This window comes from Pygocentrus nattereri, chromosome 18, assembly GCF_015220715.1.
Source record: "Pygocentrus nattereri isolate fPygNat1 chromosome 18, fPygNat1.pri, whole genome shotgun sequence".
Lineage (NCBI taxonomy): Eukaryota > Metazoa > Chordata > Actinopteri > Characiformes > Serrasalmidae > Pygocentrus > Pygocentrus nattereri.
In genome coordinates this window covers 20,240,809-20,312,897 of record NC_051228.1, presented here as the reverse complement: position 1 = coordinate 20,312,897, position 72,089 = coordinate 20,240,809, and the positions used below count along the sequence as shown (strand labels likewise).

Sequence of the window (72,089 nt, the reverse complement as noted above, 5' to 3'; positions counted from 1 at the left end):
AAACAGGCAGGATTTCTCTCTCAGAGCAGTGCGCTCATCAGTGAGAATGGTGAATTTTGGCCTTGTGGACTATGTTTGCTGTCGATGATCTCTTTTCTTTTTCGAATAAATTGTGTGTCATCTAAAGGTGTGACTGGAGGGCAGGTCAACGGTGAGATCATTTGATTTTTGTAAGTCAAGATGTTCTGGATGGTCTGTGAGGGGCCTGTTATGTTTATTATATATGTATATAGTATTATTAGCTCTATGTAGGTTCAGGTTTTGTTGGGGTTAATTCTCTTTGTGCCTTAAGTAAACTGAATCTAATTCTTTTTCTGATCTGAAGACTGTTCATTTTTTTCACAATGATATTATTTGTTTGACTCATTAGAATAAGAGTGCCTCTGTGATTCTGTGATTTCTGGCATATTCTATTCTATGTGTTGTTGGTGCTCTGGCCTTAACTTGTGTTGTGGCTTTTATTTTGGGCTGTGCTTCTGTGTTTCTGGACTGTGCTGCTGCTCTGGCTTTGAGCTGTGCTGCTGCTCTGGCTTTGAGCTGTGCTGCTGCTCTGGCTTTGGATCGCACTGCTACTCTGGCTTTGGGCTGTGCTGCTGTGGTTCTGGCCTGTGCTACTACTCTTGCTGTGGGCTGTGCTGCTCTGGCTTTGTGCTGCTGTGCTTTTGTGGCTCAGGGCTGTACTGGTGCCGTGAGTTTGGGCTGTGCTGCTGTGAGAAAAAGGAAAAAAGAGAGGACACAAGTGAGGGCTGTTGTCGTTACTGAGCCCCGACAATATAAAAGTATTAGAAAATAACTAATTTATAGGCTTGATTTTAGTTCATACACTTCAATGCTACCTCCACACCAAGCCAAACATCAGGCCAAATACTGCAAACTACCCAGTTCCACAGCCTGCACTTGTTTAAACTGTCCAGTATTGTCAGGCAGCCTCTGGACACAAAAAGATCATCACTTAATTTATTATCATTTTACAATATGAATTAACCAGATAACTTCAACAACACATCATGTACATTGAAGATAATCCGTCATCTTTTTCTGTCCTCTCGGTCTTCCATTTTTCTCCATCTTTGAGAGGGAAAGTAGCACACATTAATGTTACTAATGTACTTTTTAACGGAGAAATGCAAATACCCATTCCATTTTAAGGGCATTTTATGCTCCTCATGCTAGCAGCAGGACTTAACGGCACAAAGGTTTTTGGCCCTCAGCAAGGACTAAGAGGAAGTGTTTCCTGCAAGGCAGCGCAGCTACCGCCCTGCTCCACACTGACTCCACAGCCAACCACAATCGACCTGAGCAGCTCTACGCAAAATTTCTTCTTCCCTCCATCGTGCAGAATGTGAACATCACAGACACAGGCACTTGAACTGAAAATAGTGTTTTTATGCCACTGATATGGTTTATAAATCATATCATTAAGCACGGATTTGCTCTGTTAGTCATAAGCTGCACCAATGTTATACCTCAATTAGCATAACTAAGTCGCTTGGCTATCCAGCTAGACCATGCTAAACAATGCCCACCTCTTTTCTATAAGAAAAGCCTCAACACTGAATTCAAATGGTCAAATAATTACATCAAATCTCAAGTGATGTTGAGAAATAAGCAAATAATGGTGAATAAATGGAGGCAAAGCTGTGCCTGGGAGTTAATTACTACTGGTCAATTATTCTATGAACCTCTGAGGCTGGTAGTATTTGATAGCTGCGTATAATACTCATGTAGTACTAAATACTGACAGATAAGAACTAAGGTAATGTATTTAGCAGGCTCTTAACTATTAAAGACATACTACATACTACAAGACATAAAAGCAGTGTTGAATGCTGTCTCATATATTGTTGAGCCATTGTCTAGATAAAGATGTTTCGCTGTTATTAAATTTAATGAATACAAAATACAAAAAGTTCATTTAAATAATCTTTGCTATTGTTTAGTACTGTTTTCTTTTCCTTAAACAGAACAATGGCTCCCAGAAAAAGAAAGGGTCAAAAGATTGGTAGGTATTGTCACCAAAAAGGTTCATTACACACATGAATTGTCTGTGACATTTGAAATTAGAACACATTATATATATATATATATATATATATATATATATATATATATATATAGTTTCCAGTCTTCAGAACCACACTAGCATACATGAAGTTGACCTGCCCAAAGCAACAAGTACACAAAGTGCAAAGTGCTTATCCAACCCCTTCACGTACAGAAGTTTACCTTTTACACAAATCCATGGCCCTTTTCTGAGAGTAGAACAAATACACTCACAGATACAAATGTTCTACTGATTGTACAAAAACATGCCATACTCCTAACATTGCAGTGGACATTTCCACGCATACATAAACAGGGCCCCCCTTTGCTGACACAAATGTACACCTTGCTTCTGACACTAGTATGGACACACCAACAGACACAAATGCACTCCCTACCAACACAAACTTCAACTCTGCCCCAAAGGACCCTAGCTGTTTTTTTAAAGAGGTGGAAAGTATCCTTCCATTCAGTTTTGGGCATAGGGAAAAAGGTGTGTACTTTCAAATCAAATTATTTGGGGGTTTATTTATGCCTTTTGATGAATAAATAAAAAGCAAGTAAATTGATAAGAGATTATATTGATGGTGAAGGAGTATATAAAATGAAAAGTTTTAATGCTGTATGTTGTTTAATCTAACATCCTACTCAGTAAACATACCTAGTGTCAGCTGGACAGGTCAGGCGAAGACTTGGACCTCCAGAAAACATGTCTTTGAACTCAATGGTGACCTATTTGTGGGTGGACAAAAACGAAAAGATGCGTCTTAAAGACGAGCTTAAAAGCATTGGAGTTCCATCAGGGCCAACAACATCAGTGACATCAATGTGCAGTAAATAGTCTGAGGGTACTGTGATCACAGAATACGAAGCCCTAGACTCTAGGTACTTCAACTCTGTTCCTGGAATGCTCGTGTCCAGCACAGTTTGGTGACTTCCCTGCTCAAACACACCTGATTCAACTCACCTGTTAATTGTCAGGTTTAGTAGAGGTGTTTGAACAGGGAAATTACCAAAGTAGACACAGGCTCTAGGGACTGAATTAAAGAACTCTGCTGTAGACAAAGGCAGATGTTTTAGACACATCAACATGCTTAAAGACAGATTTTAAAATTAACTGGGTGGTCTTTATTTTTGCTGTTTGATGTGGCCCTCCAACAATGTCCATTTTATTTTTTGAAGGTGAGGCAAGAGACCTCAGCCAAAGTGTTTGCAGCAAGTGTGACTTGCTGCAAACACCATTAGGTTCTTGGAAGTATCAGTGGTTGACCATAGCAATCCAGCAGTTGGAGTTGAAAATCTTCATGAATTCAAGTAAGAGGCTGTCTTCTAACTCATAAAATAAGTTATGGGCTAAGCCTATTTTATCTTTATCCATTTCAGTTTTTCAATCAGGGACATGCTGCAGAGGGCTGCAGACTCCATAAAAGCAAGCAGTCAGGATTTCAACTTAACCTATTGAACTAACCCTAACCTCACATGATTAATGTACTAACAGACAGTTTGGTTGGTATGACAAAATGTATTTGAATTCAGAGAGTTGAACAACAGTTAAAGCAGAATGTAATCTACAGAAACAATTTTTGTTCTATCATATATGTAAAACTTGTCAGTTGAAAAAAAACTATGTTGTGTTTAGTATAGTATAAATAAATGTACTGGTCCTGAAATCACATAGAATATACCGAGCTCATAAACTGCTGAACTACAACTATTTTTCCTTTCATTAATTAATAAACTGCTAAACTAGAACATTCCATTTACCCGAGCATTGTTCTGTTTTTCCTTTCATTAGTTGATAAACTGGTGGTGTGGTGGGCAGCACTGTTGCCTCACAGCGAGGGGGGCCTGAGTTTGATTCCCTGGCTGGGTGACCGGGGTCCTCTCAGTGTGCATGTTCTCCCTGTGTCTGCGTGGGTTTCCTCTGGGTTCTCCGGTTTCCTCCCACAGTCCAAAGTCATGCAGTCAGGCCAATTGGACATGCTAAATTGCCCCTGGGTGTGAGTGACTGTCTGTGTCTGTCTGTCTGCCCTGCAATGGACTAGTTAGTTGATGATAGTTAATAAACTGCTAAATTAGAACATCCCATTTACCTGAGCACTGTTCTTGGTTTGTACATATATATATATATATATATATATACCGCGACCATGACAGAGAAGCGACTTAAAGATGGATGGATGGATGGATGGATATATATATATATATATATATATATATATATATATATATATATATATATACACACACACACACACACCGGTATATAAAAGAGATTTTAAAAAAAATTCAGTTTCTACTCCAAATGTGTTCTAATTTTAAATGAAAAAAAGGAAAAGAAAACATCCATCCATCCATTTTCTAAGCTGCTTCTTCCTCAGGGTCGCGGCGGAGGGGGGGATCTGCTGGAGCCTATCCCAGCGGTCTTCGCGCAGAAGGCAGGATACACCCTGGACAGGTCGCCAGTCCGTCGCAGGGCATGAGGGAAACCGCAGGGAAATGAAAACATAGTAAAGATTATTTAAATGAACTTTTTGTATTTTGTATGCATTAAATTTATTGTTTTACAAATGGTGCTGCACTAAATCCAGTTATATAGGACTAATTATGCTCTCTTTTTATTCAAACATGCAGTTGGGAAGTGTTTTCTTAAGCACTGACACTATGCATGATATCCTTAGCAAAACATATTGACATACTGTAAACTAATTCAAAATGAACAATCAACAGTTTCTAAGGCATTAACAGTTGTAATATCTTCCTTATCTAAATAAGAACTTTTACTACTTATCTGCCTTACAGGCATCTACTGTTAGTTAACAGCCTCTGAGACATATAATTGTAATATGTCTCTATCTAGATGAGTGCATTCACTATTTGTCTGTCTGACAGGCATCTAGAATTAGTTAACAGCCTCAGAGGCAAATAACAATTGTAATATAGCGAAACATCTTTATCTAGACAATGGCTCAACAATATATGAGACAGCATTCAACACTGCTTTTATGTCTTGTAGGACCCCTTTAATAGTTACGAGCCTGCTAAATAAATACATTACCTTAGCTCTTATCTGTCAATATTTAGTACTACATGAGTATTATAGGCAACTATCAAATACTACCAGCCTCAGAGGTTTATAGAATAGTTGACCAGGTGTAATTAGCTCCTGGTCACAGCTTTGCCTTCATTTATTCACTATTATTTGCTTTTTTCTCAACATCACTTGAGATTTGATGTAATTATTTAATTATTTATAATTAAACTTATACATAAACCTGGAAGAAGAGTATCTATTAGTTCCCTTATTTATGTACTTATTTATTTTACCTTCTTGAGCATTATTTACTCCTACTTATATCCAAATAGTTTGCATAATCTGGACTGCAATTCATGAAAGATTCGTTTAGCTTCTGTTTAAGTTGGAATTATGCCTTATTGAGAGATTTGCTATAACTGTAGAAACCTCATATGAATATTAGATAGTTTTTATTATTTAAATATTTTTACTTCCAGTTCCAGACTTCTGCCATCATATGGATGTGTAAAACCTGATTTACTTATTTGCTGGATGAAAACCACAATTAATACTGGTCTGTCTGTCTGTCTGTCTGTCTGTTTCACCCCTCACATTGCTGCAAATATTTTATTATATCTTTTCATGGGACAACACTATAGAAATGAAATTTGGATATAACTTAAAGTAGTCAAGCTTGTATATCAGTAAAGATTTACTGTCCTCTGAAAATAACTCAACACACAGCCATTAATGTCTAAATAGCTGGCAACAGTCCAAATTGTGCCCAATTGTGTCATTTTCCCTCCCTGGTGTCATGTGACTCATTAGAGTTACAACGTTACAGATGTGATTTGGGAGTAGGACTGTTAAATTTGGTGTTTTGGGTACAATTTACTCATACTGGCCACTGGATATTCAACATGGCACCTCATAGCAAAGAACTCTCTGAGGATGTGAAAAATAGAATGTTGCTCTCCACAAAGATGGCTTAGGCTATAAGAAGATTGCAAACACCCTGAAACTGAGCTATAGCACAGTGGCCAAGGTCATGCAGTAGGTTTTCCAGGACAGATTCCACTTGGAACAGGCCTTTTCAGGGTCAATTAAAGAAACTGAGTCCACGTGTTCAGCGTCGTATCCAGAGGTTGGCTTCAAAACATAGATGCATGAGTGCTGCCAGCATTGCTGCATAGGTTGAAGAAGTGGGAGGTCAGCCTGTCAGTGCTCATAGCATATGCCGCACAATGCATCAATTCAGTCTGCATGGCCGTTGTCCCAGAAAGAAGCCTCTTCTGAAGCTGACACACAAGAAAGCCTGCAACAGTTTGCTGAAGACAAGCAGTCCAAGAACATGGATTACTGGAACCATGTTCTTTGGTCTGACGAGACCAAGATAAATTTGTTTGGCTCAGATGGTGCCCAGCATGTGTGACGGCGTCCTGGTGACGAGGACCAAGACAACTGTCTCTTGCCTACAGTCAAGCATGGTGGTGGTAGCATTATGGTTTGAGGCTGTCTGAGTACTGCCGGCACTGGAAGCGGCGGTTCATTGAGGGAAACATGAATTCCAACTGTGACATTCTGAAGCAGACCATGATCCCCTCCCTTTGGAAACTGCGTCACATGGCAGTTTTCCAACACAATAACGACCCCAAACACCTCCAAGATGACAAATGCCTTGCTGAGGAAGCTGAAGGTAAAGGTGATATATATGTGTATGTATTTATAGATAGATAGATAGACAGACAGATGCCTATTCAATAAAAGAGCATTTACCGTTAAAGTGCATTATTGTTCACATCTTCATTGACATAACAGCATATATAGCCAAGTAGATGTGTACTCTCTCACAACTTAGTTTGTTAGTTCACCAGTGGACAGAAAAAGTGGTGGGGGTTAAAAGCGGTCAGTGAACTCAAAGTGAGCAAATGCATTTGTGGATCTTCGAGAGAGAGAGAGAGACATAAGAGAGAAAGAAACAGGAGAGAGAGAGAGAGAGAGAGTATAGTATAGAGTTTGCTTTTTTTCCCTCTAAACCTGCAGCTACAGTAACAGATTGCTCCTAATCTTCAGCAGCAGCAGGTCCTTAAAGATTTTGGTAATCCTGAGCTGAAGTGTCCTGCAGAGAAGAGGGGATTTTCTGACCCCTCTTCAGTCTTTTACAAAGACCACAGAAGATCTCTGATATTTTCTCGACCCCAGCAATCTACACCCATCACTGCAAAGTGATACTCAAAGTATTTAATAAATGAAAAAACTGACAGAATTTGTCACATTTATACACGTAAGTATATAAGGGTAGCCAAATGCTAGGCTAGCCTAAAAATTCTGTAAACTACTTGGTGCAGTGTTCATGTATATTATGACACCCACAATCAGTCCAGGACCTTCCTTTACTTTTGGAAAGTAAAGGGTACTGTATCTCACTAAAAAAGTAAAGAGAATGTGTATATTTTATTTACTACAGCAAAAGGTAGAATGCTAACATTACTGCTACTAAGTGCTTACTGGTTAGCATTACTGCTACTAACTGCTGAGTGGTTGTCATTACTACTACTGAGTACTGATTGGTTAGCAATACTGCTACTGAGTGCTGATTAGTTGGCATTACAGCTACTGAGCACTGATTGACATTGCAGCTACCAGGGGAGTAAAGAGCACTGAAAATCCCCACTCAAGTACAAGTACTGTTAATGTAGTGATAATTTACTCAAGTACAAGTATACGTATTAGTAAATAAAATTGGTCAAGTAAGAGTAAATAAGTAGTTCATTAAAAAACTACTTGAGTATCGAATTATTTAGTTACTTTTTTGTATTTCCGCCATCACAACCTGAACATATTTCTGAGCTGACTCGGCTAAATCACTGAAAATAATCTTTATAGAGAAACACTGAAGCAGAACATGATAATATGTGGGAAAAGTTCTGAGAGCTGAGATTGAGCACTGTTCGCTCTGATAGTACACATTCACACAACTTTTTATGAACTGTGTAAGAAACAAGGTTTACATTAACCTGCATGCATTTCATGGTAAGATGATTATATAAGATGTCCTAGTTTATCTGTTTCTAATAAAGTATTTTAGAGTCCCTGAAAGACTGAGCAGATGATGTGACTGTGTAATTAAGTTCATTTTAGAGAAAAAAAAATTAAGTCAAAATTAAGAGCTAATTGCTTAATTAACAGTGTAATTTTAGTGAGTCCTGCTGCCCATCAGCTCCCTGGACTCTAGCTTACGATAATAGGTGTGAACCTCTACAGACAGTAAACACATTCACAGCCTTCAAAATGTATATTTTCACTGATATCTTGTCAGAACATTTATACCATTAAAATCAACAGCAACATAAGCAACTTACCCAGCTTGATTTTTACTGTAATATATTTCACTATTAATCATGCTGAGAGAGAGAGAGAGAGAGAGAGAGAGAGAGAGAGAGAGAGAGAGAGAGAGAGAGAGAGAGAGAGAATGGGAGGAAGAGTGAGAGACAGAGGGAGAGTGGGGATGGATCAGATCAGGCCAGTCAGCTTAAAGACTGACAGCAACGAGAGAATCACTGTTCAGAGTTTATGAAGATCCTTTATAAGATTTGTCAACCTTTCATGACTGTTTATCTCCAAAACAACAGCTGAACTAGTTGTATCTTAAACAGGTAAACTGTAGGTTGTGTGCAACACCTGTTAACAAAACTAGCCGAAAGTCACTTGTAATAAAATATATGCAACAGATTAAGTTTAATAAACAGAAGCATTATAAAAAAAGAAAGCCGTAAACACGGTACCTGTTTAGCTCGGCTAATGCTGCTTCAGGCTGGATTCGTTTTGTGCGTCCGGAAATCAGCAGGTTTCGTCTTTGACCACTGATAATAATGTTGGTTTTTTAGTTTATGTTAAACGAATACAGATGACCATTTGGGCGCAGTCTGTTCCTCGTGTGTGCTGGTTCAGTTCTTTCAGATTTAATCATGTGTCATTTGTATTGGTGTCTGAGCTGATAAGGTCATAATTAATTTTTACTCTGTAACATCATGAAAATTAAAGTAGCAAAGTAAAAGTATTTAATTAAAAATTACCTTAAGTAAGACTAAAAGTACTATGATTTAATTCTACTCATAAAGTTACATGCAGTTACAGGGAAAACTGTACTGTTACAGTAATGAGAGTAAATTAAATTTGTTACTTACACCTCTGGCAGCTACCTTGCGCTGACTGGTTAGTATTACTGCAACTTTGTGCAGATTGGTTAACGTTACTGCTACTGAGTGCTGATTGGTTGGTATTACTGCTACTGAGTGCTAATTGGTTGGCATTACTGCTACTGAGTTCTGATTGGTTCCTCTGTCTTTATATATGCAGCTGAACCCTGGATAAGATTGCAAATTGTCAACATTTGTTCCTTTCTTTAATCAGATCTGAATTACCATTCCTTAAATGCAATTTAAGAGAGCAGAAAAAACATCAATTTGCTTACATTAGCCATCTACTAGAATATTCACTCACCCATCCAAATCATTGAATTTAGGTGTTCCAATCACTTCCATGGCCACAGGTGTATAAAACCAGGAACCTAGGCATGCAGACTGCTTCTACAAACATTTGTGAGAGAATGGGTCGCTCTCAGGATGGTACTGTGATAGTATGCCACCTGTGCAACACGTCCAGTCGTGAAATTTCCTCGCTATTAAACATTCCACAGTCAACTGTCAGTAGTATTATAACAAAGTGGAAGCGATTGAAAATGGCAGCAACTCAGCCATGAAGTACTAGGCCACATAAAATGACAGTGCGGGGTCAGCGGAAGTTGAGGCACATAGTATGCAGAGGTCGCCAACTTTCTCGATCACTACAAACCTCCAAACTTCATGTGGCCTTCAGATTAGCTCAAGAACAGAGCGTAGAGAGCTTCATGGAATGCGTTTTCATGGCTAAGCAGCTGTATCCAAGCTTACATCACCAGGCCTTACATCACCAAGCGTAATGCAGTGCTGCCGCCACTGGACTCTAGAGCAGTGGAGTTGTGTTTCTCTGGAGTGACAAATCACGCTTCTCCATCTGACAAACCGATGAACGAGTCTGGGTTTGGTGGTTGTCAGGAGAACGGTATTTGTCTGACTGCAAGTGTAAAGTTTGGTGGTGTGGGGATGTTTTTCAAGAGTTGGGCTGAGCCCCTTAGTTCCAGTGAAAGGAACTCTTAATGCTTCAGCAGACCAAGAGAGTTAATTTCATGCTCCCAACTTTGTGGGCACAGTTTGGGGATGGCCCCTTCCTGTTCCAATATGACCATAAAGACATGGATGAGTGAGTTTGGTGTGGAAGAACGTGACTGGCCTGCACAAAGTCCTGACCGCAACCATAGAACACCTTTGGGATGAGAGCGGAGACTGCGAGCCAGGCCTTCTCATCCAATATCAGTGTCTGACCTCACAAATGTGCTTCTGGAAGAACAGTCAAAAAAACAAGGTCTAAAGCCTTCCCAGAAGAGCTGAAGTTATAGCCACAAATGGTGGGCCGACATCATATTAAACCCTATGGATTAAGAATGGGATCTCACTCAATTTCATATGCGTGTGAAGGCAGATGAGTGAATACTTTTGGAAATATAGTGTAGTAAGATATAATAAAAGGAGATAACCAGCAAGAAAAAAAATACTCACTGAGCTAGGGTGAAAAAACAACCACCCTCCCTGAACCAAACCTGGAGAAAATGTTAGCAAACCAAAACAGGGCACTCACCACCTACTTTAGAGAATAAGAGTTGCATAATTAATTACAAGAAACATCAAGGCTGATTGAGACAAGCTACACCAAGGTGCTGGGTTCGATCTGGTCAATTGGAGAGCAGTCAACCACCATCTTGCTTTCCCAGGCCCTTAAAGCTGGAGAGCCCCCAGCTGCAGCCAATCAAAAGTCTCCAAGTGCAGGTCATAGTAAAAGAATAGTTAGAACACAAAAAAGAGAAAGACAAGAGGGCAAGGCTGCAAAATCAAGTATATGCATCCTAAGGGTCATAATACAACCTCACTCTCTGATTACGCAGACAAGCTGTTGTAACATGCAAAATGTAGCTTGCCAGTGTCATGTTGAAATAAGTATGTACATTCCTGAAAAAGATGTTGTCTTTGTTTCTCAAAAATGTGTACATCTTTCACCATTAATGGAGTCTTCCCAGATGTATGAGTTACCTACTAACACCCAATCAAACCATGGCACATGCTGGCTTTTGAACTTTACACTGGCAACACTGGCAAGTGGTTGTTTTGTTCTTTGGCCTAGAGAATGCAACGTCCAGGATTTCCATAAACAATGTGAAAGGTTGACTTATTGGACACTGTTGACCCATGACTTTTGTGCACAGTACAGTCTTAATGGAGGAAGTATTTCTGAACTCAAGTAGTAACATCCATCACAGAAGCACACCAATTTTAATGCAGTGCCGTTTGAGAGACTGAAGGCCCCGGTCACAACACTGAAGATGTGTCCAGGTCGCACCGCAAGGTGTATATCAGTACCAATCCAGGAATAGACTGGATGACAACCTTGAAAGGGGACAGCGTGGAGAGACGGCACCCGGGGCAGAGAGGGTTAGCAACCCAAGCTGCAGCTCTTGGAAGGGAGCACCTAACATACGCTACGAAGAATCCTAAGAAAAAATAGCCCCAGAGGCACCCGAAGTGGGGGGGGGGGGGCGATGTGGATATGTCTGACCAAGATGGGCTGCATGAGGAAGCTAGTGCCAGTACTAGATACAGCACCTGATGAGACAGAGGAGGAGCCAGGCCTGGACAGACTCCACAGTGCCCAGAACCCCCTAGCACCGCTAGGTACACCACAAAGCAGACCATCAGAACATCGTCGGATTTTATGGCCCGCTGCCAACAAAGAGTCAGAGTAGCGCCAGTTTGATGTTTGTTGATACAGCCCTTGAAGTAACAGCCAAGGGAGATGTGGACCAGAGGCTCTGGACAATGAGCAATTTCATAATGAGCATCGCATCAAACAGGTTTGGCATTAAGGAACAACATGCCACCAAGACTAATACTGCGGCACCTATTCCAAACCGACGAGAAGCAAAGATTGTCCAACTCAGACAAGAGCTACGGACACTCAGGAGCCAGTACAAGAAAGCAAGTGAGCAAGAGAAGGTATCCCTGGCAGAACTTAGAGGTGTGGTGCAGGAAAGGCTAACCACTCTTCAACGTGCTGAGTGGCACAGGAAGAGGGGCAAGGAAAGGGCCCGCGTGCCTTCGTTGCCAATCCATTCAGGTTCACAAAGAAGTTGCTGGGAGAGAAACACAGTGGTTAACTCACATGTCCCAAGGAGGACATCAACCGCTACCTCAGTAACAGCTACACTGACGGCATGAGAGAGCAAGTCCTTGGCCACTGTGCAGCTCTCATATGTCCAACTGAACCGAGCACCTTATTTAACATCAATAAACCCACAGTCAAAGAGGTCATTAAATCTGCCAGAACAGCTTCAGCACCAGGCCCCAGTGGAGTACCATATAAGATATTCAAGAATTGCCCCAGGCTCTTGGAACGTCTTTGGAAGATCTATAGAGTCATCTGGAGGAAGGGGAAGGTACCTCAGGGTGTGTGGATTCCCAAGGAGGAGAACGCTAGCAACATCGAGCAGTTCAGGACAATCTCTCTCCTAAGTTTTGAGTGTAAGACCTTCTTCAAGATCGTTGCCAATAGCCTCATGGGATTTCTCCTGAAGAACACCTATATTGACATGTCGATGCAGAAGGGAGGTTTTCCAGGTGTCTCAGGGTGTATAGAGCACACAGGTGCGGTGACTCAACTGATCCGAGAGGCATGGGGGACCTGGCAGTGCTGTGGCTTGACCTTGCCAATGCTTATAGATCAATACCACACAAATTGGTGGAGGTTGCCCTAAGCAGACACCACATCCCAGAGAGGATATGTAACCTCATCCTTGACTATTGTAACAACTTTAGTCAGAGGGTGTCCTCTGGGACCTCAACATTGGAGTGGCATCATCTAGAGAATGGAATCATCACTGGCTGCACAATCTCTGTGTCCCTGTTTGCATTGGCCATGAACATGCTCGTGAAGTAGTGGACGTTGAGTGCAGAGGTCCTTTGTCCAGATCTGGCACCCGACAACCTTGGATTAGAGCATTTAGGGACGATCTCACAGTAACTACAACATCAGTGCCCGGATGCAGATGGCATCTCCAAGGTCTCTAATGGCTCTTTACATGGGCATGAATGAGCTTCAAGCCCACAAAGTCCAGGTCCTTAGTCTTGAGGAAAGGAAAAGTGACTGACCGGTTCTACTTCACCCTGGGAGACACTCAGATTCCATCGGTGTCAGAAAAGCTTCACTGGCTACCTGAAGGACACCGCTGCATGCCAAGGTACCAGCGATGACCTTGATATGTGGCTCTTGGCCATGGACAAGTCTGGGCTTCCTGGAAGTTTAAGGCCTGGATCTACAAAACGTGGCATCCTGCCTTCCAGGCCAAGTTTAAGGCCTGGATCTACAAAACATGGCATCCTGCCTTGTCTCCTCTGGCTGCTGCTAGTCTATGAAGTTCCGATCACCATCGTGCAGGGCTTTGAGAGGAGGATTAGCCAGTTCCTACGCAGGTGGCTGGGCCTGCCACGGAGCCTAAGCAACATTGCACTCTTTGGGCATAACACCAAGCTGCAGCTTCCGTTCAGCAGTCTGGCAGAGGAGTTCTAGCCAGAGAAGTCCTGGTCTACAGAGATTACGCCAACACCAAGGTCTTCTCAGCAGGTGTAGAGGTCAGGACAGGACAGAAGTGGCGCGCCCAGGATGCAGTGGAACAGGCATGGTATGGTTGTGACACAGCATCCTGGTGGGCACAGTGGCCACTGGTCAGGCTGGGTAGCAGTGTACCATCACCTTTGTTCAAGCAGGCAAGAAGCCCCAGTCCCCAAAGATGGCCCAGGGGGGCCTGCTTGCAACAGCAAGGGACTGGCAACTATTGGTTGACCTTGGGAGACAGTTGAGACTCTTGGACATGCTTGGGGCAACAAGACATGCTTGGGGCAAACAAGCAGGTAGTGCTACTTGAGCTAACTGTCCCCTGGGAAGATTGGATGGAGGAAGCTTAAGTACGGAAGAAGGCCAAGTATGCTGACCTGGTGGCTGAGTGTCAGAGGAATGGGTGGAAGGCCCATTGGAATGGGTGGAAGGTGAGCATATTGAAGTGGACTGTAGGGGCTTCACAGGCCAGTCTTTACATCGGGCCCTGGGACTCCTAGGGATCTGCGGACTGCATAGGTGAAGAGCCATGAAGAACATCATGGGAGCTGCTGAAAAGGCTTCAAGCTGGCTCTGGTTGAGGAGGGGGAATGCTTGGCGTAGTGCGATACCTGGACACAAGTCGGGGCATGATCACCCCCAGCTGGATCACCCGGGTGAGGGTGTCTGATGTAAGACCCGAAACACCCTGTGACCCTGGTGACATCACTGAAGATGTGTCCAGGTCGCACTGCAAGGTGTATTTCAGTACCGGGCTGCAAATCTGACAATACAGATACATAGACTATTTACGGTTCATACTCTTAATTTGTTCCTAACCATACTTTTTTGGGTGTGCAAGCAAGCAAAAAAGCAAGGAAGACGAAACAATGAAGCATTAAACATTTTGTTTTTATACTGTTTTTGCATAAATGTAGCTTTTTGAGATAGGAGTTTGTAACTGAGTGAAAGTATAAGGATTTAATTTTCTTCCAAACCAATAGTTTAGTGTAATACTCGTGTGTTTTCCACCCTTGGTGTTTGGTGTGGCAGGGAAGGGCGCTGTTTGCTCAGTTTACTGTCTATAGTGTCTGTAGATATAGTTATCTATAGTAAACGGAACCATATATATTGATAAGATGCTGAAATAGAGCACTGCAGGTGCTGCGCTACAAACAAGCAAACAGCACTCATGATTTTTCTACAGGCTCAGATACAGAAGTCATTATGACCCAGCAGGAAATTGGAAATCATTTTCCAATTAGGCCTAGAAATAACTTGCAGTATTATCTATTTAGGGCCATTTTTCAACCACCATTTTTGCTACTGTGCCTGTAAAATTGAGATAGGTAAATTAGGTCTGTTCTAATTGGCAGCCCTGTATTGTGTCTCATTCAGAAAGCAGCCTTGGTTGAAACGTTCCTTATAACTTCAGTGTGAGTGGGTGTGGGCTAAACTGCTTTAGGCTGAAAGGATGGATAGAAGTAAATATGCTGTTTTTTGTGTGATCACAAAAACAATGAATTTGAAACTGGGTGTGAAGGCAAGTCAAGTGTTTTTATCGTAATTTCTTATTGTAAAATTGGAACAATGTGTCATTTTGCACCTTATTTTCAAACTATGGGCTGTATGGAGTGGAGCGGGAACATTGCATTTAAAAGTGTTTATGTACTACTATTATTCAAATGGAATATATCATGGAAAACCTAATTTTTTAAATAAAACAGTCTAATGTAAAATGCAAACACTGTTGAAGTTTCAAAATGTTACAGTCCATATATGTAAACTATACTGCAGATAGAGCCCGTTTCGAAATACATTGTTTAGGTGATGTCACAATAACCAAAGCTTTTGCATATGTTTGCTTATTCAGCATACAGCACAATACAGGGCAGCCTGTCAGAACAAAACTACATATATATATCAGGCTTAAGGGCACAGTAACAAAACCGGCCTGTTCAGGTGTAAGGCATAAAGAGAGGTAGAAGAAAAATAAAACTATGACTGTTTTGATACATAAAACCATGCAAATATCATAACTGGACCTCTAGGAACAAAATGTAAGAACAAAATGTAAGATATGAGCCCTCTAAAAAAAATGTTTTCCATGTTTTAGTGTTTTAAAGAACAACCTGACTTGGGTCAATGGTTCTCCGTTCTGCTGTGTACTAAATTACTGAATGATTTCAGGTCAAGAACCCCTTTAAGGAACATTATCTGACCAAGCACCATCCTACTTACAGAAAGCATTGGCTTGATGAGACTTTCATTGATTAATTCACATAGAGACATGCTTCAGGTGAACCAAAAATCATTGGGCCACACTTTATACTGCAACTGAACTGAAATGTCATATTTTTCCCAAATGGCAAGTGTTTATGTCACTGTGACCTCCATTACTGTGCACTCCATTATGTTTTTGAGCTGTGGGAAATATATTTGGTAAAATGATGTGTGGAGTAGAACTCTGTGGGGTTTGGCAGCCTAGTCATTTACTCACACTGAGAAAATCAGACTGTCAGCCCTGTAGAGTTCAGAGACATGGCGGAATTCGTCAGTGACAAAGAACAATACACTCTGGTTTGTTTTAGCCTCTGAATGATGTGTTCTTAATTTCTACAGCGGTGATTTAAAATACATTTATACATTTGAGAAACAAAGGCTACCGTGAGCCAGCCACTGCACACATTAAACTGTTTGAATATGCTGCGTTGGCTCAGAGCCATCAGCCAGGGGAGTAATGTACATAATCAGAAACCGACATGTGCTCTGCAGCTGCCCTTCACAAAACTCAACCACAGCTAACTGCAGAGGCCTTTGGTCATTACCTGATGACTTTTGTTACTACTACGGTGTTGTATAGGGGTGTAATGATAAATTCATTCTGAATAATAATAATTCATTTCAAAGGCTGTGTTAAGATTCTACAAGTGATACAGATCAATAAAGCCTTTCTAAGGTTTGTACAAAGAAAATATTTTTCCTTTTCCATTCTAGGACAGAGTTGAACAATGATGGTAATGATGTTAAAATTTTAACCCAGCAGGAGTTCAGTTTGGGCAACTAGCCAAAACAAATTTTTTGGGGCTTTGGGTACAGGTTGAGGGGGAAATGCTTTGATAGTTACTTTAACAACTGACTGCGTACTGTGGTGAGTAAAGGCTGATTAACTAGGGTCCAACAGCACTAGGCATAACCACGGGTGCTTTATCCCACTCGTAGGCCCTGGGGTTGCAGGTAGTCATGGGCTCTATGGATCTAGTTACATACAGCATCGAAAAGCTTAAAACTTTTGTTTTTAGTAAAGGTGCACACACTGCTGGCACCAGTCATCGACTCCAGCCTGGCCATCCATTATTGCATGAACAATAGTTCAGAATCAGAGCACTAAAAGCAGGAGCCCACTGAAAGCCATGGTTGGGAATTTGTGCTGAGAAGGCAGTACGTTCTCAAATGAAGATGAAGTTTGATTCACCACATTCTTTTTTTTTTTAATTTTCTGTTCCACAGAAATTGTGCCACAGTTATATTCTGGCAACTGTATCACCACCCCAACAAACCCTGCTCCGGCCCTTAGCACAACTGCTACACCACTTATGGTGGAATGGAAAATTCATGGAAGAAACTGGCGAATAGGAAGCCAGTTTGAACATCACTCGCTTAGTCTGTAAACAGCAAGTTCTGGAAGAGTTGGTTTGCTGGTAAATCCACTAAGTTGATCAAAACTGATTTAAGAACAACCAGCACTGCAGCAACCTTCAATATGAAGCATATGTCCACCCAACATAAACACATTTGTCCAGACAACATAACTAGTTAAGTTAAAACCTGACAGCTAAGATACACAAAGATGGGAAAACAACATTGTAAACTTTAAAACCTAAGCATCATAAGCAAAAACATTCTGTCACGATGGACATGAAAATACTCATGTCCATTCATTTCTCACCTGTGATGCACTAAAGTAACTTAACAGGTTTGCTTTGACATTTTTGCAAAGCCTATTTAAGCCTTTGTAATTAAAGTACCAAATCCTCAGAAAACGTTTTTTTTTTTGGCATTAAATGGGTAGGACATGACATACTTTGTAGGATGAAATCTTTTATAACCGCTACAGTTTCATCTTGTAATACAACTGGAGCTTGAAAGTCAAACATTCTGTCAGCATGCTGAAATGAACTGCAAGCTTGAGAGAAAGATAGAACAGATAGATAGAAAAGAAGTTGATTTTGGCAGAGAGCGTGTAATTTGATTGGCTATAAAACAGTGACAACACTCACAGAAAACAAATAGAATCAAAGCCTGTTGCACACTGTTTGGTAATACATGTCGTTCAACACGGAACTTGTAGATAGGATTGGACACGTCTCACTTAGAGGTACTATGACTCAAATGAAGAAACTCCTTCAAAGCCTGAGGAAGAACCACAAAGAGAATCCAAGACTCAAAATGAAACACTCCCTAAGAACATAAGGGAAATCCAGGAACCAAAACTCAAAAGTAAAAAACACTAAAAGGAACCAGGACTTCCGATGAAGATTAAACAGTAGCACTGTGATAAAACAGAGAAAAGATTCAGAAGAATCAGTGACCAACAGAGTCTAGAGGATCTAGAGGATCTACTGACACCAAGCGCAATAAAATCATTTGTTATTTTTTTATTTTTGTTCAGAGAGATGTATTTACTCCCTTTATCGATGCTGATAACAAGCCTACCCAATTAAGATAATGATATTTGATTTGTTTCTGTGAGTGTGGTCACTGTATCATGGCCAATTAAATTACACTCTCTGCCAAACTTCCTCTAATCACTGCAGGGCAACCGCTGTTATCTGCTATTGCCTCGAATTTAGTTCATTATCAGTGCGTAAGTGTTTGAATTGAAAACACAAATTGCGTTTAAAAAATGTAATTGGCTGTGTGTAAAAGTGGGTGTGGCATGTGCCCACACCTGGGGCCCGACGATGACAGTCACGAGAGCCGGCCACGAGAGGCACCAGAGCAAGGAGCGAGTCCAGAGCTCCACCGCCCAGGTCCCGTCCCCGGTTACACAGCGATGCCGCTTCACTACACCTCACGTTCGACCCGGGTGGCCAAGCTGCCAGCTGGAGGTGGTAACGAGGAGGTGGAGCGGCAAGCTCTCGTTCCCTCTCGGCTCTGGGATTCTGTACTGTAGACGGTGTCAATTTTTAGGTTGTCATCATCAGTTTTCTGCAAACTTTAAGTGTGATGTGTTGCTCTTCTGGGCGGCACGGTGGCGTAGTGGGTAGCGCTGTTGCCTCACAGCAAAGAGGGCCTGGGTTCAATTCCCTGACCGGGGTCCTCTCTGTGTGGAGTTTGCATGTTCTCCCCGTGTCTGTGTGGGGTTCCTCCCACAGTCCAAAGACATGCAGTCAGGTCGATTGGACATGTTAAATTACCCCTAGGTGTGAGTGTCTGTCTGTCTGCCCTGCGATGGCCTGGTGACCTGTCCAGGGTGTATCCTGCCTTCTGCCCGAAGACTGCTGGGATAGGCTCCAGCACCCCCCCGCGACCCTGACGGAGAAGCGTATTAGAAAATGGATGGGTGTTGCTCTTCCTCATCTTTGCACATGATTTTATCTCATTCATGTCATCTGTTTTGGGCCCACGCATTTGGAAACTGTCTACCAAGTTGGACAACCCAGTTTTCCAAAGATTTATTTCTGCTTATGCTACTGGATCAAATGACAACTTGTGGTAGACCTCAGTTGTTTTGGTGAAGTTGAAGGCTTTTCAGATTAAAATCTGCACACCGGTGAAGTGTTGTGTGACAGATTGGCCAGAGCGCAGCAACAGCACACATAACCTCAAGTTAAACTCAAGTTCAGTTCACCTTGACTGACTATGATTCTGGGTTTAATTTTGAGGCTGAAATCGATTCCTATTTGCCAGGTTCTTGTTTGAATTTTCCATTCCACCTTAAATGGTGCAGCAGTTACAATCTAGCACGTGCAACTGCTGCACTATTTAAGGTGGAAAGGAAAATTCAAATAAGAACCTGATGGATAAGAAGCTTAATTCGCTTAGGTTTGTGCAGTAATAGTATAGCAGAGATAACTGGAAGTCATGAACAGGTGGCGGCAGTGTGTGTCCTATGAGCACCTGTAGCCCCAGGGCCCCTAAGCAGATTAAAGTGCCCCTGACTGATAGCGCTGTACTGTGATAGGTATATGAAAATGCAGTCAGAGAACATGCTACAAGCTAATGCTAGCTAAAGCTGCTATTCCACTGAATGGTACAAGCTTAACTGGTAACAGGCACTATTTTTGGTATCACCTCTTTGGTATGATACTAAAAGATGGTGTGGGGGGGGGGGGAATGCAGATTACTGATTGTTTAAAGAAAATGTTAAACACATATGCCAGTGTTAGCTACCAAGTTAGCACCCTCTTGCATCGCCTTTGAGCAGCTACAATCGTCTCATTGTCTGACCTCTGATGTGGTTTTTCTCAAAACCTGTTTTTAGCTGTCTTTTGTCTTGCAAATTGTGTTTAGCTTTTTCGATATTATCTTCTCACGCTAGTTTTTTTTTTTTTTTTTTTATTGCAGTTCTTGCCACAGCTGTCCACCTTCACATGATTCACTTATGAAAACTGCCACAGTGGTAACCTAATGCATTCTCTAGAGCACTGCCTGTTGTGTCAACACCAGATTTACACAGGGCTGAGTTAGATACGCAAATCTCTCAAGGCTGCTGTTAACTTCTTCAAAGTTCTGTTCCTCTCTAAATACTGCAGTAATTACATGCTAGTGCCCCTACAGGCATCTGAATGTCAATGCTACATCATTTAAGGTGAGAAGAAGCTAATGTAGGCTTCATCTAATCTCTACTGTATGAGACGCAGTTACACTCAGCAAACCAAATACTCCAAATCTCTTGGCTCTACCAACTGAGGTGGGGGCCACTGGTTTAACCCCTAAATTACTACAGATATACAGTTGGCTTTAACCGTTACAGTTTTAGGCATACTCATATGTATGAGTTTATACATTAGCTCACAGTAACCAGTCCAATGGTAATCTCCTGATTAGTTTAATCACTGCAGCTTTATGGTTGAGTGTGGCAAGCAATGCAGTATTTTTGACACTATAAAAGCATGTGCGTTCAGTGGAGCAGGATATAAGACCCCCTGACACCGAACCTGATTCCACCCTATCCCACTGCTTCGCGCACACCTAAAGCCACACGAGACAAAGTGAATGCTCTATAGCAGCAGATTATACACTCTTCAGTGTTTTTTTAGTAAAGACAATCTTTGCGTTGTGAAAGAGCTCTTCAGTCTGATGGAAAATGTGCTGTAAATGGTCCTATATAGAAGCTTTTGTAAAGGGTTCAATTTATTTAACACAAGTGCTGTATAAATCTGAAACAACTCTCTTTTTTATCACACAATGAGCTATATAGAAATTAGCATTTGTGTTTAATTGGTGGCAGTTCGAGGTGCGCGTTCCCGAGGAGGCGCTGCGCGTTCATGAGGTTCTCGCCATAGAAAACAAAGCTATCTGCGCGGCTCCCATTAGGCTCCAGCCAAGTGAACAGACCGCGGCTCCGTCTGCATGTAGACCGAAAACAACAGCCCCCAAAAAATGGATTTACAGCTGGTCTAAGGGCCGACGACACGGAGGCCTGTTTTAGAAGGGAGTGAAGACGGCAGGCAGTCGCGGAACTGGCAAAAATATACATATTTTTTCTCCCTTCGGAGTGCTTTGTCTTGGCCAGCTTAGCAAAAGCCATCGTTGTCATTTTCTATTGCAAAGCTATCCAGCTAGTGTCTGCTAGCTGATCAGCCACGGAGGGAAAGCAAACAGCGAAAAACCTTCGCCATGTCGCTATCAGACGGGGTTTATTGAAGAGGGAGAAGGCAGAAGCTGTGGAGGAAATACAATTTTTCGCCGTTTTTCGCTTCAGGGAAACCCATTGACTGTTTGTCCTCGGCGACATGGCGGAGCAGAGCTACTCCTGGTGAGTGCGGCATTAGCACCGTTTAGCTTCGTTGTTGCGATGTTGTTATCGTTTACACTGGAAGAAAATGCCCCTGTTTGCTCTCTGCTTACAGCCCCGAGTGCTGTCACGACAGTAAATAGGACATCCGCGACTGTTTTCACACATCTAAGTTACGCTAAACAACGACCGAGGTCCCCGTTAAAGGATCGAGACGTTGTTTTGGCACTCGGACGCTGGCTAAGCTAGGCTAAGCTAACACCCAGCTCGGCCAAAACATTAAAACGGCTTTTTAGTACAACGAGCTGAACTTTGTATGAAATGTTTAAAAGGGAAATTGTGTAAAGTGTCATTGAGTCGTTGCTGTTGCCACACTCGATGCCGTGTTTGTGGATTCTGGGATAGCTAAGCTTAGCTAGCTAGCTAGCTAGCCTGTAGGTTTGGAGACTCAAATCGGGGCTTCTTGTTTGCATTTTTCCGTTCCACCTTAAATGGTGCAGCAGTTACGTTTTGGCGCATGAGGTACCAGAATGTAACTGCCTCGCCGTTTAAGGTGGAACGGGAAAAAATAGAATAGGAAGCTTCGTTTGTAGGTAACCAATAAAGGAGAATTCCATTACTTTGGGCTTTAACGTTAGCTTAGCAAGCTATCGAGTCCCATTCTTTTTAATGGAGCCTGTCTTACCAAAATTAGCACTTGAGCTAACTTATCGGACACCTTTCGCTTGCAGACCGACCGACCCCGTCTACCACATAGGCTGCTTCTGACAGCATTTATTTCTTATGTTTACCATCTGTTTTGATAGGCAACGTGTTGGTTGTTGCCTTGTTAAACCCGTAGTTGGTATTTGGAGCTGCGTAACCAGCTAGCGCCAGTTGCTTTTAACCCGCTGTTGAGGGCAATAATTGCGGGTTTAGCTCATTATAAACCAGATGGACCAGCGCAGGCTAATCCTCACTTCTTTACGGGCCACTGCAGGACATTCATTTCTCTGTTGTCTGTATTTTTAAGGTTGTAAGGTGCATTTTGAGGAGGTTTCATCACTAGTTTTGGTGTAAGGCAGTCTAGTGCTGAGTCGATAAATCGTGCATATACCGGTTTTTGTGTCACGATGATATTGATCATTAGTTTTTGCGGAAGTAATAGAGGGTAAAAACTTAAGTCGTTTACTGGGTGCTTTTTCACAGTTTCACAAACAGTTTCTCTGTTTGTGGCAGTTATATTGATGATTAGTTTTTGCGGTAGTAATCGATAGCAAAACTTGGCAATATGCCATTTGGTGGGTGCTTTTGATAAAATCGGTCTAAATACATCAAAACTAAAATAAGTTACTCCAAATGTGCTTTCTGTCCTGATGCTTTTCCTTTGGTGTAAGTTTAAGAGGGGAAAACTGAACAAAACAAGCTGTCATGTCTTCGAGTATAGAGCAGCAGCTCTCGAAGGATGGGTTCATTTGCATTTTTTAAACCAAGCTTCAGATATCATTTAAAGGCATGGTAGAGGTGGGTGATATGCTGTATTGTGGAGTATCGCATTGACATTTTTCGCCATATGTCATGATATGATTTTTTTTTTTTTCTGACCTCCAAGTTGGAACATGAATTGCAAAAGTAGTGCCACATTTAAAATACTCTCAAAACTAAATACAGTAATTTTTATTTAGTATTTCACATACTGCACTACACTAAATCCAGTCAAACATGTCTAAATAGACTCCGTGATCAAACAGGCAGTTGGGAAGTGTTTTTAAATATTGACAATACTGATAATGTTTAGAAAAGCATACTATGTCATATTGCCATGTAGTTGCCATGTTATTTATCATACCGATAAATATTGTCATATTGCCCAGCCATGCGACCTAATACGGTCCAGTGCTAATACAGCTTGTTTTTCCACTGACATCTGAATTCCCGTTTAAGACAGCTGGCAGTCCTCTAAAAACTAAATGTTGAAGCCCTCTGGGTCTCTTCAGTAATGATAACCATTTAACCTAAGAATGTGTTTCTTCTTTCCCCTAATAAGGATTTGAACTTCCCAGGGAGCCTGAGAACATGTTAACTTGACCATTTCTGTAGCTTCATTAGCCACACATTTGGCAAATTGTCACTCTGACATAATTTTGCATTGCTAGTGAGTTAGTGGTTTGAGCCAAGATTATTGATTGTTGACTGAAGTGTCAGTGTGCCAGACAGATAAATGATTCATTGATCAGTGTTTATTTGCATTGCAACCAGTATAATTGATGGCTTTATTGAGGATGTCTCTTGAACACTAGATTTTTAGTCTTTCTTTGCTGCTCTGACAAACACGGCATTGAGTTGAGTTGAGTTTCACAGCCCTAGTCTCTTTTCAGTCTGTCTTTTTCAGAGTCTGTCACTATGAGAGAATGGGATTTATGTAGACGTGGCTGATATGGTAAAAATCTGATATTGCAATACTCAAGGAAAGTTGCACCGCACACAACATGTCACAATATTTATTTTTTCAGACATCCAATCAGTTGGAACAGAGATAAAAGAACCAGTGCTATTAAAAAAAAAATACTATATAAAACTGTGAATACAGTGATTTTTATTCAGTATTAGACATGCTGTGTTGCACTTAATCCAGTTAGCAAGGACAAATTTTCTCTCTTTGTAATGAGTCATTTGGTTAGTGTCATCATCAATTGGTTAGTGTTCTAAGTAGGAGTGAATATCCACAATATGGCATCTGTATGTATATGTGTGTATATATTTTTTGTGTGTGTGTGTATGTGTATGTGTGTGTGTATATATATATATATATATATATATATATATATATATATATATATATATATATATATATATATATATATATATATATATATATATATATATATATATATATATAACAACTTTTATGTATGTAGCTATTAGTCTTTAAACTTGGCTTGAGGTTGTTTTATGCATTTGCTAATTAACAATGATGACAATAGATTAATAACATTCAAGAATTCGCAGTTTCAGTGAACTTGCCTGCTAATACAAAAGATGGGGGGAAAAAAGTATTTTTCCTGTCAAAATATATAACCAAGGACGTACAAAGTAGCAGCAATAAAATATAATACACGCACACACATCCTTTAAGCCGGTTATCCTACTGGGTTGCCAAGGGAGCTGGAGCTCATCCCAGCAGTCATTGGCAATAAAATATGACAAAACTAAATCAGTTTTTCTTCAATCAAGTAAATAAAATAATAAATCTAAATTTAAATGTTAAATATAAACATTGCAGTCTGTGCTCTGTGCGTTTGGTTGTCTGTCTACACTTTTTCAAAATTTTACAATTGCAGGTTTTTATTGAAACAGAGGAAAGTCAGAATCTCTCCGTTCTCTTCTGAGAGCAGATATCACCTGCTGCAAAGAAGATGCGCTCTGATGGAGCAGATAGGAAAGTGGCGAATGTTTGAGGCAAACTTGGTTTTGTATGAACAGTTAAATGAACGATTTTGTGTAAACTTTTCATTTTGGCAGAAACCCTTTGTCCAGCTATCCTGTGTGTTCACGGAGAGTGTTCACTTCCTTAAACTGTTAGCAAGTGGAGCCAAACGTTCGTGGAAAGCAGAAAACTGTTTTCAAACGCTCTCCTACCTTCGCCGAATTTGACCACACCGGTGGCCTCGGCATCAAGACAGTGATGCAATGTTTAAAACTAGACGTTATCTGGAAGGTGAACAGGATTGCTACGAATAATAGTTGCTTCTCTGTTCCAATCCCATTAACAATTTGGGAGAATATGCATTTCTAAATGGATATTACAGCTCAGCTCACAACATAAAGTAGGGCAGAATTCACTATTTCTCAAGCTAGCTCGCTACCACAGCTATCGCCGCGTCCCAAACCACACACTTCAGTACTTCGCACACTACACTAATAATTTCTAATGTTATATGCTCTATTTTTGCACACTTTCGTGTGCTCGTATGCAATTTGGAACAGGGCCCATCTTACCGACATGAATCTTCATCCATTGAACTGACAGGTTTCCTCATCAGATGCTCCAACATGAAGAATGCGCTCCTGTCCCAGCTGAGGTCAGCTTTAGAAATAGCACAACTGAGAACTTTTTTTTTTTCTGGGTTTATCTCCAACACTTTAGAGGATTTTGTTCTTGAGGCTGCCATCGCACTGTTAAGTTTCCAGTAAGCAATAATGTCAAAATGTTTCTAGTGAGCATGAAACAGGTGTATATTGACAGCACCAACTAATCGACTGTTAAATTAGTTGCCAACTAATTTGGTCACCAATTTTAGTCTCACACGCACATTTTCTAAGCAGCTTCTCCCTCAAGGTCTCGGGGTGTGCTGGAGCCTATCCCAGCGGTCATCGGGCGAAAGGCAGGATACACCCTGGTCAGGTCGCCAGTCCATCGCAGGGCAGACAGACACAGACAGACGCTCACTCCTAGGTGAAATTTACCATGTCCATTTGGCCTGACTACTTCTCTTTGGACTGTGGGAGGAAATCACACAGACACGGGGAGAACATGCAAACTCCACACAGAGAGGACCCCGGTCACCCGGCCGGGGAATCGAACCCAGGCCCTCCTCATTGTGAGGCGACAGCGCTACCCACCGCGCCACCAATTTTAGCCAACTAAGTCAAATATTATTATATATAAATATAAAATATGCTATTTGAGTCATATGTGAGTTTTAAACACCACTTCAAGGTGTGCTATAATGCCCAATTGTTAGAAACCAGAAATGGTCTGTCTGCTTTTATCTCCCCTCTTATCAATTACGACATGTAGACTCTAGTGTCTTTCCCCATTTACTTAGAGATGCCGTTGCCTTTTTGTTGGTGTTAACCTTCCGGTTTGCCAGGTTCAGTTTGAACATAGACTCACCCTCCCCTGTGTGTGAGCTTTTTATGGGGGTTGAAATGCCATTAACAGGTGTAACGTAAAGCCGACCTCAATGTGTGTCAGGAAAACAAACCCAGTGAGTTTTGGCAACAGTAAATAACATCACTGTTTGTGCTGTGATCTAGGCCACCATTTCTTGATTTAACAGATTAGTCTTAGACTGTCCTAGCTTATTCTGTGGTCTCAAAAGTAGGCGATAGCTTCTTATAAAATTCTCTGACTGAGCTGTAAACAATATAAAAATGAATGGGGTTCACTCTAATACCCAGTGTTTATCACTGACAGTGCTTTCCTTGAAATATGGCAAAATAGGTTGTTTTAAATGTTAGTATGCTTTCATTAAAAAAAAAAATATTGCAAGAGTCTATAGAATTTTGGACATTTTGCCCTATGAAGTATTCCCCAATAATGGTTTGAATAGATGACATGGTATGCTGGTTTCACCATATATATATTTGTATTAAATCTGGCATCTTTACAGAGAAAATGCACTTACCAAAGGCACATAGCTTATATTTTCCAAAGCTGAAAATCTTTTAAGAAAAAAATCTCAATGCATCTAAGGATCCCTGCTGTTAACAGGGACTTTTAGTGATTTGTTCCCCCCCCCCCCCCAAAATTTCTGCTTGTTTCAGTGGTTTAGATATAAACAGTCATCCAGAGTGCTTTGGTGTGAAATGGTTGATTTGTAAACTTAAAGACTCAGATTTCTTTATAGTGGTGGTGATGGGAACCAGGGGTCACAATGTCTACAACACAAATACAGACATTTTGTTTACTGTTCAAAACCACCAGTGAACCTACATGAGTCTTCTGAGTTTTTATATGTGATGTCGATGAAATAGTGGTAAACCTGAAAAAAAAGGCCTGCATGTACCTCCCATTGTGAATGGATTTAATATGCAGGTGAAACCTTCTCAAAACTATTGTAAAACAGTGTTTGACATCACGCAGTGTATTCATAACCGTTTCTTTCTGTTGAGGGAGCTTTTATAGGTGAACGTCTGGTTCCTATCACCGCAACTGTGAACAATTCTGACTCTCTAGGTTCTCTAGAACAGAGCATTTCACACAAAATCACTCTGAATGACTGTTGACATCTTGATGATTTCATTATGCCAACTCTTAAAGATACGCTTGCGTTCTTGTGTTTCTCTTATGATGGTTTAGAAGTTATCAGAATGTCCTCACTGATAATCTAAGTGTTAAAAGAGGCTTTAGATTAAATCTGTATTTTCCACAGTTGGCACCCTTGACTTTAAATGTCCTGATCCTTTTCACGTTCTAGTTTGGCTGCTTATGTAAAAATAAAGCGCCAAGCATTTGCTTTCGTGATTTATCTAGTGGTGGAACGGATGGCTGAAGAGACCTTCATTATTAAGTTGTCTGGTGTTGTTTTTCGGCTGCAGGTCTGCATTCCCTTGGTCTCCAAGAATGGTCTTAACTTTAATGTAGACACAACAGGAAATTAGGCCAAATGCAAGGCTAAGCAGATGCTACTTCGAATGTGTAAATAAGCCATCTCTGCACTTTAGAACTAAGTTGCTGGATTTCATTGCAAGTAACCTATGATGAAACCATGGGATTATACAGCTTGTATGTTTATATTCTTGGTAGAATGACTGTATCCTTTTACTGGTTGACCCTGATATTGCGAGCTGCTTCCTGCCTGCAAAAGCTTTTTCCTATGAGGCCTTTGTCGTTTTCAATAGAAGCCAGTTCCGAATGTTGTACATAGATTGCACTGAAATGTGTGAATGAATGATCTGACACACAACCAGGATAGCTCCAGACTGTAAATCTTTTCAGCATCAGAGGTGTTCCAGGGTCATTGTGCAAATGGTTGAAACCCAAGAACCGTGATCAAATCCTTCATGAAATTACTTTAATTGTCAGCAAAGAATGGAATACTTTGTCAAGGCATAAAGAGTACCCATACCCACAGTGCTTTTCCCAATTTTTCCAAGTGGTCGGCCTAAACAGAGTTCAGAATTGCAGAGAAGTTGTGGAAGAAATCATTTTAAGCAGTCCAATATGTGAAAGCAGCATGATTCATGTGAAATAAGTGTAGAAATTGCTGTCATTGGTTATCTTAAAGGAGAATTTGATTTATTATATATATTTTTAATTTTCTGTGTGTCAAGTGTTGATGTAAACAAAGTAATTTATGGTGATTTGATATAAAATGGCTAAGCTTGGCTCTTTACAGTGGTGGTGATAGGAACTAGGGGTCGCCATGTCTACAACACAAATACAAAGTTTGTGCAGAAAGTTTTGAATAAAATAAAATCCACAAGGAAATTAAGTGTTGAAGTCTTCAGCGAATACAAATAAGGTAAACTTAATTTAAAAATTGCTACTCATAGTAATCATGTGTTACTTAAATGTGTTGCCAGTTTTGCTTCAATTTCTTGCTGATATATTTTTAACTTCTGAAATCTTTCTTTTGCTTCTTATTCTAACCAGGAGCAGGTCTTGGAAAAGGGGGTTCACCTGCACTCCCTATTGGTCAACTGATGTGAAGAGTGAAGTCTTCTGACCATGTAGCCATGCCCACTTTGAGAGCTGTGATCTGCCTTGAACATGGCAGAGCACTTAGTACTTAGTGTAGTACTTCTAGAGTGGATTGCCCTGGCTTGCTGAACATTGAGGAGTGTTTGTCATATTTATCAATGTAGCACATGGTCAGGGTCCTGAGCCTTTATGTACTAGGGCATACAGTGGCTGTTATGTCAGTCTTTTTGGTTCTACCCTCATAATACTCTGTCAGTCACTAAAACTGGCTTTGTGATTTAACACATCAGTTTACAGAACGCTAGAGCTCCAAATCTTTGGCTTCACATTAAGCAGATCTCTGGTTTCTATTAACAGTATGGCTAGTCTAATTATCCCTGGATTACGATGCTAGGATTTTTAGCACTAACATCTGAAAACCCTAAAGTTGATACAGCTCTATATCCTCAATTTAATTTGTTTTTTTTTCTTCATGTTTGAAATAAGTTATATCATTTGACATAGGAATGTAAACATGTGTTATGTTAATAATTTAAATTTGACAAACGTCGCTCATCATGTTAGAAACGACGCTGTGCCGAAGGCAGCACTCGGTACGACTTATGTTCCACTATCTTGCAGCAGTTCATGCTGAGTGGCTATGTGTTCAGGTAACCTCTCACTCCAAATCAGTTTACCTACAGAGTACAGGTGAATGCCTCTCCTAAGGTCAGCCTTCCATGAAAATCTGCTGAATGTCTGAAGCAAGAGAGCCATTCCAGAAGCAGAAAATATATCAGCAAAATAGAAAAAATGAAAGCAAAGACTGCCAAAAAGAGTAATAATTTCATATGAAAATTGTACAGTTGTAAGTTAAGTTTTTGATACTTAATGATTTGCTTGTGGATTTTATTATTTTATTTGAAACGTATCTCCATAGATTTTGCTCTGAAATATTTTTAAGGTCAAAAACTCTGAAAACTATTGAAAAACAATGGCTATGTTATGTAGCAGGTAAGAATGGCCCAAATGCTTTTTTTTTGGCTGTTGACATTGTTTTAAATATGATGTATGTATGACAGGCTGAACAGATCACGCTCCTAAACCAACCTGCATACGGAAAAGAGCAATGCTTAATGATGGTTCACATTGCTCCGCAACAGGTAATCATGACTATGAACGAACGCCAGTCGCTCCTTGAGCTTTCCATTTCAACCTCGCCAGCATCACAGAAGCTTTACTGACTGACACCTGGGCTCATCACCCAGAATGTGTTAGAGCTTGCTGTGAAAAGTGCACATTATTCGGCCATGGTCACTTCTTCTTTCATTCATGTCCTCAGATTCTTTAAACTATGCTTTCAGACTTGTAACTGTTATTTGGCACTGCGGCCTCGCTCTCCTACAGCCATGTTCAGCCTTTTCTTTCAAAATCTCTTTGAACACGGAACAGTTGCGATAAATGTCTTCTCATTTTCTGGTACAGAAACATCTGCCTAAACATTTGAGCTCTCAGCAGTGTGAATTATGATAGATGACTAGTTGTATTGATGTAAGAGTAGCATGAATTCCAATCTGGCTGTTCAGCCTGAGCCGCATTGCTGCAGTTCCGATTCGTATCGGATTCGAATTGAAAATGTCAGATTAATTGTTTTTTGCTGTTCACACTGCCTCACAGATAACACATCTGTGTCACATATCAAGGAAGAGATCGGATTTGGTGCACTTTTACCAGCTGTGTGAACAAAAAAAATGTCTCAAAGCTCAGGTGAATCAGTGTATTCATAGCAATTTCATTCTGTGAGGGAGCTTCTTTTAGAGGCATTAAACTCAACCATACTATGTGAATTTTCCCTAATTCATAAATATCCACAAACAAGAACATATGAAAAACATTAAAAAAAAATATGGATTTACTGCCATATTTTGGGAGAGGGGCACCGCTAATGACTGTAAAATGCAATTGAATGAACAGCATTCAGAAGCACAGCCATAACTTTCAATGTGAACACTGTTGTAGCTTCATTGATCTCAGTAACAAACCTGGAGGACAAATTGTTCAAAGCCTGATGAAGGTGGATCGGCCGGATCGAATGATAAAAATACCTTGACTACATTGTGAAAACAAGAATCCCTTCATGTTATTTCTTTGGTTGACTGACATAATTATCCAAAAAAGTAAAAGTATTCTTGTAATAGTAAATTTACAATAAACGTATTTTTAGGTCCCATTTGGCCAGTGCATGTTTTATGTCTCTCTGCCCTTGATATCGATTTAAAATCTAAAATGTAACAAAAAAAATTAAAATCACATAATAATATAGTTTTTTGGGGCACATAGAATTATCAGCATAGACAGTCAGGCCCTGTTTCCTATTATGTAAAATTCATTCATAATAGTGTTTCAAGCAGAGCAAGTTGTCACCAATCTGGGTTCACTCGTGTCAAAGGTGCTTTAAATTCAGTAACCAGAGAAAATAGCCATAGCAGCTTATGACTATGGACACAACCCAGAAATGACTTTGATGCACTGTTGGTTTTGTCAACAAGCTGTAGTGTAGTCATGTGACCCAGCAGTTATTTTCACTGACACATTTTTCAGCTGAGTCACTTGGAAAGAGCGGTCAGTTTGGCATTGTGCAAAGCAGTGCTGGCCAGTATTAAAATTCAGCATCACCATATTTCACAAACATATCACAGTACCACAAGCTCATGTTTCCTTGGACTTTGGGGTTATTGTGTTCTGTTTTACGTCAAAGAGAACCATACACAGTTCTGTAAACTTTGACCAGACATAATTTCTGGAAAAATACTATGACATGCAATGCAGTAACATTTTTCTGTTGATAAAATTCAACATCACAGTATTTTCCAACTTAATCACAGTTTTGTGGTAGCAAATGGTACAGAATTTTGCATTAGTAAGGTTGATGTACTCATCCTTCCTGAGACCAACTGCTCTGTACTGAGGCAATAGCCATGATTACATGCAGTCTGATAATCAGTTAAGAATCCAACTAATAGCTCATTTGGAATAGAATACATCTGTGTACACACCTCAGTCGGAGTAGATTAGGCCAGTTGAGGCCATTTGGAATACAATTGGTATCTGATTGAACAAGGTTGGTAATCCTGTAAAGAATCTGTTAAATAGAATAATAATAGCCGTGTAAACGCCTGTATATGAATACATTGCCAATCAGAAAGTTTAGGTACGTTCTGTGCGTGTGCGTCATATTGAATGTTATAACCATTCACTATGGCGGGAAGAGAAACTGGTCTGCAGAGGACATGAAATTTATGCTTTGAGCTTAAAAAGGTGGCGGGGGGACAGGCATCCAGCTGATGTGTCCCAGAACACAACGTCTTCCTCTTGTGCTTCTTTGATAAGTACCTGTGAAGTACATTTTCCTGAGTCTGACAGCATTTTAAAGTTGAATATGAATTGAAAGCACAAGCACTGTTCACTGCTGTTCATCTCATTCTGACTGGACGTGATGCTGGTTGTCATAGTAAAGTGTACTCTGTGGTTCTCTGTGCATGTGCATCATTTTGGATCAGAGTGCTTGTATTGTGCATTAAAACTGAGTCTGTCTATCTATCTATCTATCTATCTATCTATCTATCTATCTATCTATCTATCTATCTATCTATCTATCTATCTATCTATCTATCTATCTATCTATCTATCTATCTATCTATCTATCTATCTATCTATCTATCTATCTATCTATCTATCTATCTCAATTCCAGTGAAGTTGGGACGTTGTGTAAAACAGAATACGATGATTTGCAAATCCTTTTCAACCTACATTCAATTGAATACACTGCAAAGACAAGATATTTAATGTTCAAATTGATAAACTTCATTGTTTTTTGCAAATATTCACTCATTTTGAATTTGATGCCTGCAACACGTTCCAAAGAAGTTGGGACAGGGGCAGCAAAAAACTGTTTGGAACATTCCACAGGTGAACAGGTTAATTGGAAACAGGTGAGTGTCATGATTGGGTATAAAGGAGGCATCCATGAAAGGCTCAGTCGTTCACAAGCAAGGATGGGGCGAGGTTCACCACTTTGTGAGCAACTGCATTAGCAAATAGTCCAACAGTTTAAGAACAAAGTTTCTCAACATGCAATCGTAAGGAATTAAGAGATTTCATCATCTACAGTCCGTAATATCATCAAAAGATTCAGAGAATCTGAAGAAATCTCTGCAAGTAAGCGGCAAGACAGAAAACCAACATTGAATGCCAGTGACCTTCGATCCCTCAGGTGGCACTGCATTAAAAACCAACATCATTCTGTAACGGATATTACCACATGGACTCAGGAACACTTCAGAAAACCATTGTGAGTGAACACAGTTCGTCGCTCCATCTACAAGTGCAAGTTAAAACTCTGCCATGCAAAGCAAAAGCCATATATCAATAACACCCAGAAACACTGCTGGCTTCTCTGGGCCCGAGCTCATCTGAGACAGACTGACGCAAAGTGGAAAAGTGTCCTGTGGTCTGACGAGTCCACATTTCAAATTGGTTTTGGAAATCATGGACGTCGTGTCCGCTGGGCCAAAGAGCAAAAGGACTGTCCGGATTGTCATAAGCGCAAAGTTCAAAAGCCAGCATCTCTGATGGTGTGGGGGTGTGTTAGTGCCCATGGCATGGGTAACTTTCATATCTGTGAATGCACCATTAATGCTGAAAGGTACATACAGGTTTTGGAGCAACATATGCTGCCATCCGAGCAACGTCTTTTTCAGGGACGTCCCTGCTTATTTCAGCAAGACAATGTCAAGCCACATTCTGCACGTGTTACAACAGCGTGGCTTCATAGTAAAAGAGTGCAGGTACTAGACTGGCCTGCCTGCAGTCCAGACATATCTCCTGTTGAAAATGTGTGGCGCATTATGAAGCACAAATTACGACAACAGAGACCCCGGACTGTTGAGCAAATGAAGTTGTACATCAAGCAAGAATGGGAAAGAATTCCACCTACAAAGCTTCAACAATTAGTGTCCTCAGTTCCCAAACGCTTATTGAGTGTTGTTAAAAGGAAAGGTGATGTAACACAGTGGTAAACATGCCCCTGTCCCAACTTCTTTGGAACGTGTTGCAGGCATCAAATTCAAAATGAGTGAATATTTGCAAAAAACAATGAAGTTTATCAATTTGAACATTAAATATCTTGTCTTTGTAGTGTATTCAGTTGAATATAGGTTGAAAAGGATTTGCACATCATCGTATTCTGTTTTTACTTATGTTTTACACAACGTCCCAACTTCACTGGAATTGGGGTTGTATATAAAAACATAAAAATACTGAGCCTACTTTGAAATATTCACCTGAGAAGAAGCACATATCCAAAAATGAAATTTATTATGTGCGTTGATCTGTTCTTTTTGTTGTCCGTTAAAACCACTAAAAATAAAAATCAGTATAATTTGCGTCACACCAAATACCAGAATAGACAATACACTACCCAGCACTAGTGTGACCAGTGGCAGTAAATGTTTTTAAAACTGTTTTATGCTGGTGATCTTATCAAAAGCAACGTCTTTGAGCTTAATTTGTAGAAAATAATTGCATTCAAATTGCAATATTGGTAAGAAAAAACATAATTGGATATTTTCCCCAAATTGTTGACACCAGAATCTGTTTAATAGGTTTCATTTTGCCATTCCTTTTTAAACTGTTCAAATAAAGAGTCTTTGATACATATTCAGAGTATGTTTTTCTAATCTATAGAAGTGGGAGTGCTTCCGCTGTGTATATTAGGAGCTTCACTGGGCACATCAAGGACACAAACATGACTGAGATTCTCTTAGTACAACAGCTGCTTACAGCATTGTGACATGATTGAAGCTGCCACAACATCCAAAGCTAAGCGGTGGAATAAATGGCATCTGTTACACAGACATAAGCCTCTGCCTATATCTGTAGTTTACCTTTTAATAGAATTGGCATTGTAAGTGACTGTTGAAATGATGGCTCCTCTGAAAACACTTGATAGAATTCAACAAAGGACATTGTTTTAATTCCAGACCATTCAACTCCGGCTTTATAACATACCCTGTTACACATGTACAGGTGATATTAGCTTGGGGACAATGACAATTGAATTGCTGTTAAGATGGCATAATGTGCTTTTCTGAATTTATCATAAACTTAAACACTGATCAACTGCATGTTTTATTATAAAGAGACATGTTGGCAAAATATATTGGTCAAAGTCTATCAGACACTTTTTTTTTATTATTATTTTTTTGACCAGCCACTTTCTTGTTTCAGCAGCAGTGTGTAACTGCATGTGAAAAATAAGCATGGTCATTTAGGTAAATGGGCTATTTTATTTTATAAGGTGTGTATATATATATAAACTCAAAGAAACTACTGACTCCATCTCGCTCTCTCACTCTCTTATGTGCACATATAAAACACGCACATAAACCATACAAATGCAAATTGCATTTCGCTGCTGTCGGAACAGAACCTCGTATGTCTGGAACAATACATTTACAGAAGAGGGAAAAAAAGCATACCTTTAATGTAAGTCAAAGGAAGCATACTTGCATTCATTGTGAAGTTTACATGCGATGTAAAGAGCAACAGGCATTCTCAAATGATGGAGGGAAAAAAAAGACAAAAATGGTTTTGTTCCAACAGCAGCGATTTGATGAGTTGAGCAGATTAAACAAAACTGAAATCATTCATCCCCAATCCCAGTTTAATGTCTCCACCGCTCATTAGAATCAGATTCTGAAGTTACTGTTTTCCTGAGTTTTCCTCTTCCTCTCCAAATTCTGTTTTTTCCCTGTACCATATTCCTTACCTGTAAATGGCATGAAGGTGGTCCTTTATGGCTTCCAAATTCTAGGTTTTTAGCCCCAGCAATGACACTATTAGTTACTTAATGTTAATAAGAGAACTAAATGAGCCACTGATGGTGTATATTTAACAGTAACATCATCCACGCAGTATTTAACAGCCACAAACATAGAGCATAAAGCAGTTGTAAGCATGTAATGAAAATGCTAACAGCTTGGGCTGATCAGAGCAGCATCTGTGAAACTGAAACTAACTCAGGAACATGACTAACAAACATCATACATCCCTTCACTTAGTTAGTGAACTTGCTCACTCTATTCATGCACAGAGCAGCGCACTATAAACTGAATGTACTCTGTTAGTTTCTCCTAAATGCACAGCGTTCGTAAGGGTCCTAAGTGGAACACCTGCTTCTCTAATATACCCTGTTACAGTTTAAAAAAAAAAAAAAAAAAAAAAAAAAAGTAAAATGCTAAACTATTCCAGCTTGAGTTTCCCCTGTGCTGGAAGCTGTTTGTGTCTCTCATGGAAATACTTGTGAAACTATGCGGCCAGCCAATTAAATTAAATGAATGTACCACCAGTGCCATTCGACGTACCCCTGGAGGTTTGCGAACCATTGGCCAAGGCTGCTTGACCTGAGGTGATTCTTTTTAACCATTGGTCGCTAGTTGTGAACCTTGGTGTGACATTAGCGTCATTTGGATATGCTGTTTTTAATTTCTCCACCACCGATGGCTGGTAGGTTGAGTAAATTCAGTGGGTGCTAATTTCCCACCATGTAAAGAGAGCTTAATTCGTTTGATTGGATTGAGAGAGTTGCATTTTTGATTGAATAGTGGTGCTTCTTCCAACTTCAGATTCTTACTGTGCATCTTGAATGTCTTCAGCTGTCATGGTAATATAGTTTTACCACCATAGTCTCTTTTGTTGACTTGAATGGGGTTATTTGGAGAGATGCATTGATATGAGAATTGTGGGCCAGTGCTATTTATCATTCTTTTTTTTATGTTAGTATCTGCAGATACAGTACAAAAATGTATAAATGGGGACTGTATCTACTATGGACAAGGATCAAAAACCAATACTAAATTGGTAACAGTTCCCGGCTGGTTGGTACCAAAGACAAATAGTGCTGCTTTTGGTTAATTCATTTTACATAGCTTGTATTTTCAAGTGGTTGGTGCTCCTTCAGATCAGCAGGAGGGGTGCTCTTCTCCTTGTTCCTTTAAAAATTCCTTATGTCTACCTGAATAAGCATTGCAGAGAAATATAACATTTATCTCTGTAGGGTTATAGATCACTAAAGCTATGTTCACATCACTAGGCTGAAGTAGAACAAATCAGATGTTTTGCCCAATGTCAATCTGATCGGATGTTTTCAGGGCTGTGTGGACGCACACGGTTTATTAAATAGCTTCGCTGTTCATGTGTGTCGGTTCAGCATTTTTCTTTATTTACTTGCTGTGTTTTTACTTTTGTGCTCTCACTTTTCATTTGCAGTTAGAGAGATCCAGTCGTTTGTTAGTAGACACTACTGGATTACATCCTGAGCAGTGTCGAAAAACGATATTAAACTGCCTGACTAGTGCCAACCAGCACAGACTCTGCCTGCCTGAGAATCAGGGCTGAAACTGGGATCAAAGTCTTAGACATTTGTTGATGAGGGTCAGGTAGACATGTCTCAACATTTTTGTAAGTCTTATACCTGCATTTTTGGCAAAGCACTGGATTATTTTGTTTTCTGTTCATTCCCACACTACAGATTTAATTCTATCCAGCATGCTTTAGGCTGCTTATGGGCTAGAAAAAGCATCAGCTGAGCTACATGTGCTCCCTGCGTTCGGGAGTGGTGTGGACACAATGATGGATCAATGCTGAAGCTGCATTGGTGTCTTGTGACCTTGATGATATTGTTTTATCTTTTTTGGCTTTTAAGATTGTCCAAATTTGTGACACAACACTGCACATGTTTATCCTGCTCTATCTTGTTCTCTCTTGCCTTCTTTTCCCTTCTCGATCTCTGTGCAGCAGACGTTTTTTCTTTACATGGTCAAGATGACTGAGTGATCAGTTGATCAACTTGTATCTGCATCCATATTGCATCATCAGTGCATTGTACACATTGCAATAGGTTTTCTCACAAAAACGTTTTTCTTACAACAGCCATGGTGTCTACAGAGCTCTCTGTTTTTAGTCATCTTTAGTTTGTTCTTGCAGATTTCTGCAAGCTCATTATTTATACAGAAGTTTGTGCACAGTGTTCAGATTGACTGACTATGTTGGCAACAATCTATTTGAATGCAGTTTAGGCTGCGGCTATTCGTAAATGACTCTACATACTGGAATTGGACATTAGAATCCCCTGCTTGGGACTGCAACTTTACAGTGTGAATTTTTTGACATTTTAAAGAATAATCTTTCCTGGTGGTCTTTGTCCTTCCTTCCTTTTTGTACATTGAAATAGGAGAGCCTGAAGTTCAAGTCTCCAGTTTCAAGTGCATTGCAAAGCCTCTTTTAGCCTGTGTCCAAAATTTTATGATTAAGAAGCCAAATGTCCGCCTAGCCAACCCCAGTCCAGCCTCTTGACAATAAGCCCCTATTGTCGTTTTGGGTTATTAGTTTAAAAGCAGAACTGTACGTCCAGTGTCCTGGAATTGCCCACAAACTCAAATTACCATTGGAATGGCTACTAAGGCTCCAGTTCTTAAAGTGCATCATTGAAAGTGTGTACAATGGGCCCATACACACTTGACTTTAGTCGTTCTTGTTTACAGAAGTTCTAGCGGAGTCTGCACAAGGCCTTGGTGTTTTCACGTATGTGACCAAATTCAGGGAGCTAGAAAGGGAGCTGTAAGCACACGGGCTAACACAATGGCTAAACCAGACGTAGCAGCAAGATCAGATGCTGGTTTCTGAGAAACGTACGTCAGTGTCCAGTTTCAGAATGAAAACTCCCAGTGGACGGCAGCAGTCATTTATTAATGAGCGGGTGTAGCCAAAAGGCCGGAGCACCGACCACAAACTGCCGCACATTCTGCCACAAACACCAAAACTCCTATGGTGCTAGCCATTATTTTATTTGTACATTCTGTACTGTGCAAAAGCCAAACCATCTTTAATTTACGCAATTTTCCTGTCCAAATTGCCTTCATGTCCTAGTTATTTATCTTCAGGTGATAATGCTGAGAGGATCCAGAAGGCAGCTTAAAAAGGACAAAATCAAAGAAAAAAGTGGTGGGGGAAAATGTGTGTTTCCATGTGTGTAATGTAACACACACACACACATACATACATACATACATACATACATACACACACACACACATATATATATATATATATATATATATATATATATATATATATATATATATATATATATATATATATATATATATATAATGTATGTTAAATAAATAATAATATACACACAACCCCAATTCCGATGAAATTTGGACGTTGTGTAAAACATAAATAAAAACAGAATACGATGATTTGCAAATCCTTTTCAACCTATATTCACTTGAATACATTTCAACCTAAAATACTTGAATTTGATGCCTGCAACACGTTCCAAAGAAGTTGGGACAGGGGCAACAAAAGACTGAGAGTTGAAGAATGCTCAAAAAAAACCCTCTGAAAAAACCTCTGAACGTCTCTGAAAGGCTCAGTCGTTCACAAGCAAGGATGGGGCGAGGTTCACCACTTTGTGAGCAACTGCGTAAGCAAATAGTCCAACAGTTTAAGAGCGTTTCTCAATGTGCAATTGCAAGGAATTTAGGGATTTCATCATCTACAGTCCGTAATATCATCAAAAGATTCAGAGCATGTGGAGAAATTTCTGCAAGTAAGCGGCAAGACAGAAAACCAACATTGAATGCCCGTGACCTTCGATCCCTCAGGTCGCACTGCATTAAAAACCGACATAATTAATGGATATTACCACATGGGCTCAGGAACACTTCAGCAAACCATTGTCAGTGAACACAGTTCGTCGCTCCATCTACAAGTGCAAGTTAAAACTCTGCCATGCAAAGCGAAAGCCATATATCAATAACACCCAGAAACACTGCCAGCTTCTCTGGGCCCAAGCTCATCTGAGATGGACTGACGCAAAGTGGAAAAGTGTCCTGTGGACTGACGAGTCCACGTTTCAAATTGGTTTTGGAAATCATGGACGTCGTGTCCTCCGGGCCAAAGAGCAAAAGGACTGTCCGGATTGTCATCAGCGCAAAGTTCAAAAGCCAGCATCTCTGATGGTGTGGGGGTGTGTTAGTGCCCATGGCATGGGTAACTTTCATATCTGTGAATGCACCATTAATGCTGAAAGGTACATACGGTTGGAGCAACATATGCTGCCATCCAAGCAACGTCTTTTTCAGGGACGTCCTGCTTATTTCAGCAAGACAATGTCAAGCCACATTCTGCACGTGTTACAACAGCGTGGCTTCATAGTAAAAGAGTGTGGGTACTAGACTGGCCTGTCTCCCATTGAAAATGTGAAAAGCGCAAAATACGACAACGGAGACCCCGGACTGTTGAGGAACTGAAGTTGTACATCAAGCAAGAATGGGAAAGAATTCCACCTACAGAGATTCAGTAATTAGTGTCCTCAATTCCCAAACGCTTATTGAGTGTTGTTAAAAGGAAAGGTGATGTAACACAGTGGTAAACAACTTCTGTCCCAACTTCTTTGGAACGTGTTGCAGGCATCAAATTCAAAAATAAGTGAATATTTACAAAAAAAACAAAGTTTATCCGTTTGAACATTAAATATCTTGTCTTTGTAGTGTTTTCAATTGAATATAGGTTGAAAAGGAGTTTCACACAACGTCCCAACTTCATTGGAATTGGGGTTGTATTTAGAGGTTTACCCACCTTGTTCAATCAGATAGAAATTGTATTCCGAATGGCCTTAATCGGACTAGACTATTCCGATTAAGGTGTTTACATGGACGTATTCTATTCCGATTGAGCTATTAACAGATTATTAGGCTGCATGTAAATGTTCACATGTTGTTTACAGTGCTATAGCACTGTTATGACACTACATGTCTTTAATGAAGTCCAACTTTGTGTAATTTATTTTTGTTTGAGCAGTACTATGAAGTCCTATAGGCTGTGAGTGAATACAACTTCAGCACAATTAGTTTTATTCAGCTCCCTAATCTATTAAAATCCAATGTTGTGTTTTGTAGGTTCAGTATTACTGCCTGGTTTGTAAGTGAATAAAATTCCCTTACAGTTTTCTTTTGTCCCAGCAGTTTTGGACATAAGTACATTTAGCATAAAATGTGTTCACCATTTGAATTGTAACATTTCACTTAAAATCCTTGTTTTCTCTAACACTTAGAGTTTTTAAAAATGTGATTAATCGCGATTAACTATATGGAATTCTGAAATTAATGTGAAATTAATCTTGATTAAAATTTTTTTTTATTTTGACAGTCCTAATTAATTAATATATATGCGTGTGTGTATGTGTATACATATAAGAAAAGCTAACTTGGCTAACGCTACTTATTGTTAGACATCTTAAGTGTTTGCCAACCTAGCCTAGCCTACCTGCCTGTTAATAGTTTTGACTTTGAGCTGTGAGTTTGATCTCCAGCATCACCTTTCCATATCTCTTAATGATTCTGATTAATTTATTGCCACTGATTTGTCACTGCAGGTTTGTTCTTGTTGAGGAGTTTAGTTTGAGTTTTTCCGCTTTACAATGTGTTCTGAAATGGTTGCTAAGCGATGATTGGCTTTGTTGATCATTATTTTCCAAACGGTCAGTTACCCCAAGCAAATGCTTCTGTTTGTTTATTTGTGCGTATGTGTATTTGGTCGGTGAGCTCTGGCTGTAACTGTGAGGAGAGTTCACAGTTGACCTGGTGCCTTTGGGAATTTACTTGTCAAGCATTTAGAGAGAAAAGAAAGCAACATGTGACTTTCCAACAGCACTTTTCCATTTCATTGGAAGGAGAAATCGCACTGAGCTCTGCAAACGTTTGTTGACTTTATTGTAGGGAATCTGGTTCCATTGACTTACATTAAAAGTAAAGTGTGTTGTTTGTTTTTTTTTTTGTTTTTTTTTTCCCCTTCTCCTGTAAACCACCAAGTGCACTTTTTTTGAACATATAGTGTAAATTGTCAGTACTTCTAGGACTGACCAACTGGATTTAGTGCAGCAATATGCCAAATACTGAATAAAAGGTTTTGATAGTTTTTTGTTTGTTTGTTTTTGTCTTTAAATAAATGTAGCACCAGTGCTTCTTTTTATACTCTTCCAACTGGTCAGATGTCTGAAAAAAATCATTGTGATTTATTGCATATTGTGGAAACATCTTGAACTATTGCAGTCTTGTGTTTGTCATATTGCTTCAAGCCATCTTAATTATAGAACTTGGGTAAAGTGTAGATCTTCAAAAAAAAAAACGTAAATCCACTACCAAAGTGCAGTTATTAAGCGTTTTTTCACCCCTACTGTCAAATTCTGTCCTTTCGCTCTGGCTCCTATAAAGACAGTAATGATAGTGTGTCCTCAAACTGGTCTGCAGCAACTGTTTGGCAGTAGCGTTTCTCTGGTAGGTGGGTGTATTTTTGGAGAGGTTGGGAGGGTATGACCCTCACAGTCGCAGCACACATTCCACACCCTGGGCTGTAGACGGTGTGTTTGAACACAGGCTGGAGGTCAGGTACTCGGGTCAGCCCCTCTCGTCTGAGCTGAAGGTTAAAGCATATGTAAACACTGTTTTGCTTTCTGCAAACGTCGTTTCACCGTCTTCTGTTCATCAGTTCTTTACTGTGAAGCGTGCAGGCCAGGACTTGCTGAAAGTCTGTCTGACGGTGGCCATGCAGGAGTTTGTATGGTTGTGTATATATTTTTTCTTTTTAATCCCATAATATCATACATTCACAGAGAGACTGAGCTATAGGCTTAATTAAAGCTACTTTTCTCCTGCCTGGTGTGGCTGACAATAGCATGAGGACGCCATGCTTCTTGAAGTGATGGGCACTGTGCGTATGAATGGACATAACGCTCAGTGCGCACAAACCTCATTCTGTTCTTTCTTTCCATGCAAACTGTTTGCTCATTTGCATGTAATGAATGTGGTGATACCACTTGCATTAACAGATTAATCAGCCTACCTGAAATGTAGACAACAGTACCAACACGTTGATCTTGTAGTTTATTAGTCATACATTTACATTCCTCCTAAAATAGAAATCTGCTAGTTATTTTGTTTGTGACTTGACAGTTTAAATATTATTGTATATGATGATTTTTTACTGCACAGTGACTTGAATAACTGAATGTTTCTGAAGTTTTATTTAATTACTTATTTATTGAGTATATAAAATTGTACTCTTTTCTGATGTGTGACAATTTTAATTTAATTATTAATTTTAAATGTAAAAGACATTGGTGTATTATGTAAATGTTGTTAAAGTTTCAGAATATACCGTTCACTCAAATCCATAAAATCTGTATATGGAAACTAACCTGGAAATGCAGCCCACTTTGAGTTCACTGATTTTGTGACATCAGAGAACCCAACACATTTGCCTTTATTTTCATTTTAAGGGATAAATAGAGGTTCGGAAATGGTCGTGCTTCAAAATCTGATTTTTTTTTTTCTCTCTCTCAGAAACAGTAGTTGGTTTTGCCTCCAGAATTTTTTCGTGTTTGTGTTTGTTTTTTTTTATTTGTTTTTTTTTGATGTGCAAAAACAAAGTGAATTTTGAAAATACTAAAATGAAAATAACTTTTTACACTAGGATGAGATGGAAAAGTTGCAATCCCTAAAGCCGAAATGGGGAAAAACCTTTTTCCAAAAACACAGATGTATCAAGCCATATGGCCCTACAGACAGTCCGATCATGATGTATAACTTTTTGAAGGTTACTTTCAACATTCTGAAATGCCTAATACAAAATTTGGCTGAAAACGGGCTCTGAATACTGTGCTCCCAGAATTGCGTTTGCTTTCCCAGATTGCATTGCAAGATTTCAGCCCTCATTAGTTGGGCCATTGCTCATCCTGATAGGATCACTGAGCTACAGACAACACAGCAATAGAAAGATGGCAAATAGCTATGAAGATAATTCTACTTAATGAACAAAACGGTTCCATATTGCTCGTTTAGATGCGCTCTGTATTCATGGTAGCCTACGTCTTCTTTTTTTTCGATCAAATCTTTTTATTTTTGAGATGGTGCACCAATGTAATACAAAATACAGTAAACAAAATGAAGCACCCATAAACCCACTGCTGATCAAAGAAGAAAATAGTGAAAAAATAAATAAATAAATAAACTCTATGACAAGTAATACAAAACCTTGCAGTTGAAAGTTCCATATTAATAATACCCACAAAGGTGAGGATCCCTTGCCGCCAGCACAGAGAAGAGAGAGGTTGCCAACGCAAGGCTAACATTTTTTTTTGCAGCTATGAGACCAGCCAGCCGGATATGCTTTTCAACAGAATTTGAATTGCATTCAGAGTCGTCAATCAAAAGGAAAGTCTGTACTGTGTGCGGAATGTTTTTAGTTTTCAGTCACTTGTTGCACTGTTTTGTTAGAGTGGACAGTGGGTTTTTGGGAGTTTTTTTTTCTTTTCTTTTCTTTTCTTTTAAAAGAGTGTTTAGTGCCTGCCTGTTAATGCGGGTGATCTGAAACATGACTGATATGAAGTGTGCCTTGTCTGGCTAAAAATATTTTGTGGTTTGCCAGGGCAAAGAAGCGGTTGTAATGAACGCTGGAAGTGAGGGCTGCAGGTTGAAGTTGGACTGTTTATGGGCTGGTGTTTGTATTCAGTTCAGGTTTATTTGTGTAGCACTTTTTACAACAGGCATCGCAAGACAGCTTTGCAGAAATCTGGGTTAAACCAAGTTTAGTGTAATGAGGGGGAAATGCTGCAGATCTTGTTCGTATTGGTCTTAAGGCCCATGTGTCAAACTTAACTCCTGCAGGCCTGTGAGACACCCCTATTCAGCCTGCAAATATATTTGTTATTATATCTGTTATCATCCTGAGCTGCACTACAGTCCCTAGCATGCACTGCCATATAATGTGCGCTCTGACCCGCTTTCTGTCAACAGTCTATTGGTCAGCGGTTACACAAAGGGAAAAGATGCCTGGACTATACAAGCTAATGTAATGTACTGTTTTATATAAAACTAAATTTAAAATCATTTTTGTGTAGTGCAGGTATTCACTGCCTATTTTGCTGTTGCAGTTCTGGTATATTTTGAATGAACAATAAGCAAGTGGCATCATGGCAAAATATTAGGTAAAATATAAAGAAAAATACAGCTGGCCCATGGATTTGTTGGGATTTTTTAAGATGGCACTTTTAGTGGTTTTAGAGGCTCAAAAAGAAGGTCTGCCTCAATATTTAGGTCTTAAATAGTCCCAAAAATAACAATATACTAATGAAGATATGATGACAGTAGTAGATAATTGATTCACTCTTTGAATTCTTTCAACGGGCTTGCAATCTTCAGTTTATCCACTCAGGAATGATTATAAATCATTCGTTTGAACATTGTGTGCAATAACATTTTCCACCAGATTGGTCTCCAAATCCCCCAAATCTACATAGTGATGAAAGGTTGCAAAAGGATCAAGACCTGCAGATATTTACTAAAACAAATTGTCACATGATGCAGTTGTTTTAATTTGATTGATGTTTATTTAACTGCAAAGTAGCTGAATGTTTAGGTCTCACTGGGCTTCTGAACTAAATATCTGCATGAATAAATGGTATATCTTTCTAATGCCAATCCAGATAGGTGCAGTCCCAATTACTATGTTTTATAAAGGTTTATGTCCCAGTATCGTCAGAGATGTTGGCATTGGTCAACAGTTAGCATATGTTGCATCCCTAATAAGGGCACAAACTTCACATATGTATGTTAATGGGGAAAAAAAAATAAGTGATATGACTGTGCTTTCTTAGAAATGTTTAAATGTTTGTTTTCTCCTGTTTATTATTGTTTTCTCTAGTGTGTTTCCTGGATGAATATTTCAAAATACCTTCACTGGCTTTTTTGGGACACCTTACTTGTATCATGTATCACTTGTTGTCCATAACAGAGCCACCTGCCGTATCGGGGACTTAGTTTTACGATTATGGATCAGACTCTATTTGTTTCTCTGAATCATTTATCTCCTCTTCCTGTTTTTTTTTACCTATCAGGAGAGAGAATTTGAGAGGACCCATTTAATTTTAAACAGATTTCTGAATAATGTGAAGTATGTACACAATGCTTTATTCACTTTCAATGTTAAAATAATAGACTGTTACAGTACAGTACATTTTTCCACTGTCACATCTGGGAGTTTCCCCAGATTGCAATATGCTATATGTGTGAGACATACAAATGTTCTCCAAACAGCTAAAATGTCATTATGTTCTTCTCTCTGATATTTTCTTTCCCCCTCCTCCTCATTTCCAGGGCATACTCCCTTGTTGACTCCAGCCAGGTGTCTACCTTCCTCATCTCCATCCTACTTATTGTCTATGGCAGCTTCAGGTGAGTTTTTAGTGCCTATGCTCTCTTCACATGAGTTGTTGAAATGCACATAACTGAAACAAAAACAGTTTTATATTGATTAAACCATTCACTCTCTTAACTATTGGTCACTGTAGCAACTTTAAGAATGGGTGGAGGGAGGACGCCGGGGCAGGTGTGGAGACGGAGAGCTTTTTTAAACATTTTTTTTATTTTAATAATTTGTACACAACACAAAAACCACTCGACTTTTCAGCCCACAGATTAAGACAAGACGCTCGCTGGGACTTTTCAGTTTTCTTTAGTTCAGCTCAGGTCTCCTTCTCTCTCTGGGCTCTGCCACCTACTGAGGGAAGAGATGACCAAGTAGGCTGGCAGAAACAAGGCACAGGTGAATATCTTCAGCTGCTGGTTCAGCCCGAGCGGCTTATCTGTCCTGCATTCGATGCTCGACCACAACCCCCTTCTCCACAGTCACTTGCCAGATTTTTTTGATCTCATCTGTTTTCATCTGGCTCTAGTGTCTTACCCACTCTAACACATTGCTCATTATCAAGTCCTTTTTGAACTGAATCAAGTGGATTAGAACAGGCAAAATCATTTCTTCAGTTGTCATGTGAAACAACTGTCAACACCAGCAGCAGTTATTGACACAGAAGTGTGAATACCTGTGTCTTTGTCTTCCGTATTATGATTATACTGTGAGATTTTGGTTTAATGTGGCTCACTTTGTGTGAGCGCACAAACAACTGGGCAGTTCTGGCTGCACACAAGAGGTTAAACACAGCAGACAGAAACTATCTCTCAGATCCAAACCCTGTACACTTCCTCTTGCCACTTCACTTTGGGGAAAACCTTTGTTGCAAGACTGAGATGATATGTTTTTTAAGAAGTAATTACCTGCTCATGCAATACTGGCTACGATATGCAAATGAGACAACCAATTTGTAAATATTTTGTTTACTGTGTTACTCATATGTTGACATCATCTTAAGTGATTGGCACCTCTACAAGGCATTCACAGTTCTATAAACATAAATAATTGTGTTCAAATTAATGTTAGTCTTTACCTGTTCTTCATTAACAATTCTCCTTTGTTTTTAGTATCTTAAAAGACATACCACAGTCACAGTATTTAGCAGTATAATCTAATCTAGCGTTTTGTATACATCATAAAGTCCTGAGCACTAATTTGTAAAACATTCAAAGGCAAAAATCAATAATAAATTGCTCCATGTAAAAAAACAATCTTGTTTGACTAGTAATTTCCAAAACATGAGTTTGACATAAAAATGTGAGTAGTTGAATGCAAGTTTTCAACCTTTTGAATTTACAATGGGAGTGTCTGTCTGATACAGTTCTGCTTGTCATATGCAAATGCTGAGAACTTAACCTCTTTTTGCAGGCTCCCTAGTGGCCGGTCCACTGGTGTACACTCCAAAACAACAAAAAAAGGGTACAAAATCATTAGGACTGTACCCCTCGTCACTGGGGTGGTAATCTCAATGGAACAACTCTGTACCTTTTTAATCAGTGAATATAATTGAACCATAATCCACTGATGTTGTTTTTAACTTGTATTGACTCCATACACCCCATCTTTTTATTTTATTGTTTTGTTTTAAAACATTACATTTTGGAAAAAGTACAAATATGTACTTTTCACCTTGAAAAAGCTTCTTGAAGGTTAACAATTGGACCTTTTAAACCACTGTTGTACCTTTTTGAGGGAACATATACATTGTTTGGATCTGCACAGAAACTTTATTTCTAACTGTGTATAATGTAAAATGACTCAGTTACTTTTTAATCATATAGTCAAATATAATATTTATTCTTCATACTTCTGTTATCAAATGAATTAGAACATTGTTTTCTCTCTGAGTGTGAAATGTAGTGACTCTGTGTTGAGCTGCTAGTGAACAATAATGAAAAAGGGGAGGGGTGAGACCCCCTGCTCTGAAAACGGTTCACACCACACCACAAAGACAGCCGGGCCAAGATAAAACAGACAACTGCAGCTTTCTTCATATCAAACAGTCCTGTTCAACTGAGACAGTAAAAATAGCAGTTAAATTCACTAAAAACACTTTCACAAATGTTAATTTGCTTGCTCACCAGCAAACAACCCAGTTTTGTAAATCATACATATTTCCATCAAAATATATTGCATCAGCTTTATTGCAGAAAAAATACACAAATCAAATGAGGGCGCTCCTCTGAAACAGATGGAAACTCAATTTCAGTGCTTGTTTTTGTAAATTAAGCCACTAGTATGTTGGTTACACTTGAATTGTTGGATAAAACGCATCTCTGATTTGAAGATTAAACAGAGAAAATGTTCCTTTGAGGTATTATTTGCAGCTAAAAGTAAGAATTGGTGTATATTTCAGTGTTGTATTGCACAGCATGAATCATTAAAAATTACAATAGCTTTGTGTGAAGTATCCTGATAGTTTAATTTCCACTCCAACAAGGCATCCACATGAGCAAACAAACGTAAATAATTTTTAAAAAATACAGGCTAATCCTTGCCTGCATGAATCCGTATCACATCAAGGAGTCTGCAAATTTGTATATAACAAAATAAAAAAGGCATACATGCTGTAGCAGTGTGTAACATGCAGCCTAAAGGGAACCTTACACAGTATTGTAAATGTTAACCCTTTCCAGAATGGTAACTTGCTATTGATGCAGAAACTTGGTAATATGTGTTTTGAACCATTTTCAGTATGAAATTAGATGTTGATGTATTGCCCAGGCCAACCTCAGTACATCTCAGATTTTCCCAAATAGTGAAGAGAAGTGAGTGACTGTGAGTCATAATTAAACTGGCCAGCTTCCAGATCATTCTGAGACTGGAAGACCTAGTCATGCTGAGGTCAATCTGAGCTCAATGTGTACCCAAACAATCAAAGAGCATTTAAACTGTGGCGTTCTAGCTTAATTCACAAACTAACATATTGAAAACCACATACCTGCACCCGTTAAACATGACTCACCAAAACAACACATTGAAACATGGAGCCTGACCAAAAGAAAAACAGTCACTGATTTTAAGAAACCAAAAATGTAAACCAGCAATGTCAGCATATCAGATTTACATACTCAGAAAATAAAACAGACTCCAGTAGCTTTAAACAGTTCTTTACCAACTTAGACTGTGTGAAAAGTCAACTCTGAATTGTTGTTGTTTTTTTTTAAGTAACATATAAAAAGATGCACCAATACTTTTTTACCTTTTTTCCCCTTCTCAAATAGCGATACCTGATCCTTGAGTGTCATCTGATACTGAGTGCCACATATATATGAATTGTTTTAAAATATTTTATTTTGCAAAATAGTTAAAGACTGAGCTGATCCATATAAAAACCTGTGGTCTGTACATGTAAGCACACTGCAGCTTCTCAGGCTTGCAAAGGCAGTGCTAAACATTGTTCGTAGCAGTGGTTGAGGCACAGATTTCTCAGCTTAGTTGAAGCAAAAGGCCCCAAGTCCCCGCTGTTGCATGATGCAACTGATTGCAGGCAGTGTGAGTGAACACACAAGCCCAGCTATAAAAGGCTGATATGCTAAAGGCTAAACCAAGAGTAAAGGTAATCATTAACTCAAGAGACTGGTGGTTTACACCCTCAATATCAACCTGGACTAACATTAAGTCAGACTATATGTGACTACACGGTAGGAGATTATTGACATGTTGGTAAAAACAGAGGCTTGGGAAGAATTCCAATTTGGCATAATTATCTACTACTGCCTTTCCACAGAATACTAGCATTACAGGTTTTAAGATACGATAATCCTTTATTAGTCCCACAACAGGGAAATTCTGTGTTACAGCAGCAATGAAAAAAGAGAAGTAACAGAAGAGAAATAACAAGCAACTAATTTAACTTTGTTAACTACTTAACCAGATTTGTTACAGTTTTGCTTATTATGTAGACAATATATATTAAAACTAAACATAAAAAATGAGAAATATAAATGAACCTTCACAAAAAATAACAAAATTAAGAATTATAAATAAATAAAGATATTTACATTGTAAGGATATTTTGACTGAAATTCACGAGTATTGCATATGAGGTACTTTTACACTTGGGATGGTGAGGAATTAACAATATAAACAATTATAAATAGAAAGCTCAGGAGTATTTACACTGTAGAGATTTTAAAATATATTGCACATGGAGTGTTGATTATATTGCACACAGGAAAATGTGGTAAAATCACAGTATGTTCTGTAGGTCTGTGAGGTCTAGTGGAGGGGGTGGAGGGGGTTTTTACTGGGAGCAGTGCTGGTTGTGCAGTCTGACAGCAGTAGGAAGGAAGGACCTGCGAAAGCGCTGCTTCACACGCTTGGGGTGAAACAGCCTGTCACTGAAGGAGCTGCCCAGTGCTGCCAGAGTCTCAAGCATGGGGTGGGAGCTGTTCTTCAGCATGAATGCTAGTCTGGCTAACATCCTCCTGTCTCCCACCGTTTGCACTGGGTCTATGGGGCTACCCGGGACTGAGCTGGCCCTCTTAATGAGTCTGTCAAGTCCCTTCCATGAGTTTAGCCTAAGTAATACTTTAACTTGTCAGCGCATTCCGGCAACAGTTAAGTTCAGTCTACTAGCACACATGCACAATAGAAATAGCTTTGTGATATCTGTTACAAGTATTGGTATCCCTGTCTCCAATATCAGTGCTGTTTAAATGCCAGGAAAATTGGTTATCAGTGGAACCCTAGGTTTCCACCCCACCCTGGGGGTGGGGGGGGTGGGGGGGGGGTGTTTTGGTTTTCTTTAACCGTGGCAATGTTTTGTGTTCGTTTAAAATAACTTATTGTAATAAAGTAGAGCAACTGGTGCATGGCACAGTAACAATCTCTGTTAAAAGTGCTGTAAAAAACACTTCACATCAGAGATTATCAGTTTTACTTGCATCAGAAGTGTTTTCATTGTAATCTGAAATTTCAGAATAATTGTGGACCTTTATCCTCAGGCATTTCTACATGCAATAAATTTGTGAAACTTTATCAGAATTTTATTATTCTACTTTGTATTTGTTTAGACCAGGGGTGCCTGATCTCATCCATAAAGAGCTGGTGTGGCTGCTGGTTTTCATTCCAAACAAGTTGGCAGACACCTTCTTTCACTTGTTTAGTCATTCTAACCCTAACATCGGTCTTCAACAACTGATCAGGTGTGCCGCATTTTATTGGGAATGAAAACCTAAAGACACGCTGGCCAATTACAGATAAGATTGAAAAACCCTGGTTTAGATAATATAAATCTGTAGAATTAATTATTTGTAATTAACTAATTAGGCCTGTGCCAGTAACAGAATTCTCTTATTCAGCTGTGTGGAAAGTGACCACGGTAAACAGGTAAACTGGGAGTTGTAAGAGGCTTAGTTAGATAACGCATAGTACATTTATAAACTCCTGCTGGTGTGGGTTTATTCTTTTTCAGTGATGCTTATAAAAGTGATGTATGAAAATAGCACCCTCTTGTGGAGAGTCATTGTGGCAGGCCAAGAAGATGCCAGGTCTGTAAGCTGAAAGGGCTAAACTGTCTCTGTCTCTCCAGATCGTTAAACATGGACTGTGAGAACCAGGACAAAGACAAGGATGGCAATCCCACCACCACCAGCTCCTTCAACAACAGCAACTCCAACAACAGTGAGTTCAACAACACGTACACATAAAAAAACTGCAGAAATCAGACCACAAGATGAGGTTTTTTTTTTTCTGTCTTTGTAAATTGTTGTGAGAATGTCTGATCATTTTTCTCCAATCTACAACAAAACTACTGAGACCCTCATAAGTTGTTCTCACAGTATTGTTGTTAAGGTTTGGGCTGCGATAAATATTCAATAATGTGATTAAAAACTGAAAAAAATCACCACCAAAAAAAAAATCTGCAGATTTTACTATCATGCTGTTACATTTATTCCTGTTTACAACGTATAAATGAGAATATTGACTAGCTGTCTAGAGCTGAAAAGAAACTATTCAGACAGGGCTGTACATTTAAAGCTTACTTGGCCAGGTTACGCGTGAGCTCTGGTTCAAAGCAGTTTGCACAGCTTATAAACCTTCATCGCTCCTCCCGTTTATTGACTAGATGGTTACAATTTGATCTCTTGAAAGACTTTCCCTTTAACCTGACCATGGTTGCTAGATGGGGCAGAATCCCCAGTTACAAAAATAAATAGGTTCTGTTTTTCATAATTTTTAGTATACATGCAATAGAGTAAATACTTAACGCAGTAGTACAAACTAATAATGATTTTAAATGTAATACAAAGTAGCAATTATAATAGTAGAAATAAAAATAAGCCAAAAATGTCAACTTAATGTAGTTTCTAAAGTGAAAAATCTTCAGCTTTCCTTTGAATAGAATATTTGAATATCCAAAATATTTAATAAAGTGTTCAATATTTGCAGCCCTAGTTTAGAAATAAAAGATTTGTTCAGGATAGCAACTATAGCTAGATTGGACAAGGTTATACAGAATGTCAAGGTTTAAGTTTAGAATGACTACATCGTTAAGTGTTTCTACATTAAAACACTACTACACTGAGCTGGACTGTATTATTGTGGCTATTCAAAACTAGGCTGATAATAAAATATGACAGGTATGTAAAATATATTTATAGTAAATTGAAAGTATTGTTTCAGTGAATTAATGACAAGTAAAAGTCCAGAAAATAAACAGCACAAAAAAAACATTTAATGTTTTATGTGCAGGCTAGCAGAGTTCTTGTACACAGAGCTTGTCAAGCCATTTCTTTATGGACTTAACTTTTTATACAGAAGCACAGACATGCTGGAACAGAAAAAGACCTTCTCCAAATGGCTGCCACAAATTTGTCTTTGTATGTTGTAGCATTAGCATCACTTTTCACTAGAATCAAGGTGCCCAAGCCCTGAAAAACAGCCTCAGCCCATTGTCCCTCCTCTACCAAGGTAGTGTTCTCCTAGCATCCTCCAAGCCCAGATTTGTCCATCAAACTACCAGATGAATTGGGATTAATTGCTCCAAAAACCATATTTGTACTGCTCTAGTCGCGACGTGCTTTACACCTTTCCAGCCAACGCTTGGCATTGCGCATATTGATCTTAGGCTTATGAGCAGCTGCTCAGCCACGGAAACCTATTTCATTAAAACTCTTAGTGCAGTTTTTTGCTGAAGTTACTTCCAGAGGCACCATAGGGTGGTTGTCTGTAGAATGAGATTAGAAACGAAGAAGAGGAAGAGAGTGAAGACAGAGCCAAAGATTAGATGGAGGAAGCTGAAGGAGGAGGATGGTTGCAGGCAGTTCAGGGAAAAATTGCAACAGGCCCTTGGGGGCAGTGAGGAGCTACCTGAGGACTGGGAAACTACAGCTAAGGTGGTGAGAGAAACTGGCAAGAATGTTTTGGGTGTTTTGTCTGGTCAGAGGAAAGAAGACAAGGAAAGTTGGTGGTGGAATGAGGAAGTCCAGGAGAGTATTCAGAAGAAGAAGGCAGCTAAGAAAAAGTGTGATAACCAGAGAGATGAAGGAAGTAGGCAGGCGTACTGTGAGGCTAGTCGCATAGCGAAAAGAATGGTGGCAAAGGCAAAGGCTCAGGCCTATGATGAGCTGTATGAGAGGCTGGACAGTAAAGAAGGAGTAAATGACTTGTATCGTTTGGCTAAACAGAGATAGAGCTGGAAAGGATGTACAGCAGGTTAGGCTGATAAAGGATAGAGAGGGAAATGTACTAGTGAGTGAACAGAGAGTGTTGAGTAGATGGAAGGAGTACTTTGAAGAACTAATGAATGAGGAAAATGAGAGAGAGAGGAGGACAACGGGGGTGGGGGGGGGGTAGTGGATCAGGAAGTGCAGAGAATTAGTAAGGTGGAAGTGAGGGCAGCTTTAAAAAGGATGAAGAATGGAAAGGCAGTTGGTCCAGATGACATACCTGTGGAGGTATGGAGATGTTTAGAAGAGAAGTCAGTGGACTTTTTAACCAGGTTGTTTAACAAAATCCTGGAGAGTGATAGGATGCCTGATGAGTGGAGAAGCCGTGTACTGGTCCCCATTTTTAAGAACAAGGGTGATGTGCAGAGCTGCAGTAACTGCAGAGGTATAAAGTTGATTAGCCACACCATGAAGGTATGGGAAAGAGTTGTTGAAGCAAGGGTAAGGTGAGAGGTTCAGATCAGTGAGCAGCAGTTTGGTTTCATGCCCAGAAAGAGTACCACAGATGCAATTTTTGCATTGAGAGTGTTGGTAGAGAAGTACAGAGAAGGTTAGAAGGAGCTACATTGTGTCTTTGTGGATCTAGAGAAGGCATATGATAGGGTGCCAAGAGAGGAACTGTGGTACTGTATGAGGAAGTCAGGTGTAGCTGAAAAGTATGTTAGGGTGGTGCAGGACTTGTATGAGGATAGTGAGACAGTGGTGAGGTGTGCAGTTGGAGTGACAAATGGTTTCAAGGTGAAGGTAGGGTTACATCAGGGATCAGCTTTGAGCCCCTTCTTGTTTGCAGTGGTGATGGAAAGGTTGACAGATGAGGTCAGGCAGGAGGCTCCATGGACCATGATGTTTGCAGATGACATTGTAATCTGTGGTGAGAGTAGAGAGCAGGTGGAAGAGAATCTGGAGAGGTGGAGGTTTGCACTGGAGAGGAGAGGAATGAAGGTTAGTAGAGACAAGACGGAATACATGTGTGTGAATGAGAGGGAGGCAGGTGGAAAGGTGAAGATGCAAGGAGTAGAGGTTGTAAAGGTGGATGACTTCAAATATCTTGGGTCAACCATCCAGAGCAATGGACAGTGTAGAAAAGAGGTGAAGAAGAGGGTGCAGGCAGGATGGAGTGGGTGGAGACGGGTGTCAGGGCTGATGTGTGACAGAAGGATAGCAGCAAGAGTGAAAGGGAAGGTTTACAAGACAGTAGTGCGTCCTGCTATGATGTATAGTTTGGAGACTGTGGCTCTGTCTAAAAGACAGGAGGCTGAGCTGGAGGTGGCGGGGATGAAGATGCTGAGATTTTCGTTGGGTGTGACAAGGATGGACAAGATTAGAAATGAGCAGATCAGAGGGACAGTGAAGGTGGAGCAGTTTGGAGATAAAGCCAGAGAGGCCAGGTTGAGATGGTTTGGACATGTGTTGAGGAGGAATAGTGGATATATTGGTCAAAGAATGTTGGAGATGGAGCTGCCGGGTAGAAGGAGAAGAGGTAGACCTCAGAGAAGGTTTATGGATGTAGTGAAGGTGGACATGGAGATGGTTGGTGTAAAAGTAGAGGAGGCAGTGGATAGGGCAAGATGGAGGCAGATGATCCGCTGTGGCGATCCTCAAAGGGAGCAGCCGAAAGAAGAAGACTTCCAGAGGCAGTTTGGGACTCTGTAGTGAGAGATGTAACAGAGACCAGGCGTTTTTTATGCACTATGCTCGTCAGGCATAGCACATAAAATAACATCGTATAAGGTTGACTGGGGCAGATTTAGCAGGGCAGAACTTGCACAGCTGTAGTAGTCTGTAATTGTGTCTCTTATTTTCCCTCCAGGTATTCAGACCATAGACTCCACGCAGGCTCTCTTCCTCCCTATTGGAGCCTCCGTCTCTCTCCTCGTCATGTTCTTCTTTTTTGACTCTGTCCAGGTGGTCTTCACCATCTGCACTGCGGGTACGTGCACCACTCTCACACTGACTTCTCCCACACACACCAAATTCACAGGCGTTAATGTGTCATTTGGAAATAACACTATGACATCATTTATGTATCTCTCTCTTTGCTTATCTGCAGTTCTGGCAACCATAGCATTTGCATTCCTACTCTTGCCAATGTGCCAGTATCTTACCAGGCCCTGCTCTCCACAGAACAAGTAAGGCTTGAATGTATATTTATCAGCTGTTTACCCTCAGTAGAAAATATAGTATCAGTGTATAGTATAGTATCACTATATTAAAGACACATTAGGCGATACAACATGTAAACACCCAGTGTTTGTTGCTTTGAGAACAGAAAAAGTAGCTTAATTCTTGAATGGAATCAATGAGCATTTTGCCTTATTAAAGTAAATATAGTTGCTGGACATAAAGTATTATTTGAAAATTCTCAGGAAAGCTATCAAGACTTTGAGTACTTTGAACTGAGTAAGTAGAGCTAGTTTACTCTGTTTATTTATCAAGACGATGTAACAAAACTTTGATGAATGCCTAATGTAATCCTTTTGTTTTATTAAGTAAAATTTTCATTCTTTTGTTCACAATCCAATTAGAACTTTATTTTGTTAAAGATCAGTGGTTCATGTAACCAGGAGCAATCTGATATATTAAATGATAACTGATGGATTTGATCAGTTTGAAACATCAGGTTTGTGCTCAGACTCAGAGAATTAAATTAAATGTACAATTAGGTGGTCACATTTGGTGGTTTTATTAATATTATTTAACAAGATTTTTAACTTTTTATTTTGAGCAATGCAAAAGTCTAGGAAAATAAATAAATTTATAAAATAAAATTATATCTTGATATTGTTCATTGTTCTGAAGAGAAGTTTAACAAACAATATAACATAACAATCCCTGCACTGTATCTAAAACAAAGACAAAATGTGTTGTATTTTAGGTCTTTGCCCCTCTGGTCCAAATTAGCATGCACATTTTGATTTGCCTGTCTGCACATTTTGATTCAACTGTACCTCATAGTTGAGCTGTTTGATCTTAAGTTACAGTATCATATTGCTTACCATAAAGTACCACTATTAAAAACCTTGAACCTTTGTTTATTGTGCAATACTATTGGTTGCTGGCAATGTTGTTTTTTTCCTAAAATTTTAAAATAATTTTTTTTTTTTCTAATTAAACCTTTAGGATGTAAAAAAGTCATTCAGAGTGGTTTGGTGTAAAAGGCTCCTTTCTAGAGGAACTTAAAAGTCTGAATTGCTCACAGTGGTGTTAATAGGAACCAGACACCCACCCACCCAGCTTCCTCACAGAAAGTTTACATTTTGCCTGCTGTCTGAGACATTGCTTATAGTAATCGTGATAGTTCTGAGGAACTTTTGGCCTAAAATGAAGATAATGGCAGAGAGGTGCATGCAGGATGTTAAAAGGCAGAATAGTTTCTCTGTAATGAACCATTTCACATCAAACCACTCTGAATGAATTTATTTGCAATGCAGGGCATGTATTATGCTGTGGAATTTCACTTTAACCGTAGTACACTGTCACACTATGTCTATTTATGTGTTTGTGCAGAATTTCATTTGGATGCTGTGGGCGCTTCACTCTGGCGGAGCTTCTCTCTTTCTCTCTCTCAGTGATGCTCGTCCTCATCTGGGTGCTCACAGGACACTGGCTGCTCATGGACGGTAGGTCATCACAGTAGGATAGTGTTTGTTTGTATTGGAGAAGAAGTGTGCATTTTTGCTGGAGACTTGGAGACCTTTAGTTTTTCCTTTCGTAAAACCAATTCATTCAGGGCTTAATTATTAACATATAGATGAATCAGTTGTGGATTTTTATTTATTTATTTGTTTTAATTTCTTCAGAATAAAACTTCTAAAATGTAGTAATTCAGAGTGGTTTGGTCTGATGCTTCATTCTAGAGAATTGTTTATAGTGGTGGTGATAGGAACCAGGCATCCACCTCTAAAAGCTCCCTCACAGAAAGTTATTAGATGAAATATTTATGAATACACTGCCTGAGTCCTGTTTCACACATACTACCTCTGTGACGTGAGCAACGCGTAACCTCTTGCTTTTCACTTTGATGCTTGTGTTAAGAGGTCAGCACTTTCACGCAGGCTGTAGGAGCAGAGTGGCAGAGCATCTCAGACAGGCGAGGAACTGTAAGGGGAACTATGAATACCAATGAAAATAATACAGAAAACCAAAGAAAATCTTGAAAAAAATCAAATTAATTCATTTGTGACTGTTAAGAAATATAAACATTCTGTGCTGCTTACAGATCTCCTGGTAGGTTTACCAGGCTTGATACCATTGACTTCACAAATGATAATGCTTTGAAAGGCAAACAAGTGCAGTGTGATCTTTTACAGATTTATTTTTTTTCCATTGATTAAAGTGACAGATTTGACTCTCTCAAATTGGGGAAAAAACAGTGTCTGAAGAACTTTTATTACCACCACTCCACAGCATGATATAGATATGAATGGTCAGTGCTTGCTAGCTGTAGCAGTCACACCACCACATTCATGTCGTACAGAGGTTGTATGAAATAGACCTGGGATATTGTTTTTATAATGTTTTAAAGAATGTTTTGGCTCATTTTAACTTATTTTTAACAGAAAGGTACATGCAAGGTTTTATAAAGCAGAATGCTACAGTTAGTTTTTTTTTTGTTTTTGTTTTTTTTTTTTCTTCAGATTGAATGCTGTATTACTTATAAAACCAATATTACCTATATAACCACATAGGATCATGCAGGTTCACTGGTTGTGTTGGGTAACAGATTAAATGTCACAACTACAGGTGTAATGATTATTTGATCAAATTAGTTGGCAACTGATTTAATAGTCAACTAGTTGGCTATCATGTCTCTTTCTCACGCTAACTATGAATGTTTTGACATTACCGCTTACTGGAGAGTTAACAAAAGTGCAAAGTCATCCTCAAGAACAAAAAGTGTGGGAGCTTTTTATGCTTAACTCCATAAAAAGGCTGTCGGTTATGCTATTTGTAAAGCTGACCTTAGCTGGCACAGGAGCACATCCTCCGTGTTGGAGCATCTGAGAAGGAGACATAAAGGGGTAAAAAAACTTGAATTGTAACTGTTTCTCTACACTGAACCATTTCACATCAAACCACTCTGATTCTGTTTACATTTCAGCTACTGAATTATGCAGAAAGTCCAACCTTTCAGTTCTAGTGTGTTTGTCAGTGAATTGGTCTTCATTGACTCTTGTTGAGCCATCTTTTAAACTCTGAAATATGTTGTAAGTTATAATACTGTTGTCTTTTCTGTAGCTCTGGCTATGGGTCTGTGTGTGGCTATGATAGCCTTCGTGCGTCTGCCAAGTCTGAAGGTTTCCTGCCTGCTGCTCTCTGGCCTGCTCATCTACGATGTCTTCTGGGTAAGAATAGACTAACACGCAGCCACCTAATCGCCAGTCAGGCTTGTGAGAAATGAAGGATTTTGTTTTGTGAAGAATGTTTGGTTTTGAAGTTTTCAGTGTGGTTGAGAAAAATTGCTAGATGCTTATGCAACATTCCAGTCAAGCCAGGCAAGAGTATTATCATCTCAAGCAGCCATGTGTCATGATGTTCCCGCCACATTCATCATAATGGTTCTAGATTTCGTTTTCGACATTTGGGGAAATGTCAGGGTTTCGAGGGCCTGATGGCCTGAGAGAAATCCTTCTCTTTCTCTTTCAGTGCTGTCAGCTCGGAGCACAAACGACAGTATGAACGGGCTGAACTCAGCACTTACTTCTGTGAAAACTTGCCTCTGCTTGAAACAGCAAGGCCAGCTGATCTGTCTGCTCTAGAGCTGCATGGAGTGGATAAAATGCAGTGGCAATCCATGACTTTTAGAGCTACACTATATAGACAAAAGTATTGGAACACACCTCTTAATTATTGACTTCAGTTGTTTGTCTTATTGCCACTGGTGTATAAAATCAAGCGTCTAGCCATGTTGTCTGCCTTTATGAACATTTCTGAAAGAATGGATTGTTGCAAAGAGCTCACTGATTTTGAGCCTGGTATTGTAACTACCATTACAACAAGTCATTTCGCAAAATTTATTTTGTCCTAGACAGTCCACGATCAACTGTGAGTGGGGTTACTGAAAAGTGGAAGCGTTTGGGAATAGACATCAACTCAACCACAAAGTATCAGACCGTCACTGTGTGCTGAGGTGCATAGTGCATGAAAGTCGCCAACACTCTGCTGACTCAGTAACTGCAGAATTCAAACCTTCTCTGGTATTACCATCAGCACAAAAACTGCGCCAGCAACTTCATGGCATGGGTTTCAGTTGTTTGATTGTCTCATTGCCACAGGCAGTGGCCAAGCAGCTGCTGCCAAGCACAATGCTAAGCATTGGATCTAGGGGTGTAAAGCGTGCCGCCACTGGACTCTGGAGCGGTAGAAACGTATTCTGTCGACCGACGAGTCACACCCCTCTATCTGACAGTCTAATAGATGGGTCATGCTATTTGCGTAAAGTTTGGTGGAGGTGGGGTTGTTTTTCAAGGATTGGCCTAGGCCCCTTAGTTCCAGTGAAGGGAAATCCTAATATTTCAGCAGACCACGATATTTTGGTCAATTGCATGCTTCTAACTATGTGGGAACAGTTTGGGGAAGATCGTTTTCTGAGCCAGCATGACTGAGCCCCAGTGCACAAAGCAAGGTCCAGTTTGGGTGAGTTTGGTGTGGAAGAATTTCACTTTGCCACACAGAACCCTGACCTCAACCCCATGAAACTAGAGATGGGACCGATCCAATATTGACATAATTTAACGTATCGATATCGGGCGAATGCGGCCGATCCACTTACCGATCCATTTTCCAGTCCGTCGTGTGGAGATTTTTCTCTTTGGAAAAGCCGAACAGCAAAAAGGCTACATGTAGTATTTGTAAGGTGGATGTCCCAAGGGGTGGAACTACTCCAGCATCTTATAACACAACAAATTTACTCAAACACCCGCAGAGGTTTCACATCGCAGAATACGAGGAGTTTGTGCTAGCAAGCAGACAGAAGGATGCCACAACGCAGCAGACTCTCACTGAGGCACTTCAGAAATGTGCTGAACTCCCAGCAGAGAGCCCAAAGGCTAAAGGTATCACAGAGAAGTTGCTCAACTTTATCATACTCGACGACCAACCACTCTCTGTGGTGGAAAATGTCGGATTTCACAGCCTGATGGAGCAATTAGAGCCACCCAGAAAGTACATTTCAGAAACGGCAATACCTGAGATGTCCAAACTAGTATCGAAACCGTTAGCAGCACAATTAGAAGATGTTGAAGCAATGAGCTTTATGACAGATATTTGGACCTCAGATGTGAGTCCAGTGTCTCTCATAAGTCTAACTGTACACTGGGTAAACTCGGAAACATATGCACTGCAGAGTGCAAGCTTCCCAGAAGAGAGTGGAAGCTGTTGTAGCTGCAAAGGCAGGGCCCAATTCCATATTATTGCCTATGAATTGAGAATGGGATGTCATAAAAACTCCTGTTGATATAATGTGTAGGTGTCCTATGCCATACCTACATATGATGTTCAGTACACTAAAAACACATCGGCAAATGCTCGATGTGGGCTAGCTAAAGACTGGTCTGTATTATTTTGATTAAAAGTATATGTTTGTTGGAATCAAAGAGTCCCTTGGTTAGAATTCTCACTGTACACAATAAAACGTGTAATATTTCATTTGTAAAGGCCAGTATTATGAAACTGATTACCAAACTAATTGTACAGCTCTGGACTGGTCTCATCCTCAGTGTTCAGCTGACCAAGACTAAAATCTCCTCCTTTTTCCTCCAGGTCTTCTTCTCAGCCTACATTTTCAACAGTAATGTCATGGTCAAAGTGGCCACACAGCCAGCCGATAACCCGCTCGATGTTCTCTCCCGTAAGCTGCACCTCGGTGCTGGAATGGGCCGGGACGTGCCCCGCCTCTCTCTGCCTGGTAAATTGGTGTTCCCCAGTTCCACAGGCAGTCACTTCTCCATGTTGGGCATCGGGGACATCGTCATGCCCGGCCTGCTGCTCTGCTTTGTGCTCCGCTATGATAACTATAAGAAGCAGGCCAGTGGGGAGGCACCTGGACCGGCTAACATGTCTGGCCGTATGCAGAGAGTTTCTTACTTCCACTGCACCCTCATTGGATATTTTGTGGGTAAGTGAAAAGCTAGTTGCCATCAGATTTGATACTGCAGACATGGCATTGTCAGGGACGGGTTAAGCCATTTTGTGGCTATGAAACATCTGATCTGTAAGATTTTACGTATGCTAAAAAAAATGCTATAAAAATGATGACCGTATACAGGCTTGCCAACTTTATTGAGCTGACTAAAAGGAGATAAATTGTGTATGCACCTTTTGAGGAGCCATTGTTACACTACTTACAGCACTATTTTGAACCACCACTCAGTCAGTAGCATGTAAAACCTTAGGTCTAAAACCAGTCTTAAGGGCCCCCCAGCTGGATCACTTTTTTTTTCATCCCTCCAAGCGCAGCCATGAAACACACAAAAGCATGTACAGGTTTTTTGCGAGTTGGATTAGAGTAAACTATATTCTTTATTCTTACAAGCAGAGTTCCCTTAGTAACCTTCTCCTCCAGCTCCTATGAAGCTAGTTTTAAACTAGGAGTGACGCAGCGCCAAAGCTACCTGATGCTGAAATGACACCCACTTAGAGTATATCTGAGATTGCACTGATATTCAGATACATTAACGTTAAAGTCGCCTAAGGAATAGGATAAACTGAATATTGCCTTACCAAGACCTACACTTGTGGTGTGATGATAGCTGTCTTCCAGCAGCTCATACAGGTCAGCTGAGCTCTTCATTGAAATCAGTTTGCCTATAGAGACCTTTTGACAGACAACTTCACTTGTTAGGTTGTTTGCCAGATTGTGTCCACAGACTTCTCACAGATCTTTAAAAAGTATAATGTTTTAAATTCTAAGTTTTATATCCTAAAATGATGCCAAAGAACATGTTGCTTTGTGACTTTTTATGAGGCATCTGTATGTTAAATCTCTCCCTCCTTCAGGTCTGCTGACTGCAACTGTGGCCTCTCGGATTCACCGTGCGGCTCAGCCAGCTCTGCTCTATCTGGTGCCCTTTACCCTGTTGCCTCTGCTCACAATGGCCTATCTTAAGGTGAGAGTGGGGGTGTGTTTAGATCAGAGTTGTTAATGTCTGTGACCTGTGAAGGTCAACTGACCACATTAAGCACACACGTGAACATAACTGAACTTTTTGGCAAATTGGCTGATGATATCCTACAATAAAATCACATTTGTTATACCTCACATAGAGAACATTGATTTGAGATATTATATTTTATTATATATTATATTATAGATATTGTATTTACTATCCAAAACCACTAGCAAACCTACACGAGTTTCTGTATGGAATTCTATTTGGAAATTATTTAAAATAAATTTGAAGAATGCTAAAAAAACAAAGCACCAAAATAAAAGGTTATTAAGGTAATTTAAGGTTTATATTTAAACATGACAAATAGTGTTTTTACCACCTATAATTCAATACCCCGGTAGTTACCCTGTGTAGTCAGGGTCAAATGCACTCAGATCATGATACCTTTAGTGTCTATGTGAGTCATGAGTCATAAAACATTTCCTGAAGAATCGTCATGGAATTGAATTGATGTGAGGTCAGAGACTAACACCTCAGAATTATCAAGGAGACGTATTCTTAGTACCTTGAATGTTGTCTAGTTTTCTTTGGCTACGTTCACACAGCAGGTAAAAGTGGCCGAAATCCAGTCTTTTTCTTCATAAGTGACACAGATTTTTGCACTGTGAACAGCAAACACATTTGAAATTCTGATTTAAGATGCTTTCACATATGTTACTGAAATTCGATCGATATCCGATATGCAGCAATGCGACTCAGTCTGAACAGCCAGATCGGAATTCATGTGACTTTTACGTCAATTAGACTCGACATTTGTCATCTTTTCGCACTTTTGAGACCTCAAATGTTTGAGCTAAATGTTTCTGTACAAAAAAAATTAGAAGAGACTCCTCCAAAAAAACCCCGTGTTAGCCCTTTTACAGCTAGCTTAAATATATTCTGGGTGATAAGCTCAGCTGTCAGTCAGAGAAGCTTCATGATCATTCCTGTGATGCTGGTGAGGATAAGACAGAACCTCCGGGAGCAACTGGTGTTCGTTGACAGTCATGATTGTTTACCTCTAGTGAACTAGTGAAGTACATGAACCTCATGGACTAGTGAAGTAACATGAAGCATTGTTCTTTTGCACATGTGGATCAGTTTAGGAGTGTGATCTGTTCAGACTGGTGTGACCTGTATGCGACATTTAACCCTTGTGTGGTTCATGTTTTTCTTATTTAGTGGTCTGGTGGACCCATGTATTATTGTTTAAGAGCGTTAAAAAGAACAGCCAAACAGAAATATCGGACTTGGTGAGGGAAAATTAGATTTAGGCCACCTTTACCTGCTGTGTGAACATAGCAATATGGAATCTTTATTATTATTATTTATATATGTATTCATTTGTAACGTTTTCTTTCTCTGTTTTCTTAGGGGGACCTGCGGCGCATGTGGTCCGAGCCCTTTCACGCCAAGTCCAGCAGTTCCCGATTCCTAGAAGTATGATGCCCCCCATCCTGCCTCACTACAGGTCAGCAAACAGGCAGCCTCCTGCTCACCCCACCCCAGAGAAAGAAAGAGAGAGAGAGCATGGAAGAGAGTAGCCACACCTTCTTCTCATCATCTTTTCTGACGTTCAGATAAAGAGCTCATGGACTTCACTGCCAGATGGATTCTACTTTTTCACTTTATTTTCCATTCATTTTCTCTGTCAGATTTTCCATTTACTGTACTCTTGTCTGCTGTTACATCACTCTTCTCTACCTCCTATTTCTTTACTCATTCCGTTTAATTCTGTGTTTCCTCTGTCTCTCCTCTCTCTCTCATGCTCTCTCTTTCTCTCTCATATTTTCCTCCATTTGTCCCTGTTGGACTGAAAGGCCACTTCTTACTGGACGTGTTTATGGGACACAACTGGTGCTCTTTGAGCCCTGGGTGATTTTGTTTTTTCTTTTCTTTTTTTTCTTCCCTTCTCCCCATTTGGCATCATTATGGATCTATGGACTGCAAGAATTATGTTGGTGTGTTCATTTTTTTTCTTGAACCATGGACAAGAATGCTGAGAAATCTCTCAGCTCAGAACAGTGATGACCCCAATAGGGACCAGCACATAAGGCCACAGACGCTCCTTCACTTTTTCTCCCCTTCCTCTTTTTCCTATAATGTCCCTCCATCCACTGCCCCCCTGGGCACCCCCCCATTTAAAAAAAAAAACAAAAAAAAACAAACAAACAAAAAAAAACAGAAGAGAGAAAAAAAAAAAAAACACCCCCTCCCCTTACCAGGATTCCTCCTCTTTGCAGATACATGTATTTTATTTAGAAAGATTTTATTCTTGGCATATACAGAAATGATACGTTATAAAATTTGAGTGTGCTCTTGCCTTTTGGGTGGGCGGCACATAGCTCTATGTATATATGTGTACACATGTATTAGGGTTATCATGTTGGGTGCAAGTGTGCAAGTGTGCGTGAACAGTTTTGAAATGTGTGTGAACGAGTGGTTTCTTTTTTGTGGAAGAATTGTTGGTTTTTTTTTTTTTTCTCCCCTCGCTCTTTGTTTTTAGATGCGATTGTAGTCGAGTGGAATGTTTTCATGTGGCCAGCAGGGGTTGATAGGAATGCAGTTTTCTTTTTTCCCCCCTCTTACTCGGGTTTGTACGAGCTCAAAGCTTTTTTCAGTCGCTCTGAAAGTCAGTCGCACTTTTATTCTGGCCTTTAGTGCACTTTCCCTTCTACAAGGCACAGCTTACTAACAGGAAAGAAATGAATAGTGGCACACTTTCGGAGCCAGCATAGAGACAGGGACTTTGGTCCTGAAGAAAAAGTGTGCGTGAGTCGTGAATGTGCGTGTGTACTTTATTGTATGGCATTACATCTGTTAAATGTTTTTGGACCATTCACAAGGTTTTTATAGATGCTTAAAGCAAATCTCTAACCTAATCTCTATCTGTTGACTATTAAAATAAGATCCAGTGGGCACTTTATGCTGCAGCTGCCCATTTGCAAACAAAATTGAATCAATTTGGAGCACCAACCAGTTAAATTACGAAATTGTCATCAGAATAATATTAATCATATATACACATTTCGCATACAGTTAAGTCGCTCAGTACTGAAAGCCAGTCATTGTACATTGAAAAAGGAAATAATTAGAAATTTTACACCAAGGAAAATATTGCTGTTCCTTCCTGTCAAGCCGTTTTGCTGTGACATCGTCCACTCTGTTATGTCATTAGGTGCTGTTCGGCTCCTGCAGTAAGAGCCTCTCAGAGCAGTGGCATCTTATTTAAGGCCTTATTTTGCAGAGTAATATTAGCAAACTTCAGCCAGTGGAACAGCACAGACACCACATCACGTTAGCTATCGCAGTTAGCAAATTCTGACAAAATCTGACTGTTGAAATTACTTCTGACCAAATACACTCTTGATGCTGGTTTAAAGGTTCTTTAGCAAAGGAAATGGTTCTGTATAGAACCATGAACACTCAAAGAACTCTCTGCATGATTAAAGGATTCTTTGCATCACGAAAATGTTCTTCAGATTGATGCAGAATGTGCTGTAGATGGTTCTGTATAGAACTTATTGAAAAGGGTTCTATATAGCATCCAAAAAGGTTTCTTCCATTGGCAATGGCAGAACCCTTTTGATACTATATTAGGGTTGTACAGTTAGGATTACTAAATAGTGTCAAATCAAATATGAAGTAGTCCCTTACTTCCAAGCGTGTAACAAAAAAAGAACACTTGGTGCTCTATAGAACCCTTTTCAGCCTGCAAGGAGTTCTTTGAGCGTTCATGATTTATAATACAACCTTTTTTATTTATTTATTTTTTTGCTACAGAGCCCTTGAACTATTTTTTTACAAGTGTAGCTGCTTTAGTAAGTTTCACATCCCTCCTTTAAAACAATCTAGTGTACTTTCTTTACGAACTAACCAGCCGTATCAAGTAGTTTGCCTCTCATTAAACATAATGTTTGTTGTGTAGCCTCTCGGCTCCGTCCCTCAGACTGGAGTTTTCTACAACGAAGGGCTTGTTATTTAAAGCCGTGGAGAACGTGACTACTTTTTAGTAGGGTTTACTTTTGCACAGTGCTGTGCCTGCAGTTAATAACTGGACTAAACTACATTTCTGATAAAGACACACACCTGAAACAACTCGTCAACATCTCTTCATAATTTTATCCGTTCTTTTCTAAAGCGGCCTTCGAGCATTAGTCTCAGCTGTACTTTCAGTGATTACTGTGGAGGTCTGTGGTTTTTAAAAGAGTAAAAAGCCACAGTGTCTGTAGTTGTTAGTTTTTCTGGTGTGTCATTATTCTGGAGCAAATTACTTTGTTTCCTTTTTTGTGACATGAACACCAGACCAACTGCTAAAATGGAGGTAGTTTGACCCAGTTAATCCTTAAGTTAATGAAGTGGGAGTTAATCCCTCACTGAAATGAGAAGCTGTGTCATTTTCTCGTCCATTGTTTGGAAGCCAATACCTGTCTCATAACAGTGATGTTAACGTCCACCCAATGGCGTTTCAGTCCGGACTCCTTGGAGTACCTCGACGAAATTACACAGATTTTTCATATAAAATAGACGGTCAAATCACACAGATGACAATAGTGGAACTAATCCAACTCGAGTAGGGCTTCATGAAAACCTGTTGAAATGTTTGTCCACAGTCGTCAATCATTTGCTACAGGTGCGGCAGATAGAGATTAGAAAAATGTTGGAGTTTTCCTTTAAGAGCAGGTTTCTGGACCCCAGTGATGTAAATGTGCTTTGTTTAATTTGTCCATTTTTCTCTCAGTTTACTGTTTTCTTGCCAGTCGTTCTTCCCAGACTGTTGCATCCATAGCTATTAAAAGAGACTGGAAAAAAAAAAAGGTGAGTGTGTGTGAGAGAGAATGCGGTTTGCAGATTTGGTTATCTGAAGTCCTTTTTTATTTTTTATTTTTAACCCTGTTGTTACTGTTCTTTTTTATTCTGTGAGTTGTCTGGCCTTGCATGTGAAGTGTATAGTGTGTTATTCTTCACACTGAGTTTCCGGGGCAACCACAGCAAGCAGCGTGACAACTCTGGAACACCGGTGACGCAGACGCAGGGTCGAAAGAACGAATGGTCGCACAAATGAAACACAAAATAAATAAACAGACAAAGAAAAGCAAACGAGAGGACATGAGGGTCAGAAAGAATCAGGACTGTTCGGCCCCGGCTCTCGCACAAAGGCGCAAGGACCTGAACACAGCCGGAGAAACGCCGCCTCAGCGTTCGGCCTGGCTGTGCTCGTCCGGCTGCAGGACACTAGACAGCCCGGAGCATTACGGACATCGGTTTGCCCACAGTTCCCTCCCATCGTCCCCCGCCAGCCACCCTAACGGACATAACGAGAAAAGAATAAAAAAGAAGTCGAGGATTACTGTAATTTCATTAAAAATAAAATTCTTTTTTATGGCAGATTCTACCTTTTTTGTTTTATCCCCATCTTTGTTTTTTTTTTTTTTTTTTTTTTTTTTTTTTTTTTTTTTACTTAGTGCTGTAGATTTATTTTATACTTTTTTGGGTTTTTTTTTTTTTTCTTCCCCTTCTTTTTTTTCTCTCCCTGTGACCTCCCTGCCAGCAGAGGGCGCTACGGTCCGCGCTCTGTTGGCGTTTTCACAAATGACAGCCAAAAGGATTCTGTATAAACGTCGATTAAAACTAAATTAAGAACTGTGTAGTGAAAACATGGATCCTGACGAGCTGTACCTACAACATTTCATCTCCTTTAACCTCCCCCTCCCTTCAGTCAGGATTCTGCTGTAAATAAACGTGACTCTAACTGTAAACGGACTCTTTACTGCCCCCTCTGTACACACGCGCACACACGTGTTTATATGTTTATATATCCCTCCCGGTTTTTGCATATTTCTCACACCTGAATATTTCAGATAAAACTCATTTTAATACTAGACAAAGATAACTGCACATAAAACGCTGTTTTAAAATGATTTTATTCATTAAAGGTAAAAGGCTGCTCAGCCCGGCTTTATGTGAAACTATAATTGCCCCTCGGCGACTCCGTTAACCCGTTTCGGTTGGGTTTAATCTCACTGTCCTGGCCCAGGCAGGATTACTGCCAGACCTGCTTAATCTGAACGTCGTTTAAATGAGAGCTGTCTGGCGATGTGAAGCAGCTGGATGGTCTCCAGCAGGACTCGATGCCCCGCTGTAAAGGTTCAACTATAGATGTGAGACAAAGCCACTGAGATCTGCCAGTCTGGATAGGGTTACACAGCCACTGCTGAGGCCCTGGGACTCCAGTGAACCACGGTGAGAGCCATTATCCACACATGGAGCCGGTTTTTAGGTCTGGGGGCATGTTCAAAATAGTCTAAATGGTCCGAAACATTTACCTGACAAATGAGCGAAAATAGAAGAAATCAGATGAGGGGCAAATCAGTCTTCACAGCACATCTTTCCTAAGAGCATACCTCTACAAATCAGCTGTATACAACCAGTCCAGGGCTGCGTTAGTCGCATCGTGTGTTTGAGATGAAGCACATCAAGTACCTGGACTGTCCCGGGCTTTGCGTGCTAGAAAAGTGGAGAAGTCAAGCGAGTTGTTTAGTTAGGAGATCGTTGTCTTGTACAAACAAGGGAGGGATCCAGAAATTGCGCAGAGGTACGGTTGGAAACGTGGTTCTCAGGTTCTGGATTAAAGGAACATTGGCTGCACCACCTTAACATGGAGGAAAGAAGGCGTCGCCGGCGCCACCAGGTTTCTGAGGAGGCAGGTAGTTGAAACGCTGGAAAACTGAAGGTATTTATTTCACAAGTGTGACTTTAGATGTTGGGCCTTAGCACGGGCTCCTCAGAACCTTTATTTATTTAGTTATGGTACTGTAGTTTGAACTAAATCAGTAGAATGGTCATTATATAAAGTGACTCCGTGGGAAAGGTGTGTTCTAACAGATAAACAGGTAGACCACTCCTGAACCAGACAGATGGTTTTGTTAGAACTAACTGTTGTACAATAACAGCTAATACTGTGGCAGTTTCAAGAGCTTTACTTCTAAAGCGAGCCGGTGTCGTGGGGTTAATAGACAGAGGTGGAGAGAGGGCTGAAAATCCCCTACTGAAGCAAAAGTACTGTTACTGTAGTGATATATTAAGTAAATTATGTGTAGACAGAGGACTGTTTGTGGCGATAGACAGCACTGTGTTTCTGTTATTCTGGCTGAAGTGTTGAGGCGCCTGTTGATAGTAATACCAGCAGTAACCGTATTTATAATAATCCTATGGAATGAATAGCAATTGTAATCCCAGATGCAGCCACAGGGTGGCAGAGTTGTCCAGGTCAAATCCGATTCATTTGGTTTTGTGGGTTTGTAATGACTTGCCTCTACATGATCGCGAAAATGATTTATAAAAAATGAAAATCTAACAGCTAAGCTTAAAACATTAGCCTTCCTGGCTTTCCTATAGTTTTCTATAAGCTGGTGTAGTTGGAGGTGGTCAGTTATGTCTCTATTATAATCTATATTATAATACCTGCTCTGCACTCTGTTCGTGATTCGTCTCCAATAATAACAAATTATTAGTATTATTAATATAATAGTATTATTAATAATAATAGAAATAATGATCATTATTATTATTAAACACTTTACATACTGCATATTTTAGGTATAGAAATGCAGCTCAGTGTGTTCCACAAAAATGCACAAGTCTTTGAAAATTGCAGTGAATGAATGGAGTATAATCTCTTCTGTTTAAAACTTCATACTGTAAATATAATAAACGCGCAGGGGCGCTTCCAGCCGCCAGAGGGCGCTGCTGCTGCTCGAGCAGAGAACATGGCCGCCTTCTCCGCTGGTTTCCTGATGTGTGCAGTGAAGGCGGCGCGGAGACGCTGAAGGCCTCGACGGGGCCGCGGTTTGTGTCCCACTGCCGTTACATGATGAGAGATGCACGTAAAATGAAGCTAAAAATCAATTAAACCTGGATTTGTTCTTCGCCTGTCCATAACATCTGTATGCTGATTTCAGATGAGCAGCGTTATCGAATATTAATAAATCCCGCTCTGGACTGATTGATGCTTCTTCCTTCTTCTGAACTTCCTAATGGACATCTGTTTGCTGCATGATACTTTTCGATCCCATCAGAAAGCCATCGAACGCATTTGGAGTCAATTACAGGCGGTCGTTAAATCATTAGAGTCGTTAACGTTCAGTGAACGGCCAGAACGTGTTACAGAGCCACCAGGAGCCCCCAGAAACACGGCTCTCTGTTTCTGCAGGGCATCTACAGCGCTCAGCCTCATGAACAGTGTTCTTGCTTGTCTTGTTCTGCTAGAGCTGCACAAAACACGGTATTTATCGTTATCGAGATAAATGACGTCACCGTGTATTAGTTTGTTTTTCTGAGCATTTCACAGATAGAAATGCTTAAACACTGAACTGCTGCCTTTAACTGGATTTAGTGTAACATTCTGTGTGAAATGCTGAAAATCATAGTTTTCATCAATCATAGTTTTTAAAAGGTGGCAATGCTTCCCAGACAGCAAGCATATATTGGTCCACTGGCTGATGAGGTCAACACCCTGCTCACCCTGCCACTGCTGGTCCACCCTCAGACCACTCAGATTACTGTCCTGCAGACAAGCTCTACCTACTTTTTAATCTCAAACATTTTAAATGCACCGACCCTGTTGTTCAGGAAATTAACTTAGACAAATATTACAAACGCACGTGAGAGAAAAAAAATCATATAAATTGATAAAAATTGATTTTATAGAAAATGTTGCTGGCACTGTGTTACATTAAAACT

The 72,089-nt window shown here is 40.0% G+C and overlaps 1 protein-coding gene and 1 pseudogene across 1 annotated transcript; both read left to right on the top strand.

The window, feature by feature from the left end:
- The first annotated feature begins 11,771 nt into the window (after window positions 1–11,771).
- LOC108427223 lies at window positions 11,772–14,452 on the top strand (annotated as a pseudogene).
- A 6,854-nt stretch (window positions 14,453–21,306) lies between these two features.
- Window positions 21,307–68,737, top strand: sppl3 (signal peptide peptidase 3). The gene is made up of 10 exons (XM_017697274.2): window positions 21,307–21,782; window positions 46,429–46,506; window positions 52,059–52,150; window positions 56,009–56,128; window positions 56,249–56,327; window positions 57,706–57,818; window positions 59,437–59,543; window positions 61,960–62,314; window positions 63,196–63,305; window positions 64,722–68,737. Exons 1-10 carry the CDS (start codon window positions 21,760–21,762, stop codon window positions 64,791–64,793), a joined length of 1,149 nt encoding a protein of 382 aa, XP_017552763.1. The 5' UTR covers window positions 21,307–21,759; the 3' UTR covers window positions 64,794–68,737.
- The last annotated feature ends 3,352 nt before the right edge of the window (window positions 68,738–72,089 follow it).

Excerpts from the sequence above, each read along its gene's own strand:
- sppl3 (XM_017697274.2), top strand. The coding sequence starts at position 21,760 with ATGGCGGAGCAGAGCTACTCCTG. Across the intron at positions 56,129-56,248 it reads CTTCACCATCTGCACTGCGG|TTCTGGCAACCATAGCATTT; the intron begins GTACGTGCACCA and ends GCTTATCTGCAG. Across the intron at positions 57,819-59,436 it reads ACACTGGCTGCTCATGGACG|CTCTGGCTATGGGTCTGTGT; the intron begins GTAGGTCATCAC and ends TCTTTTCTGTAG.